This window comes from Conger conger, chromosome 17 (assembly GCF_963514075.1).
Source record: "Conger conger chromosome 17, fConCon1.1, whole genome shotgun sequence".
Classification (NCBI taxonomy): Eukaryota; Metazoa; Chordata; class Actinopteri; order Anguilliformes; family Congridae; genus Conger; species Conger conger.
The window spans coordinates 9,625,913-9,697,278 of NC_083776.1; the positions used below are offsets into that span (position 1 = coordinate 9,625,913).

A 71,366-nucleotide genomic window follows, 5' to 3' on the forward strand; every position below is an offset into this window, starting at 1 on the left:
TGCAGCTGTATAAATGCATAGGGCATGACAACTAAGGGGATTAAGTTGCGTAGGATGAGGGCATCTATTAAGTAAATAAGTAATGTCAAATTCTTCACATTTTCAACCATCTCACTGAATATCATCATACCTAAGGCTATGTGGTGGGGAATGTATGTTTTTGAAAGCGTGAAACATCTCCTCAGTTTGAGCTTTGGGTGGGGACTGGATATTGCACATCCTGCTACTGGAAGGATCAGGGTGAGGGAGCCACTGGAGCGGGGAGCGGGAGACCCACCCCTCTTGCTCACCGAGGCCCCGCTGGCCCCGACACCGACGCTCACGTCTGGGCGTTATATCCCGCCGTCGGCCTCCCTGATCACGCTCCAGCTGGGCCCGGGGTGTCCAACGCTGACCCCCTCTGATTTAGGGTCGGCCAGTTATACAACCGTCCTGCGGGGGCGCGGGGGGACGGGATAACAGCCCCTGCCAAGATGCGTGCGAACTGGAGGCCCGGGTGGATTCGTAGGGCGGCCGGCCAAGTTCAATAGTCCTGTCCGGTGGGCTTTCCCGAGCGTCGGCCTGGGTGGGGTGGGCTGGGTGGGGGCGGCCAGACGGTCAGGCCTGTCCACAGATGGACACCGCCAGCCCAGGACCGGCGCAGACGGGTCGCCGGTCGCACCTCGAACGCTGCGCGTTGCCGCCGCGTGTGGTTTCCATTTGTGGCCAAAAAAAAAAATTCCCCTTGAAGTTTCAGAGGCCTCACCTCACAGCGTAGCATCGCATTTCACGGTGAAAATGGGAGGTGGAGTTCTCAGATCTCTGAGCTGTTCACAGATGGCCTTTATGGGGCTACAGCTCCAGCTGGGTGTGATGTACTTCTGTGGGGTTACATAACAGCGTTCCACAGAGGCTCTTATGCAGCACAATTTACACAGAACAGTTTAACGTACGACTAAACCGTACAGCCAGGTATTGCAATGAAGCAAAGTCATTAGTTAATTAGCTTGCTCTAGGTACTTGCTTGCTCAATAGCAGCACTGCAGCTAGGAATCAAAACCTACAACCTACAGTCTTGTTCTCAAACTATTAAGCCACTCTGCTGCCCGAAAGGTTTGTTGCGTGTTAACAGTACCCTGGGGGTTCCTCGTACCAATGGTGAAGGAATGCATAGCACTGCTGAAGGAATCCACCAATACAGTAAGATGTTGCAATGTAAAAGATCTGGGATCTTGGAATGGATTGAACTGGGCACAAATAGCCTACAGCTCATTTTGGGTGCAGAAAAGAGACCAGAAACTATAGAAATTGCATTGAATCTATACATATTGATAATGCAGGTTATAGAATCGACTGGAATGCCAGAAAGGGAAGATTAATAGAGCAGGACCTGAAGACAGCGTGTGCTGAAGCAGAGAACATTCCCCCGTGGGTTATCTTGCGTTGGGAAAGAATGTGTTCTCTCAGATTAATGACATGTTTATCCAACAGGAAGTCGCCTCCCTTCTGGAGCACCGCCCTGCCTCTCCCGTCCAAGTCGCTGTTCTCAGAGCAAGAAGCCACACGCTCCGGCCCCCCCACCGATCCCGACCGCGCGTGGTCAGGCCCGGTGCTCTCCGGCCCTGGTTAGTCCTCCACGTAGTGCCGAGCGAGCGGTCCTCCTCAGCCTTCATGCAGCTCCTCACGAGTGAGGTCAACTGTTGACACAAATACTTCTCTTCACATATCTTACACAGGGTTCAAAATCGGTCTATTAAATAGACCGTATTATCATGGGCTGCCATAACATGCCATAACCTTTTTTTTTGTGTAATTTCTGACAGTTTAATTCATGAGCTGAATTCAGTGTTCTTGTTCTTGCGTAACATTTTTGTAAAACAATACGAAGATAAGGAGGCCACTCGGAGTTTATGAAAACCAGAACCAGGGTCCCACAATTGTTCCAACTCGCTCTCACCCCACCTCCCCTCCCCTCTCTCTCTCTCTCTCTCTCCTAGCATGTTCATGCTATAATTTCTCTCTTTCAACTGCCAACCTTCTCTATTCGGCACTATATCACCACTCTTCACTTCCACAGCAATATTATTTAACCATTGCAATGACAGGCCGCATCGTCAATGTTCTTGACAACCACAATGACAGAATAATAAAAAAAAGAAAACCAACTTCAGGAGAATGAAGAGTAAAAGGTCCACATTTGTGCATTTTGAGAAAGTGAGGAGTTTTAGCAGTTAGCAATGAAAAGGGGGTGTGGCCAGTGACAGCGCATGTGTCACATGGGGCAGTCAATGACAACATCCTTTCATGTGGTCATAGGGGCGGCTATTATTAGCACGCACTCTCAGCTCCTCCATTTTGACCAGGAAGCGATGATTCTGGGGCTTTTTTTTCTCATGATCCAAAAATGTGGGAGAGACCGGTTAACACCCTAAACCCTAAACCATGAGTGCAGTGCTGTCTGTGTTTCCTGACAATCTGGAGTGCAGTTAAAGGACCCGGGCAGAGTAAACACTTTCATTTCCCCCCCCGGCTACATCTGAGGTCAGGAGCCAGCTTTCTGTCTCCCTTTTCCCACTTTGCTTCAATTAACCACACCAGACATCAGGGCACTGGGCTCTGTACAGCCAGTATTGGAGACTGGTGCCAAATACAAAAAAAGACCTATGTAACATCATGTTTTTTTCAATGATATAGCACTGAGACCAAACAAAAAGATATATTTAGGCTTTCGAATGTTCGCAGATATATTTTCCCACAGATCACTGTTATGGTTGCCTCTTTTTGTCGCCTCATAAGATGTTTTGTGTTACAAGCACCAGAAAAACACAGGAACAGGGTTTCTGCACCAACAGGCCATATTCACTGGGTCAAAAAGGAGGAAAAAAAGTTGTCTTTGATCGCGTTTTTTTTTTAGTCCCAAGCTTCCTACAGGGTATGCACACGCACACTTAATGACCAGGACCCACCCCTAATTAAATCCTAACGCAGCATATATTAAAATACAGACGGGCAATTTTTACATCTGCGAAAACACCAGCTAGGGCAGTGACTGGTGTGAAGGTCTGTATTAATTACAATACGCGGTTTCTCACGTGCATCTCATTACCCACCCTAACCCCTCTCACAATGCTCAATGGTGTCAAAACCCCACTGGGCTCCAAAAACCAAAATAAATCCAGCTCTATTATTGCAGTGTTGTGAGCATTTGTATAAATACCAGAACTGTGCAAAGCAAAAAAAAGGACAACCACTGGTGCTCTTTGAACCTCTCGCAAAAAAATCACCTGCCTCAAATCACCGACAGTTCACAGCAAGAGTGTAAGTCAATTACACTTTGGCGACAGTAGCCCCCCCCCCACCCCCCCACATTGCCTGATCAACCTCATAATAGTGGCCCCTGAACAATAGTATCAAATCATAAACACATCTGCACAGCAGCTCTACTTCCTATAGCAGTGCTGGCAGGTACCCAGACCTCCAGGAGCCCCAGGGCGGGGCCCCTGCTTCTCCTGGCCCGGGGCCTGCTGTGAGTTCACCCAGAGCGATGTGGCGTAATTGGAAAAACCTGGAGCGGGACACATAACCTCGCTTCCATCCACACACAGATACGCCATCGGCAAAAAGGAGGTGTCCTCTGTTGTAGTCGACCCCCAGTCTAGACCCCCTTCCCCGTACACCCGATCCCATTACCTGCCACTGTTTTCACCTCGTGCTGTCTGAGGGTGGGGACAGATCTCGCTTGGAAGTCTTTGCGCCGACTCCAGGCAGGAAGTGGATAATCAGTGCGAACAGGAAGCAGTGGGATAGACTTCCTGTTGCCTGCTGTAGGAGAACACATAGAGCCGGGTCAGAGTCCCCCTGTGCCCCTCAAGCAATAGGGTCCTCTGTGCAAATACAGTGACCTTGTCAATTCACATCACACCCAAAGGCCAGAGGTTACATCCTCAACAAATCCCTGTTTTCGGGCTTCTGTCAGGTTTAAATTTTTCTTCCCAATACAAGCATTTTTTTTATACATTTCACCATGAGATTTCCAGCTTTACCACCTTCAGTAATTGGGTTTCCTACATCAAATAAATGTTCCTCTAGGAGAGGTAATCTGGTGCGGTGGCAAGTTAATCCAAATGGAATTCAGAAAATAGTCATTCAGTGCCAGGTCATTTATACGGCCATTCAGGCTTACTGCTTCGATATAAAAAGGGTAGAACACAGCAAATTTCCAAAGAATAAAGGCACTGCATAATTTGTTTGATTTGTTGCTCTGATAACACACACTCATGTCTCAGGGAAAGGCCATTTGGGACCCCTCCCAAGGCCTTTTTTTTTTGCCATTATGTTTATATTGAGAGGGGAGAACCGGACTCAGCTCAGATTTTAACCCTTCTTTAGCATATCACAAGGGGTACATAATGGTCATTATTCTTATCCAAGCAATTTGGCCACCGAAGGATTTTATTTTTAAATGTGTGCAATCAACTGTCGGTTTGCTTCATCGGGGGAATTACTTTGGCTTTTCGGGCAAGCAGTTTGCCCGAGCTGGTCAGTGTTGCTATGGAGACACCTGCTGGCCATGACCACCACCGGAGATCCCCATTCAAGCATTCAGTTCAAACTGTCCTACTGCAAGGTGACTTATGCAGATGAGGTCTTCGTACAGGCTGGTCACCCATTTCATAGGCACACCAATGTATACCAGAATATCTGTAAAATAGGTATTGCTTCCAACACTAAGTAGCTCTGGATAAAAGCAACTGTTAATCTATATAATGCACAGTGATGTTAAGTTTCACTTCCATCTTCGCAGATTTTTTATGTTTCTTTTAAGGTTTCCTTTCTTTAACTGATGTTCGTTGGACCTTAGGTTCTAAGGCTTTTCCAAAAAGAAAAAAGAAAAAAAGAAATCCACCCCTCCGCTTGGTTTGGTTTTAACACAGTGCAACTCACTCAGATTTGAGCACGGTTTCACAGGGCGGATGTCTAATTAGGTTGCAGCCTCCAACCTCAAAGACTCCATTTTGGCACCGCACGTAGTTTGGAAAAACATCACAAAGCTACACCCTATTATGAAACATTTCCACCAAGGGTGCATCGGGCGAGCACAACAGCTCAAATCCCCACTGAGGTTATAAAATCAAATCAGGCATGATGTCTTAAGAGAGCCACATTTCTCACCGATTCAATCGTCATGTTCACACTCGCTGACGATAGACAAAAGGGACAACAAATAACAATGGTTAAATGTTCAAATTTGTAGGTCAGCATTAAAACGCAGTTTTAAAAAGAGCACATAAAGACACAGCAGGCATACTGTAAATCACATGTATTTGAGGGACAAATCATTACACAATTGCAATTAAGACACAATCAAAAACCAACGACAGCCAATAAAATTAGATTTAGACAAAATGTATGCGTAATATTGCATGAAAGTTAATTGTCCTCTACCAAAATGCATCAGCTACGATAAAAGGCTTACATTACATATAAAAATATACCCAGTGTACTAAAAATGACAATGGAGGACATGCAAATAAACTGAATTTGTTTCATTAATAGCTTCCAACCATTGAGAACAGTTTCTTGTGGGAATTGGCATTTTAAGATGTAATATACAGACATATGAAGAATAACACATTACTTAGGTGTCCTTTCATTTTTGTTATGAATTATGTCCCAATTTCCTCTCCGAATTATTCAGCCTCCCATAGAAAAATATTAACATTTCATTGATTACTGACTTATACACTCCATGTAAAAATATTGAATAACAAAACAGGACTGCAATAATGTACTTGACTGGAGGAGAGGACACAGGTTTAATTTGGAGAACTCCAAACAATCCCAAAATATTGCATTGTTTTATTAAAATGCAGCACCGATCAAACAACTGAAGTATTGCATTTTTTTCAGCTATTTGTATTGACTTTTTGTTCGGCAAAGTTAATCGGACAGGCAAAACCGCTGCTTGGTTATTTCTGCTAGACTCCAGTTACTCACATGGTACAGTACATTATTGCCAACTGAAAACAAAGCAAAATAAATGGCAGAACTACGTGATTGTATTTACAGCAACAGAAGTTATACATACGGTTCCAAATACAAAAATGTATTTACAGCATACACAGGCTTCCTCATAAAACGCGCTCAAAACGAAAGGAATGTGTGTAAGGAGAAAGGGTGGAGTTGCTGAGAAAGTTCTCTCTTGATTGTCTGAAGAGATTTAAGAACTAAAAAAAAAAAATGCAGTCAAAAAGTGGCTCGCACTAGCTACGGTATACAAACACTGCTAGGGGGGTAAGACTTATTCGGAAAATTATGATCATAGTATTAAACTTTACAAATTGGGGAAGACTTCTGTACAAACATTTCAGAGCAAAACACCAATATGTGGTAGAATTGCTTCTCGACTTCCGAAAAATTAAGGGTATGAAAGATCAAACCATTTTGTCTGAATCCGTTTTTATGTGACTGAGGTTGAGGTTTATTTATTTATTTTGCTATATTTGCAATAAATACTCTTCTATATGTACAAATACAATATAAATGTAACAATACCTAACCATTTTAAAAAGCATATACACTTATTAAATCACACCTTGAGGTTTGCAGTGAGTACGAGTAACCTCAACTCTCCACCCTTTCCTGTACCGAGACAATACATTGTGCATCAGAAGTCTAAAGCAGGGATTACGGTCTTTAAGAATATGATAAGCGAGCGTATGAAGATACGAACATATAAAATATGCGAACCCATCTGAAACAACAACAAAAAAATAAAAATAATCATGGCATGTCGAAATTCACTTAAGATTATGCTTCACCAATCATTCAGCAAGACAGAAAGAATTTTACCTTTTCACTTTTTTCCCCACATTTTTACCGTTTTCTGAAGAAAAACAAACTGAAAGCACAAATTGCTGCAGTGCAGTGAAAGTCTTAATCCCTGGTGGACTGAGAGACGCGATCAGTGATTATGTAAAAAGTGCTTTAAAAATCCAATCCAAAACATGAAGAGATTAATCTTCCATTAAGACTGAAATTCTGGTGAATGAAATGGAAAAGGGCTAAAGCCCAATGCTGGCAGGCATTCTGTCTGGAAAGTGCGCATGAAGCCAGATTTAAAAGCTCCTATGAGAGCGTCAAAGGGAGTTTACAGGTACGTAAAGGCACTGATTGAGCAACAACTATAATACTACATTTAAAAAATAAACTATTTTCTTAAGAAGAAAAAACAATACCGTTGTGCAATGCAAGCAATTTAAAAACTGAAATGCACTTGACAGGATATGAAAATTGAGATCATTTCAGCAAGCAAAGCGTAAAATAGCAAAGGAAAAGACTGGACATGATATTTTGTAAAAATTCAATTACAATCTTGTTCTTCAGCCCAATGTTGTTTCCTTAGAAAGGGGGAAAGGTTAATACAATCAACTGATTCGTCCACCAATCAGAAATGAAGCCACACCCCCATCTGTACGATATCATCGACAGCTGACTTCCTTTGACATATTGTTCAAAAAAGTATAAAATATTTGTCAGGCCACCATTACATTTTGAAAAGTCAATTAAATGAAAATTTGGCATCATTTTAAAAAGGCATCAAATGTTCACAAACCCACTGATTTTTCAGTCCAGTGTATTAGGATAATGTCCAAAAACAAACCTTTCATCACAATGGTTCAAAGTGCAAATATAGCTACTTTTAGCTTGAATAACAATTTGTTTCATTATCACTTCTTGACACAAATCTGTTTTTTTTTTTGTTTTTCTTACTCCGCACTGTACCAATAAAGACAAGGTGTTTGCACATAACATAATATTGTGTGAATCACCAAATCATGATGATTTGGGAAAGGGAATCAATACCATCATACAGAACCTTCCTTTACCAAATCAAACATTGCACCTAAACAATTAATATTACAAATAATAAATATATATTCTGGGGAAGTAAGAAAAAATATTTTTCAAACATTTTCACTTAATTTTTAGCAGCTTCGAAATTCAGGGCGCAAGCCAACTTGCTCGATTTTCCAAATGAGAGTTACTCAAAGAACATTCTGTTGCACATTTACTGAGTATGGCTTCAAGAACCCCTAAAATGGATACCAATGGCTACTTTCATCATGTCATGACTATTTTAAAATTTGGCCACAAAGCGTGACTTGGAAAAATAAAACTTGTTTTCCAAGACAGCAAAGTATTCTCCTTCAGATGAGCCAGCGACCGACAGCACGTCACGGGGTTTGTGAAGCCTCTTCGCCCAGCACCGTCATAGGCAGACACACAAAGACGCTCCGTGGGGGACAGAAAGGAGACTAGTGAATAGTGGAAATGGTGCGTCTGCACCTGCTTACGGCAAGGTCCAAACTTCTGTGCATTAGCAGTGCTATTTAAATCTGAACCACCCACCCAGCAGACCTGCATTCACACAGTTGTAAGGGTTGGCAGTGAAATGTCGATGAGCAAAATAACAAAAAAGGCGTTCTTCTCCTTGGCAACCAATAATGCAATGCAAAGGTCCCTCTCGTTAAATCAGGAAAGGAGAAAGGTGGAAGGGAGAGGACGGGCTCGTACACCAGCCGGAGGTAAGTGATAACTCAAGCCGAAAAGACCCTGCACCGTTACCGTTAGCTTGACGCAGTGCCGGCTTCCGAACTCAAAACATTTAGAAATTCCCACAAATCCAGTGGCTCAGAAACTCGACGTGCTCCGGGCCACAAACTCTGCCATTCACTGAACAATTTTATCTGGTCATGATTGTCAAATAGGTGCTCATAGGACAGGACTTGGGATTATTGGCCAGCTATGAGGTAAGACTGATACCTGTTTCTTTTTCACACATCTCAAAACAACACGCTTTGTTTTAAATCACATTCTACAACGACAAAGATAAATATTTTCTAAAAATCTCCTAAGATACAGAACTACAAATTACAATAAAATTGTATTCCTTGTTTTTCATTTGTCGTTAACTGTAACATGAAAGATATATTTTAGATGTGAATATTTAAACTGTAAATGTGGTCAACGTAATAAAAAAATAATGAAAATTAAAAATAAAGAGACGATACTTCAATGCATTCAACTCATAGAAACAGCGAACCACCCCTACAGTGCAACCCAGGCCGGGAGACCACAAACGAAAGGAATATAAAGTGCTTTTTCTCGACAGGACCTTGAATTACGGACGCTCGAGCTCGAGTCCCTTCATCCAAAAGTCTGACCGCTTGTGGCATCTGGTGACGAGGTCAGTTGAGTCCTGGACTCAGTCACGCTGACCAGCGAGAATTCGGGGAAGTCGGACGCCCCCCCGCCCTGGCCCCGCAGGCTGAGCTGCCCGTTGACGATGCTGAACTGGGAGGCCATGCCGGACCGCGAGGCCTGGAGCGGGGACCGGAAGTTCTGCTCGAAGCCGCCCATCTGGAACACGGGGTGCACGGCCGCGGCCACCACCGCGGCGTCGGGCTTCTTGGCCACGGTCACCTGCTCCAGGAAGTCCTCCGTGGGCGAGACGGAGGGGGGGTTCGTCTCGTCCCCCGAGAAGGAGAAGGGGTGCTGGCCGTCCCCCACCAGGAGGCCGAAGTGAGACTTGTCCAGGGGGGAGCGGAGCGGGGAGCCCAGCCCCGCTCGCAGCCGGCCGGCCGGCGGGTACTGCTTCTCCGCAGCGGGGAACAGGGCCTGGCTCTCCGACACGAAGGCCAGGCTGGGGCTGCTGAGGAAGGCGTCGTTCTGGCTGGTCCTCTCCAGCGCCTGCTGGAGGAACTTGGAGTACTCCTGCAGCATGCTGGCCTTCTCGGCCGGGGGCGGCGGCAGCCCGGAGCCCAGGGCGTCGGGGGGCCCCGGCTCGCCCACGTCCGAGGAGTTGATGGACACGCTGGAGGTGACCTCGGCGTCGGCCACGCTGAAGGAGATGTCCGGCTGGCCGTTGGCCTTGTTGGAGTAGTGGTCCAGCAGGGTCTGGAGGACCTCGTCCGGCAGGACGCTGTGGCGTTCGTGGCCGGGCTTCATCTCCACGCCGAGGCCCTGGTGCCCGTCCAGGAGGGCCGAGGGGACGGAGTCCTGGTCCATCACGCTGGCCACGGCCGCCTGGGTGACGGCGGGCTGAGAGGACGCCGCCCCCACGCTCAGCGCGTAGTCCCGCCCCGCGCCGGGCGTTGCCTCGGAGACGGCGGCCGCCGTCGTCATGGCGGCCGCGTGCAGGTAGCGCTTCTTCTTCAGGAACTGCACGGCGTCGTCGTAGTTGGTGCTGCTGGCCGGGGGCTTGCTGGGGCAGGCCGCGGGGTCCAGCTCCGGATGAGACGCCACGTCCAGCAGGCCCTGCTTGTCCACCAGCTCGAAGGCGAAGCGGCCGCCCTTGCCGTCGTCGAACGCGGCCAGCGGGGAGAGGTCCCCGGGGGGCTCCGGCCGCTGCTTCTGGCACCTCTTGCCCGTCACCTTCTTCAGGACCAGCTTCGGGGGGTGGGCCTCCTCGGGGGACCCCGAGCTGGAGAGCCCGCCCTCCAGTGTGGGCTCCGGCAGCTCCACCGCGTACTCCGCCACCACGTACTCGTCCTTCACCTTGGAGACGACGGGCGGGGCCAGGCCAGGGCCGGCGGCGAACAGCTGCAGGCACTCGTTCTTACAGGGCCTCTCCTTCTCCAGGGGGCACCCCAGGGCCCCGCGGGGCTTCTCGCAGGACCGCTGACGCTTCTTCTTCGGGGGCATGGCGGCCGCGGGGCACTCCTTGGGCGGGAAGGGGAAGCCCAGGCTGTCCTCGGCTCCCAGCAGCCCCTCTCTGGAGCCGGCCCGACCGCCCCGGTTCTCATGACACATGCGCTTGTGCTTCAGGACCCGGTCGGTTCTGGAGAAGTACTGGAGGGGACAGAAAGGACGCTTACACTCCAGAGATTGTGTGTGTGTGAACACACTTCATAAGCATCTACCTGAACACCATTAGCAATGCGAGTGTTAGACCAGAGAATGTCTATAGTATATGCAGACATGTACACTACTGACAAGACAAGAATGTGGGGCAGCCTGGAGCATAGTGGTTAAGGTACATGACGGGGACCCGCAATGTTGATGATTGATACCTGGTGTAGCCACAATAAGATCCACACAGCCATTGCACCCTTGAGCAAGGCCCTTAACCCTGCATTGCTCCAGGGGAGGACTGTCTCCTGATTAGTCTAATCAACTGTGCGTCGCTCTGGATAAGAGCGTCTGCCAAATGCCATTAATGTAATGTTATGACTGTAATGAATGTAATGCATCCTCCCTGCAGTACCCTCATTCAACCACTAGGCAATTACACAACTGCATAAACTGTCTGCAGTGTATAGGACGGTAGAACATGCAAGGGAAACCGTATGTGAAATATTTCACACAGAGAATAGAACTTGTTCATAAGAAAGATGTACAAAATACTCTTGAACAGCACTGTGCGTGTGCCTCTTCCTCTGACAGGATGACTGGTCAGCGCAATTTTCAACTTGGACACCGCCTGGGTGTTTTCTCCTGCAGCAAGGCCTTCAGACCCGTGTCCTACCTGGTGGCAGTAGTCGCACTGATAGGGCTTCTCCCCGCTGTGGGTGCGCTTGTGTCTCTGCATGTGGTACTTCTGGATGAATCTCATCCCGCACTCATCGCAGCGAAAGGGCTTCTCACCTTAACCGGCAGAGAGACATAACAGTGACGCTTCGCTTCTGCTAAAATAAAACTTTCTCAGGAGTGAAACGACATGGAAAAAACTACTCTTAGCGGATGTCCACTCTTGCATTCTAATGGACTTGCCCCAGGAATCCCAGAGTGCTCATTGGGTCAAACGGCTCTTTCATCAAGCTTTCCAAAAACTAAATAAGTGCCTCAAGTCAAAACACTTTGGCTGGGTTTAGGTTTCTCTCACATTACCACGCGCTCCAACATGTTCTGGTCATTGCATTCACATATACTTAACCTAGTCCACGAGGGCCTATACTCCAGTCTGCTGGACACCATCACAGCTATCACAAAAACAGGATCAGGTTCTGTTAATGCATCTACCGTATAGAGTCATGGATCATAGTCTGGGCTGCCAGGACCATATGCTTACTGTTACTACTGACACGTGTTAAAGCCATACTGCTTTCTGCTAGCAATGATGATGTGTCCGTGTGCAGGAGAGAATTCTGATTTCTCAAGTGCTCGGTGAACATTGTAATCAAGTCAGATTTAGATGGCAGGTACAAGTTACTCTATGACAGGGCATGCCCCTAAACATGAGTTTGGCAATATTTATATTTTCCTGCAACATTAGACTCACTCTTTACAAACACCAACATGAGATTAATCTTCACACAGTCAAGGTTTTCCCAGGCGAGTCGGCATGAAATGTTGTGTTTATTTTATACAGTTTTTTCTTCATTTACATCAAGGGCGCTAATAATTTTGGACAGGACTGTAGAAGCCAATTGGGCTGGTAATTAGCAAAGCGCTAACTTTCAAGATAGCGCAGCATTTACATTTCAAAGCAGAACATTAACATATTACTGATTTACATATACTCACAGGAATTCGGCCAGAAGAATCCACCAAATTTTCCAGTTTTTGCTATAATACATTTTCATCCATATGCTAATACAGTTCTCTGAGAATCCTGAGGGACTACATCTAATGTAACGTTAAATAACCTTCCAATGGCATTGCCTGTAGAGCTACCTACATAGCTGTTCTAGCTGGAGCTAGTTTGGGAGTTAGCCAAAACCCATATAGTTTGGGGTGTATTTACATGAGTTTTACAGCTCCAAATTAAAACAGACAGGCAGACACATATTTAGCATCATTCTCTGGACAGCCAACTAGCTGTTAACTTGTTGGTTAGCCACACTTCAGATGTTTCATAAACAGCAGGCTTTAGCAAGCTTTCCAGTAGCATAACTACAGTTATAGTTAGCACACAAGCTAGCTATGTATAGCAAGTGGATATTCATACACATGCATGCAAATCAAAGATGGGACATTTTCAATTTGTAAAAGCAAAGTTACCCTAAAAAAAACGATCGGCTTCCAACTCAGCTATACGTTTCAAAGAAACCAAACGAGCTTCAGAATATCCCAAGTATTGCTGCACGTGTTTTATGCGTTTTCCTAAATTCAAACTAGGGTCTGTGTTTCTTCAGGTTTGGTCTTACCTGTGTGGATCTTCTCGTGCCGCTGAAGCAGGTACTTCTGAATGAAGCGCATATCACACTGGTTACACTGGAAAGGCTTCTCACCTGAATAAGAAGAGGAAGGGAGAGCGAAGGTGCACATTAAAAATAGTCCAAAAATACTTTAAAAAATGGAACATACCCCTCAATTGCATATGGAGGGATAGATTACATTTACATTTTAGTTATTCAGTGGACGCTCTTATCTAGAGCAACTCGCACAGCTTAAGCACCTTTTAAATACACCCATTTATTCTGCTAAATATTTTACTGAAGCAATTCAGGTCAAGCACCTAGCTCAAGGGTAAAATGGCAGTGCTATTACATATAACTATTACACTACAGGGCTGCCCAGATACACACCAGTCAACAGTGAAGGCAGAATAATTACTGAAATTATACAACAGTGCACTGAAATGCCGTATATAAATAAGAACACTGTGTACAAAGGAAAATCTAGCGATTACATTCCAGAAATAAAGCATTTTGAAGCAGTATTTGATGAGAAAAAAAGAAAGATGAAGACAGAGATAGAGACTGGACATCCAACGAGGAATAAAGAAAGTCTTACAGTTGTTTGTGCTCATTCCTCAGTTGACAGGATTAATATGAGGACATAAGGATCATTAAAACCAGCCCCCTCCCTCCTCTAGGACTGCGCAGAACTCACTCCCAAGGAAATAATACACGAGCATAATAATAATACACCTGCAGTCTTACACTTTACTGGCAGGAATATTAAAAACATTGATTAATAAACTGAGATTATATGCAGGGCCCTTCGGCAATCTTTCACAAATGCTGAAGAAAAATGTTTTTATTCAATTTTTGTTCTTTAAAAGGAGAATACAAAATGAGACGGTGAGGAAGGTGTGCAGGTCAGAGGCTGGTAAAATGGCCGCCAGCAGCAGGTGCGCTCACCGGTGTGGATGAAGACGTGCCTCTGCAGGTGGTAGTTGGTTCGGAAGGCAGCGCTGCAGTGCTCGCACACGTGAGACTTGGAGGTCTGGAGGCCCAGGGACCCGTCTTCGTTAATGGTGAGGATCTGCTGAGGCAAGCCACGCAAAGTCACGCAAGAGCTACCGCTCTCAGCTCCCAGGGCCCGTATATGACAATGCACACCCTCAGGATATCACGACAAAACGCTGCATGCATTTTAACCAGCATTCCTAAATATTCAAGCGAACACGGAAAGAAAACAAACCATGGAGTGTTAAGGTTTAACATGAGACTTGTTCCGGTGAGCTCTATGCATCGGTTAAGGCAATAACATGCATCAAAAACACAAAAATCTCTCAATGAACATGACCCTATTCTTTGATATTTCTGAGAAAAACTTAAAACAGGGTTCCCTACAACCTGGCCATGCCAGACGCCTGACCTCTGACCTCACCGCGGGGGATAGTGTCCTTCCCTGGGGCTGCTGGCGTGCTCGTTGAGCCCAGCGTGGCGCTCTTCGCCTACCTTAGCGGGAGAGCGCTGCTTCCGTTTCTTTTTCTTCAGACAGTCCTGGAGCTCCCTGGGCCTCCTGTCCTTCTCCCTCTCCCTCTTCAGTCCTGCCACCGCGTCCGGCAGCCGGAGCTCCTGCTTCACACTCACCTGCGTGGAGAAAAGCATCATTTCAACAGGGAACTGGGAGGATGCGGCACGAGATTAGCTGGCAATATTGTGCTTAAACGTTAGCGGTCAATAAATACAGTCATCACCCCTCTCAGATACCCTGAAGATGACAGACTAAGAATCCCATTGTGAAAATCCCAAAACAAGACGTCAATAATCATAAATGAACGTATGAAATCTAGCTTCGCTGAGGCATCATTTATAATTCAATGTGTTGTGTCCTCAATTCCAGGCTAACCCTGTAAGACACAGTCGCATGGCTTCAAAGGAACTGGACTGATAATTGAAAGCGGGGAGGAGGATGCTGTTCTGACTGGAGATACACCAGTGCCATTTATCCTCGGAAGTTTCCAGGACTGAGTATAGGTAAAGAGAATCAGCAGATACAGAGTTCCACCGATGCTTTAAAGCAAAGTGCCCATAAGGCACCGCTGCTTATAAGCTGGCCAATCAGGCACTGCTGCTAATAAGGTAGCTAATTTGCTATAACAGTGAAATCCCACAGCCTATCCATAGTCATCAGCACATTACAAGATGCGTTTCCGGTAACACTGAACTATTTCACAAACTCAGCTTCTGTTTTTTCTGCCTAGCACAAAACGTATCAGATTGGTTAATAAGTCAATGATCGACAGTTCACTATAGCTTCAACAATTACAGGACACCTCCCCCATGACTGGCGTGCCCTCCGGAACTCACGGATGGGGTGAGGGGGAACACCATCCGGTGGGGGAGGTCCCTCCGGAGCTCCGCCTCAGGTTCCTCCTCCCCGTCGTTCCTCACGGTCTCCTCCTGCACCATCAGCTCGCCCTGCGGGACGAGGTGGTGCGGGGCCAGGACGCCCTCCTCATCGTCCTCGTCTTCGTCTTCCTCGTCCCCCGCCAGCAGGGTGTGATGGGCCAGCGGCCGCGCACCCAAGGTCAGCTCTACCAGGCCCACGCCCCCTCGCCTCCCCTCCTCGCCGGCAGGGCCCAGGACCCTGGAGGACGGGTGCAGCCCCACGACCCCGCTGCACTTCAGCAACATGCCCTCCAGCTTCTCCTCCATGCTCATCCTTCACTGGCACAGGGGCAGCCAAGGACCTGCGGGGAGAGGGGCGCAGCCTGAGCGGCTGAGGCATGCAAAGGAATACCTGGGCAAACAGAATGGACCTGCCAGGTGAAGTTCCGGAGACGGCAGGCGGACGCACGTCTATCGCCTCCTCAGTTCTGACAAGGCAACCATATACATTTCGCACTCGCCCCTCCAAAGACAGAGAAATCGCATTCATTACGTCAAACTTACTTTCATAATTTAAGCAGCAGTTCGCATTTCTATCTAACGGTCATATATCCAGTTGCTAGCTAACGAATTTCCATATTAAATACACGTCACATAACGTTATCGCCGCAGTAAGTTACTTGTTTTGCTATAATGCTTAGAATATCATCATCGCATTCGTCCCATTCCAAAATAGAAAATGTTAAGAGTTAAATACATTAATAATCCAAAAAGTAATTGTGAGAATATGCAGGTTAGCAGACAACACAATTTTGACAGCTCAGTTCGCTAGCTAAATACGCCATCTTTACTACCGGGTTGATCGATTGTTATTCAAAATAATAAACAATAAACACGTTGACGAAACGGCTCATAATTTGCTGAAATTAGGGTGTGAAAGACCACTATGTCAACATTAGGTAGAAAACTTATATGTTGGAAGAAAAGCCGCCTTGACATAGCGTTAGCTAACGTTGGCGCTAAACTGTCAACTGGGGAAAAACTTGTTAGTCGCTAATAAGAAATATTTCCATTTGCCACCTTTACCAATGAAGCACCTTGTATTCAAGCAGCTGTAAACGATGTTCACAATCTAAATGACCAAACTAGCTTGCTTGTTGGGAAACAAACATGCTAGATAGATTGTGAGTAAGTTAGCAAGCTAGCGTACTTTGCCATCTCGCGTTATCAAGCTAGGGAACGTTAATAAAAGTTCCAGAACATAGCCAGCAAGCTATAACCATTGCGATCGGATATTGGATTCGGTAACGTTAACCCAACGCGTCCATTACTCGCCGCGTATGTCATTGGCTTGTGGATCAAGTAAAGATAGCAACGCGACAAACTCCAGAACGTTTTAGCTAACGTTAGCTCCCTGCAATATTCTGCTAGACAGTTGGCTAAGTTGACACATAAAAACAGCCATACTCTGATTTGGAGTCGGATCGTTAGGCCAACTCAAACGTTATGGAGGCCTGTTGTCTGAATTTTCAGATCGAATCCTCTTCGTATTGCAAGCTTACAGAAAATACACACAAAAACCTAGGCAAGTTAGGGTGGTGCTAGGTAGATGCCCAACTATAGTTAACGTTAGTTTACGCTGGGTAACATTAGCTAACCAGCATCACAATCGAATCACGCTGAGAAACGACCAATAATTGTGTCTTGTGACAGCTAGTTAACATCAACAAATAGTATCAATGCAGCTAGCCAAATAACCAATTAAACATACGCGTTAGTAAAATAGATAGTTTGTTCACGTACCTTGATAGCTGGGTGAACCGTATCGTTACTTCTGAAAACACCCGTAGCGAGCGCAAGCTTGCTAATTTGCTAGCTGGCTAAATACCAAGCGACCTTTGTTAGCTAGCTAGCTAGTAACCAGTTACCTAGCTATATCAGCTATGCAACTGTTGCATCGCTTCATGATAAATAACGTTAATCAGCAAGGTTGCTATTTCCCAAGCTATTTCGGACACACGGTTTTCGGACGTAACTAGTTTGGCTCAGCGAGCTTGCCAGCTACCTGCGATTTTGTGGAGGCCCAATCAGTCAAAACAAAAAAAGAGAGATTCTACGCACTAGGAAGTACCCGACCGCCACTTTCAAGCTCGAACTCGAAACGGAAAAGTTCCCCCACATGCGCAGACCTTTCGGACACAACGATCACTTACCTGTTCGAGAGTATTAATGAAGGAGCGCCGTACTCATGATCTGCGAAAGTTTCTCAGCTGAGGCTCCGATGACAGCAACAGCATTCCATCTCCGAAGTGCCACAGTCTGTGGTGCATTATGGGACTCTCCGCTAAGATTTCGCTGCTGCAGCATCTATGCCATCACCCCACGGCCCAGGTCCGTGGGTTTTAACCATTTCATATTGTCCTCACTGCTATGGAACCTCAGATGGTCTTCTGCAAAGATGGCACTGTCTCACATTACAAAACCCTGAAGTTTAGGAAATTGAAATATGCGCGTTGATTCAACTTATAATAACCACATTTTTTATTTTGATTTAAATGTTTGAAATGGCTTTCATAAGGCACGAGAATAAAAGCTTGCATGATTTTTTTAAAAGAACAAAACAGTCACATTTAGCAATGCTACAAATAAACCGATGCTAAGGCAGAACATCAGTGAAGTCCTGCAGCGGTTTTCAGAAATACAGGAACACCACTCACACAATATTCACTGCATAACAACTTGCCAGGAACAAGACAGGGACTTGTTTAAAACCTCTGTTGACCTCTCTAAAGCATATGACACAGTTAACGGAGCATTGTGGGTTGCGCTACTCTGAGCAAAGTCTGTGCTAATTCCATGAAGGGACACTGAACAAGAGCCAGAGCCCTTCAGCGTGTGCACTGGCGTACAGCAAGGGTGGAACAGTGGTTTTCAGACTGGATGGAAACTTGGTTAATATCTGGAGGCTCCAGGCCAACACAAAACAACTAACATCAGAGTGAATCCAGGATCTGCATTACACTGATGACTGTGCCTTCTGACGTACACCAGAGGCCCTGCAGTCTGCCTTACAGCTGGTGTGCAGGTCAACAGCAGGAAAATACACCTCTGGTCAACACTGCAATGACCAAAGTAGTTTGCCAAAATAGGTAAAATCCTGCATCAGTCATTCCCATTTTCACCACCGATGAACAAATACTGTCAGCTCATCATTCAGATACCTTGGAAGCATCTTTTCAGCGGACAGCAGTATAGTCAGTGAAGTGCAAAAAGGTCTCTCAAAATAATGGCCTGTACATTGTGTGTCCCAACTAAAAAAAAAAAGCATCCTCCTTTCCTCCACTTCCAGATGGGAGATGAGTGGGAGAAAGGAGGTTACATATTTGTGAGTATTGGGACACACCCCTCCACACCAAAACAGCAGTCTGCCAGGTAGTCTGTATGACAACACTCCCATGTAGTTGGGAGTTATGGACCACCTATCAAGTTGCTTGAGACATTCCACATCTGATGCCTCCCAGGGATCACCTAGTGTGACCGGTTGCCTAATACTGCTATGCTTAAAAGAGCAACTGCAGTTATATGGAGCCCACAGTCAACCAGCACTAACTGCACCATATCATCAGGTTGGCAGGAATGTACCCTGGGAAGCTTGCCAGTCTAGCACAGGGCATATTATTATTATTATTATTATTATTATTATTATTATTGTAGACTAAATAATAATTGTATGTTCGTATGACCAGAGCATTGTCTAAAAGTTTTTCTGAACTTGATCTTTTAGAGTTTGCTAGTGTGGCGTCCAATAATCAGGATGCACAGTGAGATTATCTGGCTTGGATGCCCTGCCAGTGCCTGCATTAGTACCAGGTAGAGACAGCATCTGTCTTTTATCTCTGAGGATATGAGGCAATGTTTCAGGTGACCCTGACCCAGTTCTGATGCCGTATTCCCTTCCTCGTTCTTAACCAAATCAACAGGGGATTTATCCTTCTGGTCTCAAACATTTACAAAATGTGCTATTTTAATTAAAATAGCATTTTTGTAGGTTTGCTGTACCGCCCTTCGGCTCTTCAGAGCGGATAGCAACACCTGTAAGGGTAATGTGAGCGTGAGTGAGCCATCATGGATCCAGGGAGCACGCAGTGATGTGCTGTAGGCTGAATGTAAGGTCAGCCTAATTTTAGCCTTGTGGATTAGCATGTCTGCTCCAACCGCCACTAGTTTCGGCATTCAATTCCCAGCCAAGTCATACCAGTGGCAAAAAATGTCACACCTTGCTGCTCCCTGTGCCACTCAGCATTAACTTGGGGGGAAAAAAATAGTCCCTGCGCATACATGTGTACACACACATATGCATGGTTTTGCAGCCGTTTCTGATTAGTCATATGTATTGGTGCAGCTATTAAGAATCCTTTCTAGTATCTAGTCTTGATTTTAGAATTTTGATTGACTTTGGAGTTTGTTGTTGGTGTTTACCAATCTGAGGACCAGAGTTGTGCCAATGACAGTCAAGCCATTATGAGGCTGAGAAATAAGAAAAAAGCAGCCAGAGACATGCAGTAGAACAACCAATAGGCTTACCAAAATAAAGTTTGGAACATCATTAAGACGAAATAGAGCACTGGCAAGCGCAGTAATTGCAAAGGGGCTGGTAGGCCAAGGAAGACGGCAAGTGATGCCCAATAATCAGAACACTCCCCCCCACCTTATCTGTGATACATTGTAGTGGGGGTGTTGGGTAAGTGTGGCTGCCACAGGTGCTGGCTCACTTCCCTTCAATGATAATATAACTGCTGCCAGAATTAGCTGAATGAATTCTGAAGGGCACAGAAGCATCCAATCTGTTCCAAGTTCAATTAAATGCCTCCAAACTCATTGAAGGGTGCTTCAATGACCCCCAAACATACACCAGTGCTCTCTTTCTTCTTAGTGATGTTCCACAGAGTTCCTTTTGGGAAGCCTATTGTTTGGCCTATGTCTCTGGCAGTTTTTCTTTTTCATTTGTCACGATGGAAATACCCTCAAATTAAAGGTGACAGTCTGCACTGTAACCGTATATTAATCGTTTCATTTCAAATCTAATATGCTGGAGTATGGAGCCAAAAGAACAGAAATTGTACCACTGCCCATATACTGCACAGTATGCACCACTCAACAGCTTGTGTTTAACAGCAGCCGGTTCAGTTCCTTCATTTCAGCAGTCACCTCCATTTTCCATATTTCTGCACAATACACAGCATAACAGCCAAACAATGCGCTTTTTATCATTCAATCAAGACTCATTTATTTTTAAAATGTCAGGAAATGCATGTATAATTAAGCATACAGGATTACCATCTGGAAATGAAAAACAGCAGACGCACAGCCCTGCACGAACCATGTTTACGCCCCTGGTTACTAAGTTTAAATAACCAGAGTAAGAACAAAGTCTGATGATAAAACAGAGTTGGGCAACGAGGACCATTTCACTTCCTGGTTTTCATAATTTAATTAGCCCTTGCATGTATGCCATCTGACACTTCAGCAACATGTTTAGATTTGCTGAAAGGCTGTTCCTGTGTCCCTATATGAAAGGTTTTACTGTGTTATGATCTACAAGCGAACCAGTGTTGGTGAATACAGCCAATTAATTTAAGGTAATGGTTAGAATCGAAACCCTGCATACAAACCTCCAGGACCAGCATTGCCCACCCCTGCTGTAAAAACAGGGCGAGGAACTCCATCTTCCTCCATTCTCTCCTCAATGTATCAACACTGATGACAGTTACTGCCAAGATAAAGCAATACTTTGTAAGATGAAAAGAATACAGCATGGCTGCTGCATGGTGGAAAAGAAGTTGCTCCAATTTATTCTCATAGGAGAGGTACATAGAGCTCATCCGCTGTCAGCTGACATTTTGGCTAAGATATTCCTGGAAAACCCAATTGCTGTGTAAATGATCAGCCACAAGATGGCAGCATGTATTATGAAGTACAAACAAAAGTATATTTACAACTTTCAAAAAAAGGGGAGCAGTCAATGGAACCTGAAAAAAAATACTGAGAGAATGTGTTTAGCCTACAGCCACCTTGACTTCAGTTTGAATTTAAAGTGCTTTGTCAGAGCTCATTGTTCAGCCTGGTATACAGCGAGAAAGCACCGGAATAAAAAACAATATAAACAATGGAGTTATTATTGTGTCATTCGTGTTGCCAATAAATCCTTATGGTATAATTATGAATCTCTTCTTTTCCCTTTGCATGTACATTGCAAATGGAAACTTTAAATGTCAACAATCCACTGTGTCAAGATACACCGGAGCATGTTAGAAAATATCCCCTGTTCAGGGTGCTAGTGTTTTTCTGATTTTTTCCATCCCTGGATTGGTCTAGCGGATGCTGACTTGTCTTGGCATCCATATTGTAAACTTTCTACTGCAAATATGCAGTCAACAAAACATCACCCCAGACACACGGTGCATAATAAAGTAATGCAAACCTCCAACCTGCGTTATGAACCACAAACTGAAACACATTATGTTACATTACAAATACAGCCTTAGATTTATTTGTGTTTTATGGAACACACGGTTTACCATTGCAAGTACAGAGGACAACTTCCCACCTCCCAGTCCAATCTAGAATTCTCACAAACATATCCTGATGTTACAGCTTCGACTCCATTTTGTTTCACACTGAGGAAGGGTAAAGACACAGTTTCACTCCCTGCAAGGTTTACTTAAGGCCATTTTCTTTCACCCCGACTTCCTGTCCCCTTGGCCAATACTGAACCAACATGGAAACCAGGCACAGAACAGAAACCCCAGCTCTGCTGCTCCCGAGGGTCTCTATGGCCCAAAAAGACTGAAATACAGATCATGGCTGTTTCATTGTAAAGGCTTCAGCTCGGTTATAAGCTTAAGAACAATTGAGGCACACATTTTTATTTAGAGAGCAAAATATTATTCCCATCTAAACTGATCCATAGTAACAAATTACAACTGGTGCCAGGCATTCAAAATGTTCATCCACTATTTATAAACAATAAAAGGCACGCTCAATGCTATTGTAAGGATATACAAAGTAAGGATTAGTAGCCTTAAACAAATTTGGTAAGAAAATACATAATTTGGCAGCAGCATATATAAATTCTTGATTAAGAGATGGTCGTTGGGGGCGAGACACTGGAAATATAATGGATGTACAATGAAGATGAAGTCATCTCCACTAACAACTTTGTGCGTCAATGTTCTCCTTTGTAATTAGCCCCACATAGTGCAGAAATATGACTTTGATTGGCGATAACAGTGATGGATATGCATCTTACGCGTTCAGGTCGTTGTCACCATATCTACACACTGCAGATGCATGTGTGGGAATCGTGCACTTGTATTTTTGTATATAGGAGAGCGTTTTGAACAAGAGTATCCGACAATAAATTATATTACAACCACTTTGAATAAGTTGAGCAGACGCACACTCCTATTCTGGGTTTAACTTAATTGATTTAACTGCTGAAAGCAATGTTATGTTCTGCAATAAATGGTACATTTTTGTAACTTCTGAAATAAATGTTATGTTTAAACCCGGGGTTAGTCTTTGGTGGGCCACTAGGGGCAGTACCAGGCATTCATGATCTCCTGGTAGTGACATAAGGCAACGCTAAGCATGCAAAACCCAAACGACCACCGGGCATGTACAATGGGACTGCTCAGGTACAGTAAATGAGCAGCTCAACACTGGTAGGGTTTAAGGTGGCCACTGGTGCACTGAATGCTTCGACCAGCGGACTTCATACAGTCGTAAGACTTTAGTCCAGGCACGGAGCACGAAGGAATATAAAAGGTGGTCCGTATTCTTAAAAGTTAAAAAACTAAACCAACCAGAAAAAACAAAATTCTCACAAACTCACAATATCGTAAACTTAAGCATGGAAAAGAGGCTTTGGAAAAGCACTGGAATAGGTCATTTTAAAAAAGGCAAAAATGTCTGCGATACAAACTTGTACAGAATGTATATAGAATCAGAAACAGATAACCTTAATGATAAGTGAATAGGGAAAAACGTAATGTTTAGTCGTGTTTCATTTGTTTATCCTTATTTTGGGCTGTTTTTATAAAAACGGCCACCCCTTTTCAGATCACATTCGCTCACATGGGGAATTCCAGCAATGATCCTCGTCTGGTCTCCGAGGAGCATGTTCCCATGGCAACGGTGATTCCAGTCCTCAGGCCTCAGTCGTGTGCTTGTCCGGGTCTTCCCGGCCAGCCGTGGGGCCAGAACTCACATCTTACTGAAGCATTCCTTAGCATTGGTCCAGACTTGAATTCCCTTTTAGAGAGAACAATCAATATCTATTAGAGAGAATGATATACCCCCATATTTGGCTGATACATGTACTCACTGACCTGCATCTCTCACTCTCACTCTCACTCTCACTCTCACTCTCACTCTCACTCTCACTCTCACTCTCACTCTCACTCTCACTCTCACTCTCTCTCTCTCTCTCTCTCTCAGCACTCACCTTCTTGCACACACTGATCTGCATGACGGCGTAGCTGATCAGAGCCTCTTTTAAGTCCCTGTCCTTCTGCTCTTTGAAGCGCTCCATGTCCATCCAAGCCTTCTGCACAAACTCCCTGGGCACAGAAACACCTGTAAACCTCAACCACTCCTACCAAGAGGCAAACACACTGAGACCGAAACACAAGAATACTTAAGCCTGTGAAAACGTCAATATCTGCAAAAGGGTGCGCATCTGAATACACTTTCAGTTTACTTATTTTTAGTTTTTTGCACTGGATGAGAGGGGCGAGTGTGAGCTTTCAGCCACAGCATAGGAATGAGCAACCTCCCACCAGAGACAGAGAGACTGTGTGTGTGTGTGTGTGTGTGTGTGACAGAGAGACTGTGTGTAAGAGACTGTGTGTGTGCAGGTGTGTGAGAGACTGTATGTGTGTGTGTGTGTGTGTGTGTGTGTGTGTGTGTGTGTGTGAGAGACAGAGAGACTGTGTGTGAGAGACTGTGTGTGTGCAGGTGTGTAAGAGACTGTGTGTGTGCAGGTGTGTGAGAGACTGTGTGTGTGTGTGTGTGTGTGTGTGTGAGAGAGACAGAGAGACTGTGTGTGAGAGACAGTGTGTGAGACAGAGAGACTGTGTAAGAGACTGTGTGTGTGTGTGTGTGTGTGTGTGTGTGTGTGAGAGAGACAGAGAGACTGTGTGTGTAGGTGTGTGAGAGACTGTATGTGTGTGTGTGAGAGACAGAGAGACTATGTGTCAGAGACTGTGTGTGTAGGTGTGTGAGACAGAGAGACTGTGTGTAGGTGTGTGAGAGACTGTGTGTGTAGGTGTGTGAGACAGAGAGACTGTGTGTGTAGGTGTGTGAGAGACTGTGCGTGTAGGTGCGAGAGTGTGTGTGTGTAGGTGTGTGAGACAGAGAGACTGTGTGTGTAGGTGTGTGAGACAGAGAGATTTGGGGGGGGTTTTTGCTTGCTCCACCTTCCATTTACCAATGCCTTCAATATCATTTGCATTTGTCTTTCTCCATCCCTTGAGTGACAAGAATAATTAGCAGTCGGTGTATATTCAAATGATTCTGACATCACTCAGATATGCAGATTAAGGTGGGAGAACCATAACAGCCCTGTGGTTTACATCATCACTCAGGTATGCAGATTAGGGTGGGAGAACCATAACAGCCCTGTGGTTTACATCATCACTCAGGTATGCAGATTAAGGTGGGAGAACCATAACAGCCCTGTGGTTTACATCATCACTCAGGCATGCAGATTAAGGTGGGAGAACCATAACAGCCCTGTGGTTTACATCATCACTCAGGCATGCAGATTAAGGAGGGAGAACCATAACAGCCCTGTGGTTTACACCATCACTCAGGTATGCAGATTAGGGTGGGAGAACCATAACAGCCCTGTGGTTTACATCATCACTCAGGTATGCAGATTAGGGTGGGAGAACCATAACAGCCCTGTGGTTTACATCATCACTCAGATATGCAGATTAAGGCGGGAGAACCATAACAGCCCTGTGGTTTACATCATCACTCAGGTATGCAGATTAAGGCGGGAGAACCATAACAGCCCTGTGGTTTACATCATCACTCAGGTATGCAGATTAAGGTGGGAGAACCATAACAGCCCTGTGGTTTACACCATCACTCAGGTATGCAGATTAGGGTGGGAGAACCATAACAGCCCTGTGGTTTACATCATCACTCAGGTATGCAGATTAGGGTGGGAGAACCATAACAGCCCTGTGGTTTACATCATCACTCAGATATGCAGATTAAGGCGGGAGAACCATAACAGCCCTGTGGTTTACATCATCACTCAGGTATGCAGATTAAGGTGGGAGAACCATAACAGCCCTGTGGTTTACATCATCACTCAGAGACCACGGATATCCTACTCGCACTCGGCGTTCTTCTGCTTGACCAGCGTCTCGCCCTCCTCGATCTGCTCCTCCAGGGCCTTCAGCTTGGCCTCCCGCTGCTCCGGAGTCTCCTGGCCGAACAGCTTGCTGGTCATGCCTTTCAGGGAGAAGGTCCGCACCGTCTGAACATGGGCGAGAGAGCGTTACTTAAGATTCCAGTGTTACTTAAGAGACTGCACTGTGACCACCGTCCTTGTTGGAACTCTAACGGTTAATGGTTTTGACAGTGTCTGTGAAAGGACGTGTGGTCCCTCGCTCTGCTTTTCCCCTCCCCCCAACCTGAAAATCCCCTCCACCAGTGAGCACTCCCTCCAATAGGAACACTACCTCTATCTGTGATGTTCCACTGAGGCCCCTCCCCAAATATGTTGAGAAGTAACCCCTGTGAGTGTAGGGCACCAAACGACCCGTCCACTAGTATGCAGAGCTCTGGAAAGTCCTTTCCCATGTGGGCGGGCCTCCCAGAATGCCCCTCCTACAGTAGGCGGCGCTCCAGAGCCTTGAGTGACAAGGTGTGGGCGGAGCTCCAGGTTTGACAGACGCACCCCAGTGACCAGTTCCTCCCTCTGCTGCTTCTTGTAGACCAGGTCCTGAGCCTCCACCTCCAGCTCGTACTGCAGGAGTTCATGTTTCCTGCACACCGCCCTGTAAGAACAGACAACACCCCACACTGAATCATTACAACTACACTACCCCCCACTGAGTCATTAAGACAACTGTACCACCCACTGAATCAATAGAACTACTGTATCCCCTCACTGAATCACTATAACTACTGTATCCCCCACTGAATCATTATACATCATTATAACTACTGTATCCCCCACTGAATCATTATAACTCCTGTACCCCACACTGAATCATTATAACTACTGTATCCCCCACTGAATCATTATACATCATTATAACTACTGTATCCCCCACTGAATCATTATAACTACTGTATCCCCCACTGAATCATTATAACTACTGTATCCCCCAAAGACTCATCATAACTATTACTCCCTCCTGTAAGAACAGACCACACCCCCCCGCTGCATCATTACACTGCCTTCTAGGCAGCTAGGAGTGTTCAATAAAGATGTCAACGTCAAGTGCTTTTACTGAAGAGGGATATAGCAATACCCAATACTTTAATCTTGAGGTGACACTTTGGCATGCACTGTGATAAATGACACAGTGTAATCCCTAATGAAAGATGAAAGAGGTAGATATGATTGGATTGTGGGTACAGGAAGGAGCCACTCTGTCACGTCCTGTTGCCGTGGCGCCCAGGGCCCAGGCTCACCTCAAGGCTTCAGCGTAGTACAGGTACTCCTTCAGCTGGTCTGCGTAGTGCTCCTCCTCCTCCAGGATATCGTCCACCGAGGCGGCATAGCTGCAGTCAGGGACGAGTAGGAGGGGGTGAGAAAGCTCTGCACACCTGCAGTCTGGAGCAAAGGTCCTCACTACGCAGGTTTAAGACAGAGCGCGTGGCCTACCGAACTGTCCCAGGGCTTGTACTGTGTAAGAAGCAGACTCGGGTGCCTTCTGAAGGAACGCATGTCTGTAAGCCCACCTTCCGGCCAGAGGCGATGCTTACGGTCGGTACGCCTGCCTAGAGAAACACTCTCTGGACCGTGGAATCTGCATACTGGCCTGTCTGGAACGTGTTACTGGGGGCACGTTACATTAGCGGTTCAGCGACACTGAATGCCGAAGCAGTACTGCGTGACGGCGGTGGCCCTGGGGGTGGGGGGTGGGAGGGGAGGTGAGGATAGGGCACACTGGCAGACCTCCAGTGGTTTCCAGTGCGCTCAGCGCAAAAACCCGACCCCCCCCTAAGGCTCCGGTGTTCGGCTACTTGTCACACAAGACCCTGGGCTCGAAGCCAAACACCTTCCAACTCAACACGCCAAATGTGTTCCACAGCGTTACAGGAGTTATCAACGCACGAAAGGGGAGGTGCAGAGGGGGGGGGGGGAGGGGGTCTTACAACTGGTTAATATTTCAACCCCCTCAGCGAGGACTAATAGGGGAATAAGAGACGCTCAAAGGGAGGGGGTAAAAAAACAGTCACTATAAAACATCCCACTCCACGTGTCAATCTTGTTTTCTGGCTAGTAGACTGTTATCCGAGAGCAGAAAAGTGTATATAACTAGTTGAGCAATGTTAGGAGTTGATACGAGTGTTTCTATATGCTAATCTCGATAAGTGTGTGCCTGCGTGTGTGTATGTACGAGTGCGTGTGTGTGTATATGTATGGGAGCGCTTGTGTGCATGTGTGTGCGTGCGTGTGTATATACGAGTGCGTGTGTGTACGAGTGAGTGTGTGTGCGCATGTGTGTGTGTGTGCGTGTGTGAGTGTGAGTGTGAGTGTGAGTGTGTGCGTGTGTGTGTGTGTATATACGAGTGAGTGTGTGTGCATGTGTGTGTGTGTGAGTGTGAGTGTGCGTGCGTGTGTGTATGTGTGTATATACGAGTGCGTGTGTGTGTGTGTGTGTGTGTGTGTGTGTGTGTGAGCGTGTGCATATGTGTGAGTGTGAGAGAGTGTGTGTGTGTGTGTGTGTGTGTGTGTGGGTGTGTGTGTGGGTGTGTGCGTGTGCGTGTGAGTGTGTGCATGTGTGTGAGTGTGAGCGTGTGTGTGTGCATGTGTGTGAGTGTGAGTGTGTGAGCGTGTGTGAGCGTGTGTGTGTGTGTGTGTGTGTGTGCATGTGTGTGCATGTGAGTGTGTGCATGTGTGTGCATGTGTATGTGCGTGTGTGTGTGTGTGTGTGCGTGTGAGCATGTGCGTGTGTGTGCGTGTGCGTGTGCGTGTGTGTGTGTGCATGTGTGTGCATGTGTGTGCATGTGTATGTGCGTGTGTGTGTGTGGGTGTGAGAGTGTGTGTGTATGTGCGCGCGTGTGTGTGTGAGTGTGAGTGTGCGTGTGTCACTCACGCGTCCATGTGGTGTCCGGCACTCTGCAGCCCGTCTCCCATGTCTCTCTCTATAGCGCTCCACTCGCTGCAGCGCACGGTCGGATAACAGTAGAGACAGAACAAAACAGGAAGATTTACACATTTACAACACAGCCACCCTTACTGGACACATCACGCCAAACAGACAGTCTATCTGTCTGGATTCTGTATGAGATCTGGAGCAACACACAAGCTGTCCCTGAATGTACACCTGGTAAGGTTTCTCCACAGTCTCTAATCTTACACACACAGCCATGGCAAACCAGTCAGTCCAGCAGTGGAGTGATGCTACAGTGAGATATTGGCCGGGGACCGTAAAATGGGTCAGTTGTAGGAACACACAGAAAACCTGCACTGCAGGCCCTTCTCTGCGGTCCGGCATGCCGAGTCGTGCTCTATTCATTCGTCCATTTAGTGAATTACACATGAACCAGCGATGAAAAGAACTGCCTCTTAGGAGGCTGTTAAATGACATCTCTAGTGTTGAGTATTTTGGTTCCTACCTGAATACTCTGCCATAATTGCCGTGCACTTTGTAGACACCGTACAGGCGGTCCGCCACCCTCTGGAAGGAGAAGTTTTAGTCACTCTGACTGGCCTCTTTTTCCACCCAAGTTAAGAATGAACAAGGAACTTCTTCCAAAAAACATTTTTAAAAATATGCCATCCACAAAAAGAAAGCTAGCATGCACCACTAATGCGAGGGCCTAATTTACTGTACTGTCAAGGCAACTGGAAAAACTTATAAATAAAACAAACAAACAAAAAAAACAACTCAAGACTCCCCCGGGTGGTTATTTATTTTTTAAAAACTCCCAGGTCAGAATCTATATGGTTGAATTTCAAGCCCAGTGAGTGCATTTGTTTTTCCTAATTTGGCCGTGTGAGAGTGCTCATATGTAGGGTTATAGTGCGCTATGCGCTTGTAAAGGTTTATCCTCGGTGTGTTGCTCTGAGAGGCACGGCCACACTTACAGCCCTCACTCTGAGCAGCTGAGACGTCACCGACTGCAGCTCGTCACTGTAGTTCTTCAGCTCCGTGAACCGCCTGCCAATCAAAACAATATACTCTAATACTGCAATGTGTAAGGGATTAAACTGCGACAAGCATCAAGAAAATGACAAACTCAAAAATGCATACTGCAGTCGCTTCAGGTGCAAGGCTGAACAGCCGGGCAACTCTAAATGAGTGCGTATTTTTATTGAGATTGACTTTATTGTGGAAGAATGGTTAAGCATCCCAGAATTCCAGACACTGGTATATTTTATGGCACAGTGGATTACAGGCTGCTCTGGCAGCACAGCACTGCTGTCACGTGAATTCACACTGCCGTTTCCTTTTTCACCACCTCCTACACAGAAACGCAAATGTGCGCCCGCCCACACACACACACACACACACACACACACACACACACACACACACACACACACACACACACACATTTAATATGCAATATCAAGTGTTGTTCTTGTTAAGGTAATACAATAGGGAAGGTATCAAATGCAAATTCATTTGAAATTAATTTAAATACTTGGGATGACAATTAGAATACGCCCCAATTTCAAATAAAAAATACTGTACCCGACACCCTGTCACACAATAAAACAGCAGACATTTGAAAAATGTGATCTGTATGAATTATGAATTTTTCCTACTTTATAATGAGTGGAAAAAATATATTAACAAGTCAAATGGTGCCAGAATTATACTATAAAGATAGGTAGGCTAATATTGTAAGGTAGACAAGCTACTTTGCTGTCCAAATAACTTACCAAACTGACTGCTGAATAAGCATTAGGAACATTATATTACATCATAAAATTGATTTTCCATTGCAATTATGAGGAAAGGAAAGACGTACTTCTCAGGATTCTTCACTCTGAATGTCGCATTCAGGGCCTTCAGCCTTGAATCAGCCTAGAAAAGAAATCGACTCACCATTAACTGAAGAATAATCACAGAGTTTGTAATTGGGGGCTGGTCCGGAATAGCATGAACAATCACAATGTGTACTCCCTTTGTAACACATCAACCATATTAAACCAACAGAGAACTGGGAGAGACGCCTTGGGGTGGGGAACACATTTTCCACTTCACACGCACACACTGTGGCAGAAACTATTAACGTGAATAAAGTACACATTAAAGTTCTTTGCTGACCAAACTTCTTTTTATACTTTTCAATAAGCACACAGTATTTTCTGTTTTGTCAAAGGGAAATTCACAATGATGGCACAATAGTTGCATTTCCATCAGTAATCGGAAAAATGTAATAAGCCATGGGGAATGTATTTGGCTAGACGTTTCTTATTTATTCCATTTACTATGGCATGGCGTAGAAAACAGTCCCTTGGGTATATTTTCGAATGCTCATTGTCATCTGTAAATGGCAAGAGCCTGTAGGATAGGATCTGGATTACCTTGGCCTGGAATCCTGTCTCAAACACTGCCTCCCTCCACCCATTCTCCTGAAAGAGCAGAAAGAAAGTGTGGTCTTACTGTGGCTGCAGACAATGCGGCCAAAGCAGCCTACACACCACAGCGGTGCACTGAGGACCAAAAACACTCGACACAAAATCCTGTTCTCCGGCACTTCAGAGGGGTTCCCCCCCTCGGTTATTCCTACCGGAGCTGAACCAGGCTCCCTAACCCCGAGCCAGACCACTGAGGACCATCTTTGACGATACACGTTTAAAACCAATGCCACGGCCCATACCTCGGTCAGGAAGTCATAGAAGATCTTGTCATTGGACAGGGCCGGGTGGGAGGCCACTCGGAGCAGGAAGTTCTCCAGGCCCGCCCGGCGCCTCTCCACAAAGTCCGGATCCAGGTTGTCCGCAGACAGCTTGTGCCACACAAACTCGGCCTGCGGTCAAGAGACAAACAAAGGATTTAAAAATCTCAGCAAAAGGCCTGTCATGCAAAGAAGGGAGGGGGTGGGGCTACGCCAGGACCTACCCGCTTCTCTGGTAAAGGAGGCACAACGATGAATGGATAGGTGACCAGCAGGTAGTTTCTGAGGAGTTCAAACTCGCTGTAGCGCCTCCATACGGCATCGGGGCTGGGGTTTTGGCCTTCTGCTGCCGTGTCACTTGGGCTGCCAGGGGAGAGAGGTAACACACAGGCTACACATCAGCAGCTGACTCCCAGGGACAATTCAGCGGTGGGGTACATTGTGACGGTCGAAAAGACAAAGCCCAATCTTGACTCTTCTTATTTTCAAATGGAAAATGTTTGGCTTATTTGTTTCTGAAATCCAATAACACGTATTATTATCCAATTTGGACAATCGTGCAAGGTCCATTTTTAAGCCATTTTGCAGAACTGAATAATTCACTACTTTGTAAACAATGAATGCCATTGAATTAAGTATTCTTTATGAATTAGCGTCATATGAACTTTGATGGTAATGGGCTGTTATTCTGGCCCAGCCCAAGCCCCCAAGTTTAATGAAAACCCTTTTAAAGTCCAAATGAAATCCCGCCCCAGAAAAGAAACTGCAACGGTTAGCGTGGTTTTCTGGACCAAACCAGTCGGAAATAAACACAAAACACTCCAGATGAAGCCACATGCCATTTCAACTTCTGAAATGGCTTTATTAAACACGTGATAAAGTTAAACTGCTCCCTAAAAAAAACCCCGAAATGAAGCAGAAACCTGGAATGCCTCCAATTATCGAGGCGAAATCGTTAAGAGCGTGCGCAGGGACAAAGCTGCGGCAGAGAAGTTTCCATCCCGGTCCCATTCGCCCTTTCGCTTCGCGGCTTCGCTTAGGACACCGGCGAAAAACAAACGCGCGATACGAGTGCACTTCTGCTGGCGAAAGGGAACGCTGGAGGTTCCCCAGAAGGGAAATGGGAGGTGGTAATGGACTCCATCGGAACAACGGGGGGAGGGGAAACGGAGCTTCGCTGGAGGGTATTCTCCGCTGCGTGTGACTGACTGCAGCGGGAGCTGCGTTTACCGCGCCATTCCCCTTTCCCCTTTCCGCAGGCCCGCGGTACACACGCACCGGGCTCGCATGCGTGAGTGTAATATCTGCACCACATTCAGAAGAAGGAAAAACATGTGTTTCCTTTTATGAGGGGCGCTCCAACAATACGGCTCTGTGCGAGTGGCGCTCTGTGGCAGCGCACGGAGATAAAAAACAGCCTTATTTACACTGCGGAGCCGGGGGGGGGGGGGGGGGGGGGGGGAGCAAAATTATAACTGACCGTTCAATTTTGACACAGATATCATCACAGGCTGACGAGGCGACAAATAGAAAAGGACAGCAGTTCACATTCAGCTCGGCAGAAAAAAACAAAAAAAACATAGCAGTCCTTTCAGGCCAGTTATGCAAAAATACTGAAAAATAAATAAATAACGGTGCCAAATATAGCGACACGTATAAACACCCAAGTGGACCATTCAAATTTAGAAACCAGAGGGGGACATTTTTGACATGCTCATGTTCATGCTCACGCTCTCTCACACACACACACACACACACACACACACACACACACACACACACACACACACACACACACACAAACATTAACACAGTTCACAGAAATGCTTAACAAATACAATAACTGATACACAACTTGATTGTTTGATATAAAACACATACAGGCATGGACTCTCTACAGGCGACACAAGCCCCCAGAAAGGAATGGCAGCCACTTTAAACGCTGATAAGACGTTAGTGCACAAAGGCCCCAGTGAAACTAAGCCAGGGAACTGAAAAATGTGAAAGCCAATCGCACACAGCACCCTTTGCACTGTCGCTCAGCCACTGCTTACAAAGGAAAGCAGTTTTGTCAGGAAACCGCAGAGAGGAGATGAAATATGACAGAACGAGTTAAAGGAAAGATGTGCTCAGCATTTCAGACACGCGGCAGAGCCAGGCTTCACCCCGTGCCACGAGACGACCATACCGTGACCCCAGCCTTTACCATTCTCTATTTATCAATCCGCTGTACATGATTACCACTCATTCCAAGAGCAAATTCGCCACAATAAGGGGCAGAAAGCTAGTATTAACAATTCATTCTAGCGGAATGAACTTATCAGAGATTTAAAAATATCTCAGAACCGAAAGGCACCCCTGAAACTTCCATCTGAATACATTATTCCGTTAGAATTAGTTCTACATATGTTTACAACTGTTACAATTTAGGAGGACCTACATCCAACCAGAAATGAGTAAGAAGCCCCAATCCTATGAAAATACATATATATTTTGTGCTGCATCGACTTAAAAAAATAAATTACAGCATTAACTCCAGATTGCCCAACAGCAGCCACTGCAAAGACAGCAGGTTGTTAGATTCTGAATCCCCAAAATATCATTCATCACACTAAAAAAAAACAGCTGGACCTATCAAAAACACACAGTATCAACAGTGAATAATATTTTTGAAAACCCAGAAAGCACTATCCCTTACATGGATCACGTCTTTCCAATAAGGGACCTCGAGTTTCAGAGGAGACCCGGCTCTCCTGGTCGCTAGCAGGGCCAGTTTTTACGCCTGATTGCAGGGCCCCTTCAATTTCCTTTCCTTTTCAAGTCTGTAAGCAGCTGGACACCGTCCTGCATTAAATCACTCACTGATCATCCACACTGTGCCCTCAGCCCACTGAGGAGACACGCAAACCCTTAATGACAAGAAGCATTAGCCCCGGCGGGTGTGTGCCCCGACCAGGGTCCTTTTTCTACACAAATCTGGTGTAATGGCAGTCATTTCTTCCAAACAGAAATCTTGGCAAATGCTTTATGGCTTCAGTTGGACTCCTTTTATGGATCACCCAGTACAATCAGGATACCATTTAAAAAGAAACAAAGTTGATGAACTGTAAACACTTACAAAGAGCAAACCAAATAGTCATGACTTCTTAAATCAGTGTTTTCCAAACATCTCTTAAGTTTAAGTTAAGATGTTAACTGAATGGCTGGGCTTCATTTGGCTTCTCTGCCCAGTCTATGATTTATTAATAACATGCTGGAGGTGAATTTGCTCTCATATAAAGACGTTCACAGTTTTTTATACATTGTTTTATAAAACATGCTCAAATGTACTGATTGCTTCCAATTATATTTTGAAGGACAATGCCCTGTTATAATTAGAAGTGTAGTTGCAGTAACTGAAGTAGTAGTCTTACGTTGTTCAACACCCAGAATTGTTATGGGGCTCAAGAGCGGACACGTTTTACAAAACACTGTAACTTGGATCCTTCAGTTTTAGGGTTCTTACTTATAACTAAACAACCAATCAAGGGACTTTGCAAACAGCACTTTTTAGCGAATCTGTTTAGCAGAGCAACACGATGTAGCTCCAACTATCTTTGGGACCCATTTCACCGCACAAACTGGGTGATAGTTCACGAAAGATGATCGTAAGCATCTGTACCGCGTTTCTACCAGGTAAACGGTGTACGTCTCCTGCATGTTGACAGCGTTTTTCCCCGTCCTCTTCTCCGCCTCGGCAACGGCGATCTCCATCCGTTTCAAGAGGGTTGTCCCTGCCTCTGCCATCTATGGAATAAACAAACATATGTACTGCTGTCAGTGCAGTTAATGAAGCCAGTTAGCTCAAATTAGCTACAGCACAGCAACACCTCCAGAGACGTCATCGGGAAGTGCAAAAATAAGATTAAACAGGTTGTTTATACTATCGCAGACTACGACTATGTGATTAATATTAATATAACCTACTTCATCAAAAACTATATTTTTAATTCTGTAAGCTTGCGTAATTACTTGCATTTCCACCGCAGTGTCTCTCGGTACAAGAAAATAATTTACAAAAATATCATTCTATGGATTGAAATGCACAGTACATTACAAATTCTTTAAAAACAGAGTCATTCAAATAATAATATATCACGACAGAAGGGATATGATCCACATCACGGGTCCTGATCTGATGACGTGATGTGTGTGGGTTACGTAGGGTTAACTACCGTAATAAATGATCTAACCGGCTTGTATCTGGTTAAGGTTGCACGGTTTCCACAATGAAGCTTGTGAATTTTCACTTTTACAATAAAACAATGAAGTGGCCAACCATATTCGGCAATGTTAATTACCGTGCTACAGAACTGGCACGGGCACTGACACTAACTACACGTAGCTAGCGCTTGGTTTAACTTCCTTAGCTTTGCAGCTAGCGGACTGGCTAGCTAACAAAAACAAACATTTTCACTGCGGTTAAAGACATATTTAGCTATATATCAACATCTGTAGATTTTTCCAAGGCAAGTATCCACAGTAATTCAGCTAAAAACTTGGAAACAAACTCGCCAAATAAACTGTCTTTTGAATTTCGGGAAAAGTTAAAGTACATCAGACTGTCAAAAAACAAAGGTGTCGTGACACGTGACGTGTCCTCTGATAATTTCAGCCAATCAATCCCACGGATTTTCTAACCTGCGGTCAGACATTTCACGCAACACCGTGGACAAACCAGGCCCAGTTCGCTAACTTAGCTACATCGATACATTTTCCGCTGCACAAGTGTGTTACTCCCAGCTTTTGCAGTAATGAAGTTTCACTGTAAGTGTAACTGGAAGTTACCGTGTTGTTTCTGTTGTTCTCCGACTCGGCAGCGGTTAAATCCGTGTTTCCAATCACCGCAATCTCTTCACTGCTGCTGTCCGCCATCCTCCCGATAGTTTCTTATGTCACACGCAGGCGCACTAAACACAAATCCCATTTCAATCTTTCACTGTTTTTACACCTGTGTGTGTGTAACGTAGAATGCAGCCTTTCTCCGCACTTCAGTGCAAAACCGTGCAAAAACTAGCTTTCTAGCTTTTTAAACTGGGCTTTCATAATTGGCAATATATATAACGATCACAATTATTTAAAACTGTGAACTGTGACATGTGCATTAAAATGGAAACTTTTGTTGACTGTGTATTATTATTATTATTATTATTATTATTATTATTATTATTATTATTACTTCTGCTATTTTCATATATTTAAATTTTTCATAGATCTTAAATAGTGTATTTGGGTGTTTTAATTAATCTTGCTTTCATGCTTGTTTCTGTGAAGGACTTTGTACTGTAACTTCTGTTTTGAGAAGTGCTATATAAATACATTTGTATTATTATTATTATTATTATTATTATTATTATTATTATTATTATTATTATTATTATTATTTTAGGGTTATAATCATGTGTAGTTCTCAACATTTCAAAAACATATCCAGTGTAAGAATAAAAAAAAATAAAAAAAATTAATACACGCATTTGCATATTTTACGCCCATTTTTGCTCAAATTAGTACAATATTTAATGCCTCCTGTTTTTCCAGTATTAAGTTCTCACTCTCAACGGACATTTTGGGAAGGGACCAGGAAGAAGAATAAGTCTATGATTTATGTTACACTTATGTTAACTTTTTGGCCAATGGTAATAACAGCTTTTTGATAATAATAATAATAATAATAATAATAATAATAATAATAATAATAATAATAATAATAATAATATGGTGTCGGTAATTGCAAGGTTTTGTTTAGGCTAAAGGGAATAAATCATTTTCATCTTTCATGCCAACCTTTTTCTTTGTAATATCAGAAAAAAACACAAGTTGGCTTCTCTAAAACGTCCAGTCTCATGGACCTATCTCTGTTCGTGAAGACGATATTAATGAACTCAAGTTCCTGGGCGGGCCCCTTCGCGCAGCTGGATTAGAAACATCTGGGTCCGCCTACACAAAATCTCAGTCAAAGACTCCGAGTCCATGCAACCCACGTTAAAGTGCATTTAAGTTAAATAAATGCTCGTTCATCGCGTTCTGTCATACACGTTTCTCAAAAGTGAAAGAGGAGAGCGGCCGTTTGACTAGTTTTCAACATTTTGAGCGGCTGTTGATTCTGTCAAGAGAATGGGGCGCTGCTCAGCCGTAACATCTGTTCTTCTGTCTTTCTGTGAGTATCCAAGTGGCTGCTTTACCCGGACTCCACTTTTAAAGTGTCCATTGTTTCCACTACTTCGCGAAGCCATAGTGTTGTAGTTGGTGGGGTGTGTGTTGAACTTTAAACGGGATTACATTTGCGTTGACAAAAATTCAAACTTTGTTTGTTTTCTCCCAGGAAAACTTGTGTTTCTGTTTTTTTTTTCCAGTTTTGAAATTATTAATAACAGTAGCCTACGACATGTAGCCTTGGTGAGAATGCTTTAACATTAGTGGATACCCCTCTGGCTACGCTATCATATGGAAAAGGGTGACTAAACCAAACTCACTCCTGAATCATTTTAAATGCTCAAGAAGCAGAATTGTTATATTTCGATTACAGCTGTGACGTAAATGACACTTGTACCCATGGAAAGTATAGCTACAAAGTATAACCTAAAACACACATTTTAAAGCTCTAGTGAAATGCTTATAGCCTATAGCAATGAGCATTATTAGCAAACATAAAGCTGACATTCTGTAAAACGGTTGCATGGGCTACTGAGGCTACTTGAGCCACTGAAAACTGAGTCGCTTTCGGTTTTTCGCCAGTAGTTAATTCTTATTTTATGCATCGGCGTTCCATAATACTTTGACGTGTGGCATGTGTTCTTCAAGACTGTTTGACTTTGACAATATTGCAAAGAAAGGCAAACATGACACTTTCTTAGTTATTCTGGCCAGCCTGGCTGCTCGATGACAGGTTAATTAGGCTAATTATTATTTTAATTTCTAAAAAAATTTTTTACCCCTTAAATACCCCTTTAAATAGGCGACTCGACTATGTTAAGATCATCATTTAGTGCATGTTCGCGCAATACGTATCTTATGAGTAATCACAAAACCAAAGCATATGCCCCGAACAGACCAGAGCAGTTTATTTACATTAGATGGGTGCAGTCATTTCGAGCCAAGCTGGGTTCTACCATCAGCATCGTGGAATCGAGTGTGTTTAGTGAGCCCACCCTGAAAGATATACAATTTTCTGTGATTGCCATTCAACACAAACCGTGTACCCAGAGCACAGTTCTGTTAATTGTATGCTTCTCTGTAAGGCAGGGTAGGCTACATATTTTGTCCAATCTAGTTTTAAAGTTGTGAAGCATCACTGTGCCAACAAATGGGCAGAGTCTGATATTAAGCCACAATTGAAAACTAAACAAAACACAGGGTAATTTAGTAACTAGCCTAAGTAAATAGAAGTTTTTTTGTACTTTTTTAAAATAAGAATATTGTAGAACCACAGTGAGTCCAAAAAGCTACAAAATGTCTATTGGTTTTAACTAATGGCTGCATTTGTTTTCATTGCAATACTAATTCTGAACATGAGTTTCAATCTCATTGGTAGAATTGATGCTCTGGAACCATCTTATAGAACCATCTAAATGAAACTGTCCACTAAATTTAAGTACATTTTCAAGTGCAATTATGCCTATGATTTTGTCTGGGCTTTTAAGTTCAAAATATTGTAAATATTTTTTCCTGGGCACATGGGTGATGTTTACAGTGGGGTTTAGGGGCATATAAACATTTCAAATCAATAGAAAGCAGAGCTGGAAATCCATTTTAATTACATGGCTATTGAGTGGAGCTATTATCAAGGAGATCTCTGGAAACAACAAACCCAAACTGAGCAAGATTCAGCAAATAGCCTCACCCCCTTTCATTTCAGGCCACTTCTGGGCTTCTATGGGATCGAAATGAAAACAATCACGATTCAAATTGGTCACAAATGCAAAGGCCCTGCTATTCAAGACCAGGCAAATGCTTATCTAAGCATTTTAAGCTAATTTAATCATTCACAGATAAAATAAATCACGGCAGGCTATGATGGCAAAAAAACAAACTTGTGCAATAAGAAGGTAAAAAAAAACACCCTCTGCTAATTAAAAACAGGGTTTCTGTTGTAAAGATAAAAGATGCATTAGCCAGACACCACATCAAAAACGTGACTGCCATCTGCAATGGAAATTTACAGCAGGGAACAAGTCGTGGCATTATTATGTTTGCTGCATGGTAGATGAGGCTTTTTCAGCCAGGGTGGGGGGGGGGGGGGTACACCTGGGGTCTTTTCAATATTATGAGAGAGTGCCGCATGTAGGCCAGGTACAGTAAACCCACAGAGTGAAAATAGTAGGCAAAAATGAAAATGGCTTCCCCATCGCACTTTCTTGCAGACGTTTGCCTTCCCATTGTGACCAGTTAAGGGCTTTAAGATAGTGAGTTTATAGATGCCCATTTGGTCCGTGCCTTAGCAAACAGTAGTCGCCGCTCCTGTGATAGGGGAGCTATTAAATAATCATAGGACATTCACCATGGACCGTCTCGAAACTAGACATGCACAGAGTAACGTTTCGCGCTATCTACCCTGCCTTGCTTTACTTGGGAATATCACCATTGTCTACTCCCTTCAATAAATTAAACTTGATTGGAACCTCTCTGAACTCTGCAGCGTATGACAAGCTGGAAATCTTTCAGCACAGTCATCAAGTTTTCTTCCAAAGTTTGAAGGAAGGGGGGGCAATGCAAAGTAATGATCTACCCTGGAGTCAAGGCTACACTCCACAATGGGAACACTGTAATGACCCACATGTGGAGTATGATGCTAATGGACCGTCTCCCTTCCAATGAGATTTGATTGGCTGTTGTTTGGGGGACAATAGCCCTTGTATATTTCCCTCACTGCTTCAATAAAATGTATGTCAGTCTATAAGACAGCCTCCATAGCAGAAATGGACAAGTATTGGCCGAATTAGGAAAATAAATTGTATGGGTATGAGACAATAGCCTCTTGCGTAGACTTTGGTGTGCGTAAGGAGATAGTCTCTTGCCGCGCCTCTGGCTGGTTTAACTAAACCACACCAAAAGTAATGTAATAAAAACATAACTTTCCTGCAGGGGAGGTTGTTTATCCGTGTGTCAGGTATCACTCTCCTCCCCTCACACTTCAGCTCCAATCACATTCTCCAAACAATAAAAATCCCCCAGCTGCCACAGAAAAAACATTTGTGGAGTCATAACTGCGTTCGCTTTTTAATGTGAGGTGGGATAGGCTTTTTGGCGAGGCCTGATAATTTCATTGTGATGTTATTTATTTATTCAGGAAATGCTTTCCCCTGGCATGCCATAGTGGCAGAACAGTTGAGGCATGCTGCATCAATAAGGGCTGAAGGAGGATGGTGTGCCACCTGCTGGCTACCGGGAGTTACTGCGCCTGAGGGCGGCAGCAGTAGCAGCTGATGACAGTCATTACATTACATTACATTATTGGCATTTGGCAGACGCTCTTATCCAGAGCGACGTACAGTTGATTAGACTAAGCAGGAGACAATCCTCCCCTGGAGCTAAGGAGTTAAGGGCCTTGCTCAAGGGCCCAACGGCTGTGCGGATCTTTTTGTGGCGACACCGGGATTAGAGCCACCGACCTTGTGTGTTCCAGTCATTTACCTTAACCACTATGCTACAGGCCGCCCCCATATTTGGTGCTGACTGTTCTATTGCACTGCACTAAAACTGAGAGAAATGCACCTATTGTTAACAAACACAAGTTTAAATATATCTCTTCCGGTGTTTTATTGTATGGTAAAATATAGTGCATAAAAGACATAACCTAGTAGCCTGTAACTACCAAGGTTGTTTGGATATATTATTGTTTATATTGTTTTGTTGTGTAAATCAAACAACTGCAGATGAATTACTGCATTATTTTACTATTTTTGTGAGCAACCTACGCCTTGTGACTTCCTAGGCAACATCCCACGTCATGAGTTGTTGCATTCATTAACATTAGCAGAGCAAGTGCACTATGTGTGCTTTACTACGAAGCCAAAAAAACGACATGTACTTCAACCATGCTTTATGGCAGGAATTGTCAAAAATTGGCCAAGTTTCAGAGCTAAACATATTGGATCTCCCCCCTAATATCCCTCTTGGATGGAATATGCTCATAAAATCTAATTAATCACAAAGGGCCTAGACACTAATGATTAAGCAGAAAAATAACCAGAAGCTACCTTTTGGCTGTAGATTTAGAATTGTGCAATTCTTCCCCCTTTGCGCAATAATGAATATAAGCAAGGTGAAAATGGAGCTCCAGTGTGTTTTGTATGTGGTTCTTCAAGCATAGTTTATTGTTCTTTTTTGACATCCACCATCTTAGATAATATTTAAGTAATCAGATGCACGCACATTCATGCACACACACACATTCCTACCGTGAGGCTAAATAGCATGTTTTTGTGACGCACACACACAGACACACACACACAGACTCCTACCGTGAGGCTAAATAACATGTTTTTGTGACACACACACACACACACACACTCCTACCGTGGGGCTAAGTAGCATGTTTTTGTGACACACACACACACACACTCACACACACTCACACACACACACTCACACTCACACACACTCACACACACACACACACACACACACACACATACACACTAGTTGGCCTCATGTTAGGAGAGCACAAGGAACTGGAGTAAAGCGAGTTGAAAAGCAAATAAATGCGAGCAAACATCTCAGGGCCTCTTGTAAGCATGCGGTCACTGGGTTTCCCAGAGGCACAGAGGGGCAGGACTTTAAATCTGGCTTTGGCAGAAGTACTTCTGGATTTAATTTATTTCTGGAGCCCTCACTGCTGAGTTTAATTACTTTAAAGTTTGCGGAGGGGGGCTCTCTCTCTCTTTTTCTCTCTCTTTCTCTCTCTCTCTCTCCCTCTCTCTCCCTCTCTCCGTCTCTCTCTCCCTCTCTCTCTCGCTTTCTCGCTTTCACTCTCGTTTTGCTTATCCAGCCTTTTAGTTTCCTTTCTTTTTGTCCTTTTTTTCCCTGATGTATATTTTGATGTTGGGCATTGGAACATCTGGAAGCCGTTAGGGAAATGTGCGCACTGTTTCTCTGACTGTTTGCGCAGCTTGGTGAGCTTGCCGCTCTCTCTATGTGAAAGGCCTTCATCTGGCTTTAATCAGCAATTAGCATGTTGTGATGTGGCAGTCAGTGTGCCGGCTGATTTGGGAAATGGGAGATACAAGGCGTGGAGAAGGCGTTCTCTCAAAATAACGTCACCACGGCCGTCAGACCGCAGCCTGTCCCATCCTGGTTCAGAGGCACACAGGCACATGGGCTCACAGGCATGCCAACTCACATGAGAAAAAATACCCCAAAATCTCAAACATGTGATCTCATACAAATGCGTCATGCGTGTAGACATACGGATACACACAGCACACACATACAGTCTCTCTCTCTCACACACACACACACACACACACACACACACACACACACACACACACACACACACACACACACTCATACACACACTCACTCTCTCTCTCTCTCTCTCTCTCTCACACACTCACACACACACGCACACACACACTTTCAGACCTAGCTGCACGGTGCCTGATATACTAGCTCTGACTGCAGTTATGATCGCTCATTATCATTATCATTACAGGGACCATCAGCAATATCATTATCATCATTACTTTATTATTATCAATTTACCTCCGCAGTCAAGAGCAAATGAGGAGTCCTTTGGGGTCGATTCTCTCATGAAGGCTCGGGATGTGAGCTGGTGGAGAACTCCTTTGAGCCTGGAGCAAGGTGTAGAAAATTGGCTTTTTTTTTTTTTAAAGGGCCAGGTGGCTCTGATAACCATAAACCTTTGTTTAGTTATGAAAAATGTTTTTCATTTTACTTCACTTAATGTTTTACAGTGCAGCTATCATCACTAAACTAAGAGCACCACCCCTGTTCTCTTTTTGATATTGAGTTAATATTTGTGATAAAACCAGTGACCAGCTAGCAGATGGTCTAATTAAAAACAGCAGGACATAATCAAACACATGTGCTGTGGTTTAAATAAAATAAATCCTCTCTGTGAATCAATGATTTGCTGCAGACTTATTTTTATGTACAAAATAGCTAACCATGCCTATCTTTTCCTCAGCACAGATCAGCTTAGAACCACTTTCATAAAACAAAATGTTTTCATGTCAGTATTCATTTTTTGCCCTTGTGGGAAATGGTTGATAGGCCTAATCATGACAAATGTATCCTTTAGATGCAAATATTTTAACTTGATCATGGTTTTAGTAAAAAGGTATTTATTTTGAAAAATAGTATTTAACATCATTATTATGATATCTCTGGTTATGTGTCCATTGTTGCAGTATATGTCACAGTTTGCCCATTATAATTTCGCACTTTGTTGCAAAGTCTCAAGATATAAGACACAGACCTGTGCAAATGAAAACTATGCATTCTCTACCTGGTAGGAAATTCCAGCTATCAGCCTATGATCGAATTCAGCTAGAACCAGCTTCTTTTCCTGCTGGATACCATCTGGAATTGGGTGATGGCATGTTGTCTGTAGCAAGCTGGCCCACCAGCTGGACATGGATATCTTGCCAGCATGGTTGCTATCTTAACCATCTTGTTGCCAGCTTGACCATCTCAAAATCATCTGCCAAGCAGCTTGACCTCCATAAATCCAGGCTGAAACCAAACTGTTTTCACCAGGGTATGAAACTTTAACCACCACAGTATTTTACTCTACTCATTAATGCATTAAGAGGGTCTTAAGAGTATTAAATTAAAGTTTGATCCCCACTACTTTCTGTTTTTGGAGACACGCTTGGTAAGGGTGTTTTAATCTGACTCTTCATTAATTTAAAAATAACAAACCAACAAAGAAATGGATCTCCCTTAACGCAGGCCAACCTCAGCTTTTTTAAATAATATTTTCTTAACCATGGAGGCAGTATGCGTTTCGTGAGCTTCCAGGATGTTTACACTTCAGCGCATTACGGGAAAGACGAGAGGCTAGAAACAAACTGGATGGCCTACTTAACCGCAGTCCAAGTCGCGGTCCTTTTGAAGGCATTTCCATAAGCCAAACCAGGGACACTTTATCATTACTCTCATTAGCTAATGGTATCATGTATAATATTATGGTTTGATGAGCCTCTCCTTACTTTCCTCCTCTATTAGCCATTAAATGTCAGACATACGTCCACATGAACGGGGCCAGAGTGTATTCATATTGTTGTAGTATTGCTGTGTGGTGGTCACTCACTCGTCTTTCTCGTAAATGAACGCTCTCCGGCAACAGGGTGGTTATTATAGCAGGGTTTTGGCAAGAGATAACATCCCTCTGGGAGTGTCTCAGTGTTGATGTAGCACGATATGGCCTGTCATATAGTAATGCAAACATCTTAACTTCTCTTCCTTTTCAGAGAGATGTTTATAGCAAAATGCATGAATGCTCATTTGCGTCAGAAGTGCGTGGCGGTGGTGATTGGTTATTTTGTGATCTAGCCAAAACTGTGGAATTGCCTGCCCTCCCTACAATTAAATTTATGTGGTCAATGTTTTTCCCTAGCAGAATGTGTGGGTTGCTAATCTTATTCTATATTGTTTTACTATACTCTTCTCTTCTGTGGAGTCATAAGAGTACTCCTATTTTGCAGATATCCAGGCCCTGGCATTTACGCACATAAGGACCAACCTGTGCAGGTGGTGTGACTACACAGTCCCTGTGTGTGAGGACAGCGTGTGCTACAGCAACTGCACCTTAAACTCCTTCTGCCTCCTGTCTGAGGAGATCTGCGTGGCTGTGTGGTGAGTAACTGCATCGCTGCCTTCCCTGTGCCAACTTGCACCAAAACACAACCACAGCACGCCTCCTTAGGGGTTACTAAGATTACCGTCTGTACGTCAACAAGAAAAGGGCATTCTAGGCTTGCCATGTAGCCTGCTGTCAGCACGGGATTAACACAGTGCTGGATATTTTCTTGTAAATCCCCTTTTCGCCCAATGTGGAATGCTTAATCATCTGTGTGTATGGTTGGCATATGCTAGTTAGTATTATATAAAAGGGCTCATTGTTACACCCTCCATTTTGATTCAGGATAGTGCAGACAAGCATATGTGGCACAGTGGTGTATTGGGTAGCACTCAGAGCAAGAAGGTCCTGGGTTTAAGCGCTGACCTTTCTGTGTGGGGTTTTCACAGTACTCCAGTTTCCTCCCACAGTCCAAAGACATGCAGGTTAGGTTAATTGAAGAGTCTAAATTGCCTCTAGGTATGAGTGTGTGAGCGATTGGTGTGTGTGTCCAACAATGGATTGGCAACCTGTCCAGGGTGTATTCCTACCACTCGCCCAATGCATGCTGGGATAGGCTCCAGCACTCCACTCTGGAACCCTGACCCGGAATAAACTGGACGGATGGACACAAGCATGTGGTCTCATCTGAAGCAGATTATGTCAGCTCCCACTTCTTACCACACCGTAGTCTCCAATGACCACAGTCCCACAGACCTGAGAAGGAGGAAGACACTTACGGGGTTTAACAGTGGGTGCCTGATGGACCACCGAGGATCACTAGCGATTGATGAGATAATGTTATTCTGGCTGACTGACTCCCTCCGTTCCCCTGGCAACACATTGTTGGGGACTTCAGATCATGATGGTGTCAGGCCTTACCTCGAGCACTCCAAGGGTATCTGCTTTCCCATAATTCTGAACGATATAAAATCCAAATACCTCATTTATCTTATAAAATGGTTCCAGCTCGAAATGAGCATTGAACCCAATAGAAAAGTGCTGCTGGTGTCAGGAAATAGTCTGAGGACAGTATGCGGTTGGACTGTCATTTCATGAATATAGGAAGTTCTGCTCCGATAAGACACCGAGGAGCATTGTGGAGATGTTCAAACCAGCTGAATCATCACTGTTTAAAAATACGGAGAGGATACAGGGCAATGGCCAGCTGGTAACAGACCAGGGGTTACAGATGGAAGCAAACAGGAAATTGGCACAAAACCTTTCCTTCCACACTAATAAAGAACAAATGTTAAATGAAATTCCAGGCCCTTCAAAGGACGGATCTAATCTGGTTGAATTTAGAGTCAAATCTTTTCCTGTCCTGGATCCATATCTTTGCTTCTATGAGCCCAGTAGCCTACACTGAGGAGAAGCCACCTTGATTCTGTTGCACACACCACCAAGATCATTTATTCACAAATGCACTCAGATGGCCTGTTTCAACACATATTGTGTCACCTTCAGTCAAGTGGTATGATTCAAAACATTGTTATTGTATGTGTATCTGTTGGATTTAACATTCACTTATACACACACACACAACCTCCAACCTCCTTTGTTTATTTAATAATTACTGGCATTTTAAGAAAAATGATACACTACAGCTGATGACTGCATTTTTGGGATGCATGCCAGGCTACATGTATACAGCTAACTGCTGGCTCAGTTTATCCAGGCTATTTGGACGGAATGAAAACCAGAATGAAGCCCTCTGTGTGCTGAGTTTGACTGACGGTGTGAGTGAGTGGACTGAGGGGTCAGACAGGAGTCCTCAGAGCTGAAAGAGGACACCTAGATGCTGACACTAAACTGTGGGAATGGAGGAGGGGATGGAAGTGCTCCAGAGGGTGTTTAAACAGTGAGCAGGAGTCCACAGTGCACCTGGTTCCCCTGTGGGACGGTTGGGTAAACCAGCCAGAGCTCCTGGGCTTAATGGTAATTATTCCCGCCCGGCATCGCGCCGGGCTAGCATGGGTTACCAGTTGTCGTCAGTGAGCAGTACTCCTCTCCTGCAGTACTGTGTGGCCTGAAACACCGGCTTGTGGGAAAGTGCGGTGGAGGAACGCACACACTTCAGCTGCAGTGCTGCTTGCACGTGTGCGGGTGGTGTGTTCTGCGATTACAAATTGGAGGTGGGAGGATTGTAAAAGAAAGGCATGTTTCCAATTACCCTACATTGAACAATTCATGGATAATCTGCAAAGAAATTCAGCACACACACACACACACAGACGCACACACTCAATCAAACAGGGGCGCTCCAGGATTCCCAGTAGCCTGAAGCTCAGCTGTGACCCCAAAGAACGTCCTGGTTCAAACATGACCCTTATTACATTACCGCACGTTATTTATATTCTTAACAGACTCCCTTTACCAGAATGACTTACATAGTTCGCATTTTTTCATGTAATCCGTTTAAACAGTTGGATATTTGCACAAGTAATTCAGGTTAAGTATTCTGCTTGAGGGTACCGCGGAGCCCCTTGTGAGAATCAAACCTGGGAAATTCTGCGGGCTTATTCTTAGCGCGGTTCCGAGAGTTCCCCGCTAATTCTGGAATGCGCCGAACAAGCTGCACCTTTCCCACGCTGCGGCAGTCTGATTTCGCGGTCGCGTGTGTGTGTGTGTTTGTGCGTGTGTGTGTGACAGGAAGCAAGACAACGACAGCGTCAGCGTGCGGACGCTTTGCCACAACCCGAAGCAGCCGCTAGAGAACGTGCTGCTGTCGAACTACTCGTCGCCCGAATGCGTGATGGCGCGGCAGCCCTCGGAGGACGGTCTGTTGTTCGTCTGCGGCTGCGTGGAGGAGCCCGAATGCAACGACAAGCTCATATTCGACAAGGGTCCCAACGGTAACAGCGCCGCACCGCCTGTCATTCACCGTGAAACATTACTCGTGTTACACCGCGTATTTTCCTTTCAGACCTCATTATCCCGGGCAACTGACACATATTACATTTTCACACACTATCAAATTATACAGCTGCATGTAAAATGCTGTGTATGTTGCTCAAGGGTGCAACAACAGCGGCCCGCTGGAATTTGAACCTGCACCTCTTGGCAGTAAAAGCAATAATGCCGAGAACATATTCCTTAATAAGAACAAGGGATACTGCAAATATACAGCTCTGGAAGAATGAAGAGTAAAATCAAACTTGATATTCTTTCATGAAGTATAGAACACATTTTATTTTAATTCTAAACAAAATTATTGTAATTCAGAACATTAATATGCAGAAAATGGTGAAAATACTGTTGTTTTTCATTGAATGATGCAAACGAAAAGTTTAGACCTGTAATCAAATAATAAAAATGACAATGTCTCTGCTTTGGACAGTGCTACTCAACTCCATGTCCTGTGGGCCCTAGTGTCTGCAGGTATTTGCTCCTACCGTGCACTACACCACCTGATTTCATTCATTATTTTATCTGCTTGGTTCAGATAAGCTAAATCGTGAAATCAGCTGGTGCAAATGCCTGCAGACACTGAGGACGTGGAGTTGAGTCACGCTGGTTTAGGATATAATATAATCAATGTGTAACCCTGATTCTTCTTCAAAAAATAGATAGCAGAGGCTGCAACAGTGAATCAGAGGGCATTACAAAATGGGAGAGAAAAGAGAAAAAGTGTTGAAATATTTGTAAAAGTGGGTTAAATCAACAGAAAGGTCCTGAGTCTGACCCTGTTCCTCTTGCGTGTGTCTGTGTGTCAGGGTTCTCCATGCTCAGGAGTAAAGACGTCATCCCTGTGGTGGTCATAAGCCTGCTGCCGCCCCTGCTGGTGGCCATCTTCGCCACCCTGGGGTTCTACCTGTACCGTACCCGCAGGCCCAGCAAGCAGCCCAAAGACTGGGCCCCCAAGCGCACCCACTACCAGTCCCTGGAGGCCCCCGAGGGCGGGGGGGCCCCCTGCGACTACCGCTGCAAGCTGTCTGCGGCGGGCGACGATGGCGGCTCCGAGGCCTCGTCCGCCCGGGCCAACTGCCTGAACCACAACACGGAGCACCTGCCCATCCAGCTGGAGGCGCTGGTGGGGAAGGGCCGCTTCGCCGAGGTGTGGCGGGCGCGGCTCAACCACAGCGCGGGCGGGCAGTACGAGACGGTGGCGGTGAAGATCTTCCCCGCCGTGGAGTACGTGTCCTGGAGGAACGAGCGCGCCATCTTCTCCGACGCCAACCTGAGGCACGACAACGTGGTGCACTTCCTGACGGCGGAGGAGCGGGGCGGGGCCGGGGCCGGGGACGGCGCGGGCCCCGGCGCGGGCCCCGGCCCCGGCCCCAGGCAGTACTGGCTCATCATGGCCTACCACGGGCTGGGGAACCTGCAGGACTTCCTGACGGGGCACGTGCTGAGCTGGGCGGAGCTGTGCGCCATGGCGGGGTCGGTGGCGCGCGGCCTGGCCCACCTGCACAGCGACTACGCCCCCTGTGGCACGCCCAAGGTGCCGGTGGCGCACCGCGACCTGAAGAGCAGCAACATCGTGGTGAAGAGCCGCAGCGAGTGTGCCCTGTGCGACTTCGGCCTGGCGCTGAGGCTGGACCTCTCCCTCTCCGTCGACGACTTCGCCAACAGCGGACAGGTCAGGACACGCGCCGGGCTCAGGAGCCCAGTACAACTGTGTGTCATATCAGGCCATTCAAAAACAGACGTTCTCCTTTTATTGAACTGTGTTAATTATTAAGTATTTGTATTGTACCATAAACACTATAGATTGTTGATGGCAGTGTATAACATATGGTTAATACAGAATGTGTCTCCAGATAACTAAGAATTTTCACACAACAGAACCTCCAAAATGTACAACTGTATGAAAGAATTTTGATCTGTATGAAGACACAGCATTTCATATGATTATTTGACCCAAGGCTGTTAATTTCCCTAACTGGCGAACATACGCACGTGTGTGTGTGTGTGCGTTAGGTGGGGACAGCGCGCTACATGGCACCAGAGGTCCTGGAGTCCAGAGTGAACCTGGAGGACCTGGAGGCTTTCAAACAGATGGATGTTTACTCCATGTCTCTCGTCCTGTGGGAGATGGCCTCCCGCTGTGATGTCATAGGGGGTAAGACTTTGTAGTGCCGTGTGTGTGTGCCGTTTTATCTGCATTGTTTATATTTGTGGCGGCTAGATCTTATCTTCACTGTGACTTCTACACGGAATTGTATACTTTAATCATGTTTAATCCAGAGGCCGCTTCAAAGAGTTGTGGTCAATTCCATTTCAATTTCAGTTAATTTCCTTCTAAGAAAATTATGGAATTGAAAACAGAGCCGACCGGCAGCCCACAGCTTGGTTTTCAAGTCACTTTCCCTTTGCAAGCAACTGAGATGGACTAAACTCACTCCTGGAGCCACTGAACTGATTTCTAATGTGTCAAGCAGCCAGATGTGCATGTTTGCCCCCTGGAGGCCAAAGCAGTGTATAGCAGAGTCTACTTTGAAACATTGCATTAAGCCTGGTGTTAAGCCTGGAGGCAAGTTATGCAGGAAAAAACGGGATGGATAAAACACGATTTCTTGCTATAAACATCAACCACATTATCTTTATTATTCTTGAGCTGAGGTTCCCCAGGGTTTCCTCGATGGACACACAGATAGCATTGATTAATACTGTGTTTGCATGGAATGTAATGTAAATTCAAAGCTAGTGTAGAAGTACCACCCTGGTGTAACCTGGGGCGGCCTGTAGTGTAGTGGTTAAGGTAAATGACTGGGACATGCAAGGTCGGTGGTTCTAATCCCGGTGTAGCCAAAATAAGATCCGCACAGCTGTTGGGCCCTTGAGCAAGGCCCTTAACCCTGCATTGCTCCAGGGGAAGATTGTCTCCTGCTTAGTCTAATCAACTCTACGTCGCCCGCGTCTGCCAAATGGCAATAATGTAATGAAATGTAACCTGTGGTTACAGAGGTGAAGAGCTACGAGCCGCCGTTCGGGTCAAAGGTGTGTGAGCAGCCCTGCGTGGAGAGCATGAGGGACCTGGTTCTGCGGGACCGCGGCCGACCCGAGATCCCAGCCAACTGGGTGACACACCAGGTAAAGCCCCACCCACCCCGGCCCATAGAGCCTGAGCCAATGGGAGCACGCTATCAATGACTGTAATGGTCCTCTTGTATATAAACTCATTCTCACATGTACAGTGCAGTCTGTAAGTATTTGGACAGTGGTACAATTTCTGTTCTTTTGGCCCTGTACTCCAGCAAATTGGATCTGAAATTAAACTACGAATATGCTATTAAAGTGCAGACTATCACCTTTGGGTATTTGAATCCATATCAGGTCATGCGTGACACAAGAACCAGATCCCTTTTGATACATAGTCCCCCACATTTTATGGTACAAAAAGTAATTGTATTTTTGGCTTTTCAGCTGCTTCTGAATAGTCAGGTATATTCAATCGCTTAGTGCAGGTATAAGAAAGCTTTCAGAATCTAGTCTTAATCTTGTCTTGATCAGTATCTCAGCTTTTGATTGCGGAGTCTGTTATTGGTGTTTGTCAACATGAGGACCAGAGTGGTGGCAATGACAGTCAAGGAAGTGTAGTTACGTGGTCCCTACATAGCTTTGATGAGGCATATGAAAAAATTTGAAATACTATAATAAAAAATAGTCAGAGATACACTATAAACCAAACAATAGGCTTACTAAAATAAACAGTTTGGAACATCGTTAAGGGGAAAGAGCACACATCCAGGCCTGCCTCCTGAAAAGGGTTTCTGCTCTGACATGGTTCTTTAAAAACATTATAGTACTTATAGCCTGGGGGTAAAGACACTGAAGGTCATCCAAAACCTCTGCAAATATATCAATTATCTTTCACTAGTGTGGCCCAACACACTGTATTAATGTAAAAAAGAAATGAAATACAACAGTTTTGAGTCTCTCCTCTTCCTCCGTGCAGGGGATGAATATCCTGTGTGCCACGATCACAGAGTGCTGGGACCACGACCCTGAAGCCCGGCTCACAGCCCACTGCGTGGTGGAGCGCTTCAACAGCCTGGACCAGGAGGCGGGGAGACCGGAGGTCCCCAGCACTGACTGTGAGCCGCCCGCTCCACCTAGCCCCCCAACCCCCTCCGTCCCTTCCCCCGGCCCTCCCAGCCAAACCCCCGCCCCCTCCACAGAGGCCGACGCCCTCAGCAGGCCAGCTACTGAGGTCTGAGGGACCCTTCTGAAACCTGACGCTGTTAAAGGAGCTGGTCTCCGCCCGCAACGTTTATTTTGTTTGGCCTTTGCCTTGCGTTCGTTTGGACAGCCTGCCGCTCATTATCTCTTGTACACTTTTCAGAGATTCTTGCTTGCTTACCGTGGGGGAGTGAGGTGACGTTACATATGTATTTTGGAAATCCCCCAACCAAAGGTTCCCATAAATTTGCGTTGACGAAATACTGAATACAGATGTATTTCGTATGAGTTGCACTATCACCAAATTAGGTGGAACCGTCTAATTTGATTTGTATCCATTTTAGGTATCCATTTTAGGTCTTCCCAAGTTCTGTTAAAACGCCCATTCAAACAGTTTCATATACACACTGAGCACTTTATAAGGTAGATCTGTACACCAGCTTGTTAATGCACATATTTAATCAGCCAATCATGTGGCAGCAAGTAAATGCATAAAATGCGTTTCCTGTGATTTTCATGCACAACAGTCTCTAGAGTTTGCAGAGAATGCTGCAAAAAACATAGAGTGAACAGCAATTCTGCAGGCCAAAACACCATGTTAAAGAGAGAGGTCAGTGGATAAGAGCTGGTCAAAGCTAACCGGAAGGTGAAGGCTAATAACCACACCTTACAACAGTGGTATGCAGAAGAGCATATCTGAACACACAACATGTCAAACCTCTTAAGTGGACAGGCTACAGCAGCAGAACATCAATAAGTATAAGTAAGTCTAATAAATACCTAATAAAGTGCTCACTGAGTGTATATAGTTATATGATGTGTGAATCATATTAATCAAACATGATTTACAAGGCAATATATATTTTCCCATCAATAATATTACGTTTTTGTGTCTGCACTATTTGCCAGATGCCTTGTCAAAGCCTTGATTCTCCAATGTCTTAAGCCCAGTGATATTATTTAAAGTGTGTATAAGCTTTCCAGTGTCAGTTCCCATTGGCACAGCATATAATACAATTTTTTTTTTTCCCCCTTTCAATTCAATGAATTCAGGACCCAAAATGAAAACAGCACGTTTGTCAAAGGAAGCACATTCTTCCACACGAGTGTGTAATTGAAAAAGGAAAGTGAATTGAAGGCTAATGACCGTGTTTACAGTAGTGTCCCTTTCGGCCAATTGCAAGCCCTTCTGAGGGCAAATAAAATGTTTTTCAGTGCTGGGAAATGTTTCACTTAGGAATTCCAACAGCAACTCAATTTTCCTGTTAAACCTGTGACCTGTGACACATCCCCATTCAAAGCCACGAAAGGATTAATCACATGATACTCTGGAAAAGGATAGCACTACGCTTGTTTTTTCATCTCAAAGTTCATTTTTTTAACTCTTAAGGTTTTCTAAACTCCAATTTGAGTTTGCCTCATAATTACAATACACATGCGAGTAAATTTTGATTACTTCAGTCTTAATTTTGCAGAATATGCCTGGTCTGTCATGAACGTTTATAGCACACATCAGTTCAACAAAGGCCTTTAAAAGAACACAGAAATCAAACCTCAAAAAAAAAAGCTTTAACTCAATCATGTGTCACGTAACTTTCTGAGACCAAGGCACATCAAGGTTTTATCTCTAGACATTAGGCCACAAATAATTACATCTACTTGTCTAGTCTAACCAAATGAATGGCTGCCTTGTCCCTTTTAAAGAGCAGGTCCTTCATGATGACACGCTGCTTTAATCTATCCAAGTTTGTGACTTGGAACTGGTTTCGTGCAGCCATTTAGTCATCACATTGATTCATCTGAAGAACAACAACATGTCAGTGCATTACAGTTTCACTCTTGTTCTTATTTGAAGAGGCTAGAAGCAGAGCCATTGGACTGCTTTCCAAGGCCAGAGCCATTATCGGAAAACATTTCCCTCTAAATAAGACTGTTCAGCCATTACTTCAGACCCATCATATTGCAGTGTCGTTTGCAAATGGATCAGCTGCCAATGCTTTCCCCAAAAACCAGAAATGTGTCAATCTTTAATTGTAGTTTACTCATTACTAATAGTATTTTAGCCTTAACTTAGAATCTCATTTCTATTACTTTTTTGCTCAATAAGACTGAGAGACTGCCAATGAGGCAATACAGTTTTACTAATTTCAGGATTTGGCTGGGGGGTAAGACAATTTCACTCATCAAGCAACTTAAAACAAGCTAATATTTCCTACTTGGGGGTACAAAATAAGATTTTTACTTATTTTGTAATAGTTTTTTTGCATGGCAGCGCAGCTGAGGCAGCTGACTGAGGTGCCTGATTGGGGTCACGGGGGAGGCCAGAACACGCCCGCTAACTGGAATGCTCAATCTTTGGGCTACGTTAACAGTAACAAACTATACATCACATCCAGGAACTCCAGGACCCAGTCAGCACAGGAACAGGATACGGTCTGGATCCTGAGCCACATCATGGCACTGAGGGGACTGACACAACTGAATGTGCTTTCCCAGAACTTCACAAGATTTGAAAGCGCTGGGTCATTTTACAAATTTAACACTGTGGAGCCTCTCCACAGTGTAGACCAGAACTATTTGAACATGCATACATTACAGGCTCCTATGATTACGAATTGTTAGGAATTGCTGAGCTATGCTACTATACTGGGCAGAGGGAACACACTGTATATGTCAAATGAGTGGGATGAATCATCACATGCACAGCTAGCAATCGTCATTCTGTCATTGAAATGCCTGGGGTTGTTTGACTTAAAATAATGAAATAATAATGAAATAATGGCATTTTCTGATTGCGTAAAGACTTACAGGCAAGTCCCAAAATTCACTCTGGCATGAAATCAACATCATACAATGTGTGGGTACATGCATGTGCCATTTCTCAAACCTGTTACAATACATGTTATATTGTTAAAATGTACTGTGAGAGGACCAAAGAAACAAATGTGATGGCCATATGATGAGAACCTAAATGTCCTTATTTTACAACTTAATTGTTTCTATGCTTAGCTTAGATATGTCTTCAAGAGATCAGCCCTGTTTACATCATTTACAACCGTTTTAATGAAAAGGGGTGGAAGCAAGAGCAATGTTCAAGCATACTTTTGTACTTTGTAGATTTTGTGAACTGGTGTCACAACTGTAAATTCTGTGTATATTTTATAAACTGTTCATGTATCAGACCAGCCTGTCGGTTTTGTTTGCTGGGACCCACCACACGCATTATTGCATTATTTACACGTGAAAACAATTACAGAAAATGACTTCACCCCGAAACACAATAGATTATCTGTTATTTATTCATTCAGTATCACACTTAGCTATCTATGTCTACAAGAAGTGTTGTGATAAAGTAGATGTCAGTGCATTTCACAGGTTAGCAAGACAAACAGAAAGATTCAAAAACAAAGTCGATATGCATGAACACCACTCCGAAGTTGCATCGGCGTGACCTCCCTTTTCGTTGCACTGGGAACAAAAAATGTCAGTTCCAATTCATCGTTTAGCAGATGTTCTGTCCGTTTTCTCGAGGAATGCGCCGAACCACACCGATACCCAAACCAAAAACTACACCAGTACGTAAGCCCATGTCATGGTATCGTTTATAGCTCGGACAAGGAGACAAAACGGGGACTTAAGACGTCTGGGAGATATGCCATATTCACAACCTGGAAGACAAAACTCGAAAATAGCTTAAGGCACAACGCTGCAGAGGGAGAGGCTAGCCGACGAACATTAAACAAAACGCACGCATGCGGAACACTGTTTCTCTTATCCATTGCAGTATATAAACTCCATTACTAACAGGAAAGATGCTCAACTCTTTTTCGATCAATTCCACATGCGGATTAAATCGGTGTAGTCTTTACAGTAAGGATTTAAAACGAAAAACATGAACATGTGAAATCAACTTGTGAACCTTCATAACGGTCAATGTATCCTTCATTAGATTATGTTGCTGCTACTCTCCAGGAAATTGGCCTTTATTAGCACTAAACTCCACGCCAGCACCGCAAATAATCAAAGTAAATTCAAGTCACATTCCAGCCATTTTTATTTGCCATGTTTAATGGTCTGTAACAAAAAGTGGTATAATAGAATTACATGAGATGCAGCACAAAATATCCCCTGAAACATTAATAGATGGATTAGTCTGCGTAATAAACTCATTCATTCACGCAAATGCAAATTAAACCAACATATGCGATAGGTAAATTTAACAGTACACTGTGGTATTTACCGAATCAAATGTGCATGAGATCTGAAAATACGTGAAGTTAACTTTGGTCCGTTTTAAGCCCAATGTAAATGAATATTTATTTTTCTTTCATCGGCTTATTCTGATATCGTCATGCAAAACGAACCAAAATAAGCACACCCCCTCAGCTTGCGATAGAAAAAATAAATAGTCCAGGGCACTCATCAAACCTGTGCATCAAACAGCCGAAGATACCTTTCCGCCATCGTAACGTCAAAGTTTGTTTTTGTCACTACAAGCAGCGCAAACTTCCGTCAACTCGTGACGACAGTTACCAGGATATAATTTAGTGTGAACAGCAGGTATATAAAATGTGAAGCAGCGCGGCGTCATTCCGGATACAAGGATGATTCATAAATGTATTTGGATCTGGCTTCTCCACCTCAATAGGATGGCGAGCCATTGCCCCGTTTTTTGTGCCTGTGTGGAATCTCTGTAGGCTACTCCGTGCAACAGAAATATGTAAAACAAACATAACTGATTACTAAACGGGTCACAGGCGCCTCGCTCGGCTATGGCATAGTCTGCTCAAACTCCCTGAAAAACATATAAACAACACCTGGTCCAGACGCTCAGTGCTTACCGAAACGGTACTGCGTTCAGCTGCCAGTCCTGTTAGGTTTAAGGCAGCGTCACTTGAGTACCTAAATATGTACAAGAATACATGTTGATCTTAAGACTGTTTAATATGCGATTATACAAAAGTATCAATCAGGATTTACAAAAATATGCACCGTGTCCAGATTTTCGTTGTCCTTTGCGAAAAAACAAAACAAAAAACAAAACAAAGTTGGACAGCTTTTCGTCACGTGATGTCACGCGTTGGTGGCATATTTCTGTGAATTGAGGAGGACAGACCGTGTCTTAAATGTGAAAACAAAAGAGAAGATGAACTCGCCCGGGTAGCCGTGCTGAAACTCAAGCGGTCATAGTAACAGTTATTTTTGAAGGACCTGGGCCGCAAGACTGCCTTCAAGGGTTTGATGAAGCAGTTTTCCACAGCGGTTTGTGATATACCCAACCTTCACCCTGAGAAAGAAACAAAAAATACACTTTAGTGATGCTTAGACTTCGAGAGGTTCTTGAAAATATTCAAGAGGGCTCATTGTATGATATTCAGATGCGACCATGGTGACCGTTCTGAGCTGTGTAATTAAGGTCTAAAAAATACAACTGAACTAATGCCGGTTTTAGCTGACATTTACTTAACTTGGTGTCATAGCATATCCTGTTTGGATATGCTATAACATCATAATCATCATCATTAATGTGAGCACTCTAATCATCACTTTGACATTTGATTATTTTAAGCAAAAGCCAAGTAATTGGCTAGAGATTTTAAAATGACCACAATGCATTTTGAAAAGGTACATTGATAATAAGCTGAAAGTTTAAATACCAAGTGGTCATACCAGTAAGATACATTTAATAGCCAATTTGCTGGAGATTAATGATATCATATAACTAAGGGCTATTCAGTGTATAGCACCTTTAAGGCACATAGCTGCATATTAATGACTAATTTTAACTACCACCCAAATTCACACTGTAGACAAAAATGACATTACATTAACAAATTTAGCAGATATTCTTATCCAGAGGAACTTACACATCTTTCTAATTTTCCCATAGTAAACCCATTTATAGAGGCTCAATATTTTACAGTAGCAATTCAGGTTAAGCACCTGAATCAAACCAGCAACCATTACAAGCCCAGGTCCCTGCACATCACACTGAACATAATTTAATATTTCAAATAAAATAAACATCATAATAATAATAAGCATAGGTCTATTTAATTATTCATTAGTGAATTAAGTATTAATTTATTCGTGTTTCATTCAATGGTGTAAAAGACATCCACTGTAGAGCAGGCACCGCAATAGATGTTCTTACCACTGTGTTATGGTTAAAAGAGCAAGATTTCCCGCTGTCATAGCGTACTGACCTCCCGCTCGAAGTACCGTGTCCTCCAGGGCGTTTCTGTCTCGGTGCGGTGCCGCTCCTCTGTCCTCTGTCTCTCCTCTAGGTGGCGCTTGTGCTCCGTGGCTTTGTCCATGTCCTTCTGACGCAGCGACTCCGTCACGTGCTGCCACAGACGCCTGGAATCAACACATCAGGCTCCTCAGTGAACCCGGTAAACACAGTAAACCCAGTACTGACACCTCCTGCAGCCAAGATCCTCTCTATCCTTACATTTTAAAAGGAAGAAATAAAACGCATTAAGGAAATGTCAACTGGATACACCCAAGCGGACCGGACGTGTTCCGAGGGTGCAGTAATCTCACAGAATGGCCTAAGGAGCATTGCGTCAGCAGTGAAACGGGCATCGGGATTGAAGCCCGCAGCCCCTTCCCTCACCTGGACTCGTAGGGGCCCTGCTGCTCGATGGGCCGGACGCGTTTCTTGGTGACGGGGAGTTTTGTGACGTCCACCACACGCGTGTCTCCGTTGCTGTAGCTGAACTCCAGGGCTCCGTTCCACTCACCCTGCACGCGGCACACCACCGCGTTGGTGCTGTTGTGTTTCACCTCGGCCGTCACTCTGCGGGGAGAGGAGGGGGGACACCTTTAGGGCTATTATATCTGTGTGACGCTTCGCATAAACGACCTCTCTTAGCACTGCAGACATAGGGGCCCAGGAGCCCGGTCCCCCGTGAGCGAGCCAAGGGCCCGTAGTCCAAGCCAGGGGCCCACAGCGGTGTGAGTAAGACTGTGTGTGGAACACGTGCGGAGTTGTATGCAGAGATGGGTAAAACGTGAGCGGAGTTGTGTGTGGAGTTGTGTGTGGAGTTGTGTGTGGAGTTGTGTGTGGAGTTGTGTGTGGAGTTGTGTGTGGAGTTGTGTGTGGAGTTGTGTGTGCTGATGGGTTGAGCTTGCTCTGTGTTGCATGTGGAGATGGGTTGAGTTGCTCTGTGTTGTATGTGGAGATGGGTTGAGTTGCTCTGTGTTGTATGTGGAGATGGGTTGAGCTTGCTCCGTGTTGTATGTGGAGATGGGTTGAGCTTGCTCCGTGTTGTATGTGGAGATGGGTTGAGCTTGCTCCGTGTTGTATGTGGAGATGGGTTGAGCTTGCTCCGTGTTGTATGTGGAGATGGGTTGAGCTTGCTCTGTGTTGTATGTGGAGATGGGTTGAGCTTGCTCTGTGTTGTATGTGGAGATGGGTTGAGTTGCTCTGTGTTGTATGTGGAGATGGGTTGAGCTTGTTCTGTGTTGTATGTGGAGATGGGTTGAGCTTGCTCTGTGTTGTATGTGGAGATGGGTTGAGCTTGTTCTGTGTTGGATGTGGAGATGGGTTGAGCTTGCTCTGTGTTGTATGTGGAGATGGGCGTTCAGGTCTGTGTATGCAGGTGTGTGGAGCATGTCCCATGTTGCACTAGGAGACGTGTGGAATACACTGGTTGTTGTGTGGGAAGGCATGTGGCATGTCTTCCGTGTTGAATGTAGAATGATCTGCGTGTCGGTCTGGGAGGTGTGGGGCACGGTGTGTGTCGGTCTGGGAGGTGTGGAGAACAGTGTGTGGGGCACGGTGTGTGTCGCTCTGGGAGGTGTGGGGCACGGTGTGTGTCGCTCTGGGAGGTGTGGGGCACGGTGTGTGTCGCTCTGGGAGGTGTGGGGCACGGTGTGTGTGGCGCTGGGAGGTGTGGAACACGGTGTGTGTCGCTCTGGGAGGTGTGGAAAACAGTGTGTGGAGCACGGAGTGTGTCGCTCTGGGAGGTGTGGAACACGGTGTGTGTCGGTCTGGGAGGTGTGGAGAACAGTGTGTGGGGCACGGTGTGTGTCGGTCTGGGAGGTGTGGAGCACGGTGTGTGTGGCGCTGGGAGGTGTGGGGCACGGTGTGTGTCGCTCTGGGAGGTGTGGGGCACGGTGTGTGTCGCTCTGGGAGGTGTGGAACACGGTGTGTGTCGGTCTGGGAGGTGTGGGGCACGGTGTGTGTCGCTCTGGGAGGTGTGGAGCACGGTGTGTGTGGCGCTGGGAGGTGTGGGGCACGGTGTGTGTCGCTCTGGGAGGTGTGGAGCACGGTGTGTGTGGCGCTGGGAGGTGTGGGGCACGGTGTGTGTCGCGCTGGGAGGTGTGGGGCACGGTGTGTGGGGCACGGTGTGTGTTGTGTGAGGCCTGCTCACTTGTGCAGCTTGCCCCCGTAGAAGGGCTTGGTCTGGAAGGTGATTGCGGCAGAGTAGCCCGTCTTGGCGCAGGAGACGGTGACCTTCCCCCCCAGCTCCACCCAGGGCACGGTGAGGATGGAGCGGGCGTAGGCACACGGCAGGGTGAAGGTGTACTCCTCACCGTGCTCCATCAGGTACAGGCAGCCTGCGCACACAGACAACGCACGTCACCATGGAGATCTACTCTACTACTGTTTTCATACACACAAACAGCACAGGTCACCATGGAGATCTAGCATCAATTTCAGTTTCCCAAACCGTACAAGTCACCATGGAGACCTGCCACTGTATTCAGACACAGAAACAGTACAGGTCACCATGGAGACCTACCACTGTATTCAGACACACAAACAGTACAGGTCACCATGGAGACCTACCACTGTATTCAGACACACAAACAGTACAGGTCACCATAAAGACCTACCACTGTATTCAGACACACCAACCGTACAGGTCACCATGGAGATCGACCACTTCATTCACACACATTAACAGCACAGATCACAGTACACACACTACCATGGAGGTTCAACACAAAACAAACACACATCTCATACATTTTTACACACTATGACACTATGGAGATGTAGCAGGTATAGACACAGACACATTTATACACAGCCACATTCACTCTCCTCGTGCAGAGTGCCCAAGTTCTTTGTTTACACACTTATCAAATGTCACCGTGGAGATGTAACACTACACACGCAGACAGGACTGTTTACAAACAAGAACACACGACACCACAGAGATTTGCTATGTGCGTGACCCACAAACCATCACAATGCTATACAGCACCTGACATGCATCTACAAACACACAAACACCTGCTTCACACAACTCGTGGAGACTAAACCAGACGACTTACAATCAAGGCTACAGACATACGAATGTGAACCAGTCGTTCTCTTTTATGAGTGGATCAAAGGTTGACCTGAATTCAGGCATAATGTTATCTGAAAACAATTAAAAACAAACTGCTTTACCCAAAGCACTTGAACGCCAGACCACATGGCTGACATTTTAACTGGGAAACCGTACTGAACACAATTTAAATGGCATTAAAAGATTTAGTCATAATGAGACCACTGAATGGAGACTGGACTACTTTACAGACCAGACAGACCAGACAGACCAGGAAGAGAAACTACTTTTCTGGCAGATGACCAGACAGACGGCCAGAGACAGACTTGGGGAGGAAGAGGAATAACATTCCTGACTTACAGAGACAGTCAGAGGGAGGTGAAGGAAAGACAGACAGAGAGACAGACAGAGGGTCAGAGCCGGCCAACCTACCCTCTCCCACCATGGACACCCCGATGGACATGCCCATGAACTTGCTCTTGGTCCAGACGTGGGTGTTGACGCACAGACGGCGTTCCGGGCACTCGGCGTAGAAGCCGGAGACGGGGGGGTGGTGCGAGACCTGCTCGGCCACGAAGCGCAGCAGGCAGCCGTCGGGGGAGTGGGGGCCCCCCTCGGGCGGGGGCCGGGAGCGGGGCACCCTCCAGGAGCAGTGGAAGCTCTCTCCGATGATGGGGTTGTAGGGCTTCTTGGCGACGGCCCCGCGCCGCCCCTCGTGGAAGGAGGTGAGGTAGTACTCCACGAAGCTCACCATGCGCTCCTCCGGCCCCGCCCCGTCGCTCACCGCCACCAGCAGGTCCGGGTGCAGCATGAAGTCCGCGTACATCTCCAGCAGAGAGCGCTTCTCCAGGATGAAGGTGGGCAGCACCACCTGCAGGGGGCAGCAGCACCCACCGTCAGCCACGGCACCCACCGTCAGCCACGGCAACCACAGCACCCACCGTTACCCACGACAACCACTGCACCCACAGCACCCACCGTTACCCACTGTTACCCACGGCAACCACTGCACCCACCGTCACCCACGGCAACCACTGCACCCACCGTTACCCACGGCAACCACTGCACCCACCGTTACCCACGGCAACCACTGCACCCACCGTCACCCACGCACCCACCTGCACCTCTGACCGACAGGCCCAGAGACTCACAATCACCAATTTATAGCACTCGGCCCTAAGCAGATTCAGCCAGTCATCAGGTTTCACTTCCTCTTCACCACAGTACATTTTCAAATTTGGAACAACTTTTCAATTGTGCAAGTTCTGATTATAGGCCAAATGGTAAGGCCCTTATATTTCCCAGACAATATCCAACCACCAGATTTGTAACTCTCCAATTTAATTAGATGCTGGTCAAAAATCTAAATTCAGCTATATGTACTTGAGTAAAAATATAAACTATTAAGGATTCTCAAGGAAAGTGCAGTTAATCAAATCCGCAAGTAAAAATGTAAGTAAGTACACACACATACGTAGGTACACAAGTTCGGTAAGTCAGTCAGAAAGTACGTACGTATATTAAGCTAGTAAGCACGTAAGTAAAGTTCTGGTCCGGTTGGAGAGGGGGACTCACCCGAGTGAGGTCCATGCCGAGCTTCAGCTGAGAGAGGAGGTGCAGGATAACGCTCCTCTCCTCCTCCACCGCTCCCAGGTCGTCCTCCTCATCCGTGAAGGTGTCCTCCACCTCATCTTCTGGGTCTATGTCCTCCTGCTCCTGTAGGGGGCAGCACACAGGGCTCTGCTTCAGCTCATTCTTCATAAAACTCATAAAACAGAGAATAATGATCCTCCTTTAGCTCGGTGCTGCTTATAACCTGCCACATGCAGTTTCATGTATAATGTAGTCATTTTCTCTCTATGAAGCATTAATAACCTAGTCAAAATTATACTGCTGAAGAACATAGTAAAATTTTCCCTTCTGAATCACTGTCAGAAAAAGTTCTTGTGTACATCTGATAGTGAAATGTGAAAAGGCACAGGTGGCAGTAACTCTACTCCCTGGTCCTGTTCAGCCCACTTTTTCTCGGGTTTAGAAGGCGATGACAGAAGGGCACAGCAGCGGTGGCTAAGGCACATGCCCCTGGCTATCGCTTTACGTCTTATCGGATAAAACGCTATCTGATAAAGGCTCCTGCAAGAGATTTAAATCTAGACTTTTAAACTCTGCCCTCGCTCTCTCTCTCTCTCAGACGCATTTAGATAGCATCACATTTCAGCATTACCATCCAAAAAGCAATACATCTTTCAGCAAAAGGATCAAAGGAAACCGCTGTTTTCAGTCCGCGGATTTATGTTAAGGCCGAACATGATTCACAGGCTTGCTTATGAGAAAGTGCTACTTAAAGTAAATTTGCATCAGCACTTATGCCATTAATACATAAACGCTCTCGCTATGAATCACAAATACACTGGTGATGGATGCCCTGCCTTTCTAACGTTCAGCCATTCTCCTGTGAAATTCCTGTAGCATGCATACAGTGTGGCACAGTGGTTGTAACCACACGCATACAGGTCCCAGGATGGCCTCTGCTTTTGCACCCCTGAGCCAAGCACCTAACATGAACTGCTTCGCTATAATATCAGGCCGTGCAGCATGTGAACTGAGCGCGATGCAGGTCACCCTGAGCAAAGACAAGTACATGACAAATAGGTTGCGGGTGTTTGTCCGAGTCAGGTGTACAGTGGACAGACGGGCGGGAGCCCTACCCTGGCGAAGTCGCAGGGCTCCACTTCCAGGCGCTCCAGGCTGGCCGCGTCCGTCTTGCCGTCGCCCCCGTCGAGGCAGGGCAGGGCGGAGCCGTTCTTCAGGATGTCGGGCAGCTTGGGGCCCAGCCACTCGATGGTCGGGCCTGGAAGACAGAGCGTGTGGAGCTCAGAGCCGCTGCAGGAGCAGACCTACAGGTGAGGAGACCTCGGGGAAGAGATGGGGGCGGCTTGCGGACGTTCCCTCCACAGCTCCAGGGAGGCACACAGCAGCAACCTGAGCCCCAGGGGGAAAGGGAGAGCCGGGCCCCCGGCCGTCTGGCTCCTCCCACAGCAAAGCGCTCCCGTGATTGGTGGGAAACCGGGACCAATTTCACCTGCCCGTTTCCACCTCGAAAAGCAGCCTGCCCAGAGAGGGCGGGGCTCATCACGTGGGACTCCTCCCCCATAGGTGGACTCCCATTGGTGGAAACTTCAGATGTTCCATCACATGTTGAATTTCATAAAATATGCATGCTGGGTAATTGGAGACTGTGAAATGGAAGCGGGGACTGATGAGGGGGCCCTTCCCCAACAGCTTTTTTTTACAAATCTGTCCTTAAGAAAATGTCTGAGTAATTAAACAGGCCGCAGGGCATGTTCGCTCCCATTTCTGTGATGACGTTTTATGGAGGGCCATGAAAACGCCACGACAGTTGCCAAAGAAACAAGGAAAGCACTCATGCATTGGCGAGTTCTCTCCCGGGGCATGTGACAAGTGAGACTAGTCTGTCAAGCGCATCACTCAATGCTCCCCTTCCCACCCCTTCATCTCTGGTTACTCCTGCCAGCCTATCAGCATAGATACGGTTCCTCATCAATTATGAAACAATATTCCACTGCCTGGCTCCGAGCAGAAGCAATAAAATTCTGCACCTTCGAACACGCCCGGGAACAACGCTCAATGCAACGAGCGACTTGGAGAACACAACAGGAAGCAGAGAGAGAGAAAAAGAAATCAATTGGGTCAACAAGTTGAAATACTTTGAGTGGTCTGGCAACGCTGCAGGCCGACCTGAATAGCTAGTTACCTGGAAGAAAGACTGGGATTAATTAGTGACTGCAGCCCGGGTGATTCGGGTAACCTGAAGGCTTGGAGTCAGGGTGAAAGCCCAGGTGGAAAAGGGCAGTCGTGTCAGACTTCTCCAAATCCCGCCGCCTTTCACAAAGCGCACGGCAAGTCTGGTTCAAAAATATCTTTTTCCAGATTTTTATTTCAGATAAAAAAAGGTTTTCTTTTCAGATTCGGAGGTACTGCGCTCAAAGAACATTTGAAGCACCCGTAGCGGTGATCTCTTTTCCCAGGTGAAATAGTGTTCTTGAGTATAAAATGGTACACCTAAGTATGCAGTAATTGAAGTTCATATCAGCTGTGCTTAGTATACCGTTTATCAAGGGTAACCAGGCGGGGAGAAAAACATCCCCATGCTTGCTTGCTTTGACAGAATAAAAGCGCCGTCAACTTTAAAAACGATCACGCGTTTGTTCCAGGATAAATAAGCAGCCATTTTTCACATGCAGTTTACTGTGAGCTGCCTTCAAAGGGAAAGGTCTGGAGCGCATAAGCACATTTTCTGCTAAGTATGCATTCAGAAAAGTCATAATTCATTCACCGACTCTACCGAGATTAATCATTTGACTCCTGTATTTTAAGCTCTCCGCCCATAAAGAAAAAATTGATTTTGAAAATGACATTTTCATTGCAGATGGGGAAAATCTGATCTAATAGAGTCAGACTGATGTATAATGAACCATACACAATCATTTGCTGCCAGTGCTTTTCGTTGGCTAAGTAATTGGATAGTCTTTCACAAGATTACAAAGCCAGACAGCTACTGTATTCTTAGGCTTGAGTAGTGAATTGTTTCAGTTATCCATCATGACAGAAGGCTCTGCAAATATTTATTTCATCTGAAATAACCCACCATTTCCCAGCTAGCCAACTTCAAAAGATTTGTGCATTAGTGAAGTTACTGTGCTGTAGTGAGGCCTATGAACCCCACACTGTGTGGAGCTACAGTGCCCTACCAATCTGACATGCAAGAACCAATAGACTGACAGACAAAGACTATGCTACACATAGCAAAACGCTGACTTGTTAAAATCTGAGCCACTGATAACACCATAGCTCCACCCATTCATTCCCGTGCACCACTCCCAACTGCAACCCCACCAACACAGCTTCAACCAAGGCTGTGAGAGCATGTGAGGGCGGGCACACAGCAGATGACGCAGTGTGATTGGCAGCAGAGAAGGGACAAACAATGGAGTGTAATTTTGGGGGTGGTGGTTTGGCATGTGATGAATAATAGTAATAATAATCATTTGCTATTTAGCTGACACTTGTATCCACAGCAGCTTACAGTTCAATAGACGAAGGGGACAATCCTCCCTGGAGCAATGCAGGGTCAAGGGCCCAACAGCTGTGTGCCACTAGCTGCCTGCAGGGCATGACACATCACATGACTGACAGGAAGTGGAGGCTCACCTCCCAGAGGGCCCTTCTGCCGGGCCACCTGCTGCAGCTGCAGGATGTGGAAGCAGTCGTTCAGGCAGCTGAGCGTGGCCATGGACGTGGCCTTCAGCAGCAGCAGGTCCTGGTCCAGAGGGGACAGCCCGGGGGCTGCTGGCAGGCCCTCGATGGTCTGGATCAGGTCCCTGTGCTGGCCCTGAGCCTGGGACATCATCTGAGAGAGGGACAAAGGGAGGAAAGGGGGTAGAGAGAATGTGGATGAGAGGGAGAGAAGTATACACGCATACAAACACACGGAGGAAGAGACACACGTACCTCACCTCAACATGCATGTTTCATTTTCTTTCCTCTAGTACTGTATGCTAGTGTTGCACTATCCTTGTACCTCTGGAGGGGGCTTTCTAAAAAACTATTTCCTATGTACATATTGTGCAAAGGGCCAAAATAAACTGAACGGAACATATAAGACCAATGTGGGGGCCGGGGTGATGTCACCAGTGACATCACTAGCTTAGAGCACACACAGAGGTGATGAAAGGGAGCTGTGGTTGTTTATGATGGCAGACTGGCACTGTGGGCAGAGGGCCCGACTAACCACGAGCCGGCGGGTCCCCACCCCCACGGTGGGCCCCCCCACCCCACCCCGAGGGCCCGCTGAACCAGCAAGGGCTCAGTAAAGATCCCAGCCGCGTGTGGTTAAACATACGCCATTTTAAATCGCTGCGGACGGGCGTATTAGCCAAGCAAATGTGAAATAACATTGACTGCAACAGAGATGTGTTTGCTTGCGGGGCCCCTAGAGACGGAGAAACGGGGAGAACAATGGCCTTCATTTATGTGTATATTTAGCACTGTACCACAGCCGACACTACTTTCACGGATGTGCACGTTACATAGGTGTAATCGTCCCGCCAGTCACGCCGCATGGCGGCCATGTTGTTCTTGGCGCCTGGAATTTCTGCGTTCTGTAGGTTTTTATTTGTATTGCTCCCCTTCTTCCTGAAAATGGCTAAAGAAGAAGCCATGCGTGCCATTACACTACACCAACTTCAAAGACCAGTAAAACCTGTCCAATAACTATATCGTTGCCTACCATCAACAACACAAATGTTTAGTCCATATGCCTTTGGCTATTGCTGAAATGTAAGCAATAATAAAGTTAAGTTGAGCTAAAGTTATACTTGTTTAGACAGACTTTTGAGGATTAGTATGCCCACATGGGGTTGACGCATTTGCAACGCACAGAGCCAATTTAGGCTAAGGGTTAGGCCAAAGCTAGGCCAGGTTAAAGTTAAGATAGACTGAAGATTTACTCACATATATTGCAACTGTCTGTCAGACCCCATGTGGGTATACTTAGATACTTTTTAATGCCCCCCACCCAGCAACTATACATTGCCTATTGGCAGACAGGAGTCAAGCAACATGACTGATTCCTGACAACCGCACTCAAAGTGTGTATAAAACAGAGTAGCCATGAGTGCTATCAAACTATTAGAACAAATTCAGAGAAGTAGTGTTAGTTGCGGTCAGTAATTCTCTCCCAGACGGAGGGTGAGCGCAGAAGCAGCTGACCTCGCGCGCGTCCACCAGGTGGTCTGGCAGCAGGGATCTCTTGCTGGCGTACAGGGAGGAGCCGGTGCTGTGCTGCGAGAGGCTGAAGAAGGACGCGGGGTTCTGGCTGGACCGGCGCTGGGACAGCGGAGAGCTGCCGCTACCCTGAGAGGCCATGGAGAAGCTGCGGGACTTCATGGGGGGGTTACTCTGCACGCGCCCCGCATACCGCACACACACACACACACACCGCACAGTACAACACACACACACACCGCACAGTACAGTACACACGCATACCGCATACACGCATACACACACACACATACACACCGCACAGTACAACACACACACACACCGCACAGTACAACACACACACCACATAATACAACACACACCGCACAGTACAGTACACACGCATACCGCATACACACACACACACATACACACCGCACAGTACAACACACATTGTATACATACACCACATACCACAATACATAATACAACACACACACACCGCATACCACAACACCCCCCCCCCCACATACCACACAATACATTCACACACACACACACACACACACACACACACACACACACACACACACACACACATTATACCACATAATACAACACACACAAACACACACATACTCATGCGCACAATCAAACACACACACAGTATATGTACATGCAGTTATACGGACAAAAAATGTTACACAGGCACGCAAATAACCATACACTCACAGAAACACAAGCATTCACGTGCACACACACACAATTACATGCAGAGGCCCACACAGTTATACAAACACATGCACAGTGGTACCATATGCAAGCATACAGATACACGTGCACATACGTACAGACATGCACACATCACACAAATACAAACCCACACACACACACAGACACACAGACACACACACGCAAGCATGCATGCACACAGGGACATGCAAAAACAAAAGCACAGACATGCAGGCACCGCACAGACAAGCACACGTGCACATGCACAGACAAACAGACAGACAGAGTTAGTTCCGAGGTAGCTTGGTTAGTCACTACGTTCTTTAAAATGTGGAAAGGCTCACATCAAATTATTCATAAGAGAATCACTCTGTATATTCTACAATCAAATTATCCTATATGGGATTTAGCTGATGAACTACAGCCCCCAGGAAATGAACTTGGGTCAGAACTAGATTTGAAATATGTTTGTGAAGAGACTGGCAGTTTTTCAGGGGACCTAACAATCCCGATTTGGGAAGAGGGGGTTTCAGTAGGCAGTGCTTTGGCCAATCAGGTGCCTAATCTGACTAGGCCAATCAGGTACCTGTGCCCAGTCTGGCTAAGCCAATCGGGTACATGTGCAAAACAAAAGCAGCACGCCTGCAGAAAACTCCCCTCCCCCCATATTTTACGGAAAATGAAATTCAGATTTTCAGACCCATAAAGTCTGAATTCACAATGGCATGGTTAGGTTATGACACCTAGGGTCTCAAAATCACTATGTCCTGATTAACTGAGGAGGGGCCGAGAGTCAGAAAATCACATTCTGAAAGGAGTGATCCAGAGTCTGCTCATTGAGCCCAGTTTGTCTGTGTCATACCGGCTGCTCTCAACATGAGCTGTGTCTGGATGACCTTCGGAGTCACTCCTGATAAGGGTAATAAAGTAATAACGCTCTACCTGCCACCAGAGCCAAGCCTCTCTCCGGACAGGGAGGCGGCACACAGCAGTAATTCACTTACACAAGTTGGCCTTGTGTTATTTTTGAAATAAAGGTCAATATTATATTTGAAATTCTCCAAACTGCCAGTCTCTTCCAATTGACCGTTCTAAAGTTCTAGGTCAACCATGATCTGGATTTGCTGAAGGCGCCTAACCAGATCAGTTGGGTGTTATTTTTTAAAAGCCCTCTGCGGGTCAACATCAAGAAATCCTGCTGGACACAGGCACACCTTTTACTGCTTACTTCATACACAAGGCTGCCCCCTACGGGCCTGTCAATGACACTTCCAGCATCTGCAGCCTTGAATTTCAAAGAAACAAAGCTTGGCTTTTACCATTTGAATGTGGCGTCAAGGACCCAAATCAGAGAATATCAGTGGAGAACGAGCTCCAAACTGATCTGAGGTCAGCGAGTGGACGCAGAAATCCTCACCTTGCCCATGGCCTCGGTGTGGTGCTGGGTGCAGATCTGCAGCCTGCTCACCCAATGCTGCCTCTCCTTTGCATCAGTGGCTGTGAACGAAACCAAATAAGACTACATCTCCCAGAAGCCCACCGTACCACAACATGGACACCCCTTACCAAAACTAAAGATGTGATATTACAGATCAGCATTAAGCACTGCATGTATGCTAGTGGGGAGCAAGCTGCCACACAAGCTGCCACAGATAATACTTTGGTTCTCTATCAAGTCACTTTATATGATCTGAGACTTACATCTGTTTCCAGATGTGCTTCACAGACGCAGTTCTTGCGATATATACGTACAGGTAAACACATCTTGTTAAGATGGCTTTCTTCAGTCACTCTGGTTAAGAGCGTATGCCAAATGATTAAGCAGAATACTCCTATAATCTTAGACCACAGTTCATATCCATCTTCCATAACAACTGGATCAGAGACCATTAAAGAAACAGCATTATAGAGAGGCTAGAACGGAGACCAAGGTCTAGGTCTCTGAGCGGAAAGGCTTTGGAAGAACATCAAAATCAATGTCAAACTGAAGAAGACGCT

General features: G+C 45.4%; 4 protein-coding genes across 11 annotated transcripts in view; 1 reads left to right on the forward strand and 3 right to left on the reverse strand.

Moving 5' to 3' along the window:
* Positions 1–5,284: 5,284 nt before the first annotated feature.
* On the reverse strand, positions 5,285–17,740 carry znf148 (zinc finger protein 148). 2 transcript variants are annotated; one of them, XM_061225838.1, is made up of 7 exons: positions 17,292–17,740; positions 15,468–15,850; positions 14,613–14,747; positions 14,070–14,193; positions 13,131–13,214; positions 11,510–11,628; positions 5,285–10,833 (listed from the first exon to the last, which is right to left on the reverse strand). In XM_061225838.1, the coding sequence occupies exons 2-7, from the start codon at positions 15,819–15,821 to the stop codon at positions 9,190–9,192; spliced, it is 2,460 nt and encodes an 819-aa protein (XP_061081822.1). In that variant the 5' UTR covers positions 15,822–15,850; positions 17,292–17,740; the 3' UTR covers positions 5,285–9,189. The 2 variants fall into 2 exon arrangements, with proteins under 2 accessions (XP_061081822.1, XP_061081821.1); XM_061225837.1 differs by having other exon boundaries at positions 14,070–14,196.
* A 3,009-nt stretch (positions 17,741–20,749) lies between these two features.
* snx4 (sorting nexin 4) lies at positions 20,750–36,544 on the reverse strand. Its single transcript, XM_061225839.1, has 14 exons — positions 36,423–36,544; positions 35,257–35,381; positions 31,820–31,958; positions 31,578–31,727; positions 31,282–31,329; positions 30,723–30,778; positions 29,833–29,905; positions 29,361–29,422; positions 28,838–28,903; positions 27,207–27,296; positions 26,464–26,563; positions 25,895–26,040; positions 23,995–24,109; positions 20,750–23,801 (listed from the first exon to the last, which is right to left on the reverse strand). Exons 1-14 carry the CDS (start codon positions 36,507–36,509, stop codon positions 23,754–23,756), a joined length of 1,305 nt encoding a protein of 434 aa, XP_061081823.1. The 5' UTR covers positions 36,510–36,544; the 3' UTR covers positions 20,750–23,753.
* A 7,546-nt stretch (positions 36,545–44,090) lies between these two features.
* tgfbr2l (transforming growth factor beta receptor-like) lies at positions 44,091–52,887 on the forward strand. Its single transcript, XM_061226893.1, has 7 exons — positions 44,091–44,106; positions 45,305–45,455; positions 48,091–48,293; positions 49,155–50,020; positions 50,362–50,503; positions 51,347–51,474; positions 52,340–52,887. The coding sequence occupies exons 1-7, from the start codon at positions 44,091–44,093 to the stop codon at positions 52,598–52,600; spliced, it is 1,767 nt and encodes a 588-aa protein (XP_061082877.1). The 3' UTR covers positions 52,601–52,887.
* Positions 52,888–55,844: 2,957 nt separating this feature from the next.
* Positions 55,845–71,366, reverse strand: part of osbpl11 (oxysterol binding protein-like 11) — a 20,656-nt gene continuing 5,134 nt past the window's right edge. For 5 of the 7 annotated variants that reach the window (XM_061226432.1, XM_061226436.1, XM_061226438.1 and 2 more), the window contains 10 exons: positions 70,786–70,865; positions 68,643–68,831; positions 67,083–67,281; positions 64,559–64,701; positions 63,426–63,566; positions 62,283–62,721; positions 60,945–61,131; positions 59,183–59,365; positions 58,770–58,923; positions 55,845–57,850 (listed from right to left, as the gene is read on the reverse strand). In XM_061226432.1, the coding sequence (XP_061082416.1) occupies positions 57,794–57,850; positions 58,770–58,923; positions 59,183–59,365; positions 60,945–61,131; positions 62,283–62,721; positions 63,426–63,566; positions 64,559–64,701; positions 67,083–67,281; positions 68,643–68,831; positions 70,786–70,865 (1,772 nt within the window). In that variant the 3' untranslated portion in view covers positions 55,845–57,793. The remainder of the gene's footprint in view (positions 57,851–58,769; positions 58,924–59,182; positions 59,366–60,944; positions 61,132–62,282; positions 62,722–63,425; positions 63,567–64,558; positions 64,702–67,082; positions 67,282–68,642; positions 68,832–70,785; positions 70,866–71,366) is intronic. The other 2 variants (XM_061226434.1, XM_061226433.1) reach the window with 2 other exon arrangements.

Excerpts from the sequence above, each read along its gene's own strand:
- znf148 (XM_061225837.1), bottom strand. The coding sequence starts at position 15,821 with ATGAGCATGGAGGAGAAGCTGGAGGGCATGTTGCTGAAGTGCAGCGGG. Across the intron at positions 11,629-13,130 it reads GCACGAGAAGATCCACACAG|GTGAGAAGCCCTTTCGCTGC; the intron begins GTAAGACCAAAC and ends CTGCCGGTTAAG. Across the intron at positions 10,834-11,509 it reads AGTGCGACTACTGCCACCAG|TACTTCTCCAGAACCGACCG; the intron begins GTAGGACACGGG and ends TGTCCCCTCCAG.
- snx4 (XM_061225839.1), bottom strand. The coding sequence starts at position 36,509 with ATGGCGGACAGCAGCAGTGAAGAGATTGCGGTGATTGGAAACACGGAT. Across the intron at positions 27,297-28,837 it reads GCCGGACACCACATGGACGC|CTATGCCGCCTCGGTGGACG; the intron begins GTGAGTGACACA and ends CCCTGACTGCAG. Across the intron at positions 26,041-26,463 it reads GGGAGGAACTGGTCACTGGG|ACGGTGCGGACCTTCTCCCT; the intron begins GTGCGTCTGTCA and ends GCCCATGTTCAG.
- tgfbr2l (XM_061226893.1), top strand. Across the intron at positions 45,456-48,090 it reads GAGATCTGCGTGGCTGTGTG|GAAGCAAGACAACGACAGCG; the intron begins GTGAGTAACTGC and ends TGTGTGTGACAG. Across the intron at positions 48,294-49,154 it reads ATTCGACAAGGGTCCCAACG|GGTTCTCCATGCTCAGGAGT; the intron begins GTAACAGCGCCG and ends TCTGTGTGTCAG.